Here is a 72,089-nt window from a genome sequence, read left to right as displayed (position 1 = left end):
GCCCGGAACTATGGCCTGGGGGTAATACGGTACTCAGTGCCTGTCTGCATGTGACCGAGCGAACCAACTGGCTGGCTAGATCAACATGTGGTATACTGATATCTAAGTATGATAAACACATACTAATCGAGTGAGAACAACTAACTGAAATATATATCTGTACGGAAGAACTACTAAAAGTCTACAATATTGAATAAGTGGTAGCCAAAAGGGCTAACTCAATAATCCAACAAAATACTGAAATATCGGACTGACTGTAATCTATGAAGCCTCTACTGAATAAGGAAATACTGACTAACTACCGGGAAAAGGCCCCCGGCATACCTTAATACTGAAATATTGTCTGCTAACTGACTGAATATAAAGATAAATATAGGGCCTCGGAGAACCGAGGCTCACTACTGACTAGCTGAATCTGAAAGCCTCCTAGCAAGCTGTGTCTGCACCCTGTATATCGGTATCTGTATCATGAGATGCAGGCCCCGAGAAAATGGGACATCAGTACACTGGAATTGTACTGGTATGTAAAGCGACTGAATGAAATAATAAGCACAACTGAAATGCTAATAACTGGACTAAAACAGAGAAGTAAGGATATGGATACTCGTTTTCCTGAATAACGAATAACCTGTTTACTGTCTGTGACCTTAGGTCCAATAATAATAATATGCATGCAAAACTTGTGGCATGATGCCTATACATATACATAATCTGTGACCTTAGGCCCATATCTGTGGGCCTGATGCCCTAATACAGTTATTCAATAACAAGCACTGAGACTGAGATATAACTGATAACATGATACTGATTATTGATTTTGAAGATGAAACTGGTAACTGTTCATAATAACTAAGTATTCATACTGAGACTCATGATATACAATTTACAAGTCTATATTGATCACGTATTGAGTTCATGATATTCAAATTAATCACCATGAACGAATTCTGAAACTATAAGCCTAGAAGATAACAGTTCTACAACTATTCAAGAAACTAGGGCTAAACTGTATTCTGAGTCAATTTACTGATAATTATGAAGAATGAGGTGTAGGGAGAATCATGAACATTCCTTAACGTAGATAGTTAGCCCCACATACCTGTAATCGCTCCAATCTAACTAATTAAACTGCTTTTCTAATGTAGAACACCAAAACTCTAGCTTTGAATCACTTGGGAAGGAATTACCTTGGAAATCCTATGTTTTGGTTGAAGAATCGTGTTACTAATCATGAATAATTGTTGGAATTACTTAGGAATCGTTAGAGCGATCTTACCTTGACGTGTGAGGATGAGGAGAAGTGTGAAACGACTCCTTAGGGCTTTAGAACGAAGTTGTAATGTCTAATAACTGAAATTTTGAGTTAAGTGTTGAATTTATAGCATGGGGAATTTTGGACCCCCAGGCTCCCCGAGCGCGGTCTATGGGTTGCCCCTGCCTCTCTTTGGGTCGAGCTCGGCGAGCTCCCTTGTCCATTTTACACTTAGATGATTTTCATGAATTTTTCTCACTTTTGGACCCCTACCTCACTGAGCGCGGTCCAAGGCGAGCCCTTGCCTCGCTTTGGGGCGAGCTCGGCGAGCTCCCCTGTCAATTTTATACTCAGTCGACAATGTTCAGTAAAATGGGCATAACTCCTAGCACAGAGCTCTGTTTGAGCTCCAAAATATATCGTTGGAAAGATATTTCAAAGGGATACAACTTTCATATTTTAAGCTTTCTCAAATTATCAACGGATTTTCACTAAGTCGGTCTGGAAGGCAGGCCTACCGAAAACTTAGCCGATTCTATCGAATCTGAGCACCCCTCTATTAGCCATTTTGAGATGATCATATCTCCTTGATCCGGGATCTTATTGGCCTGATCCTTATATTCCTGGAAAGGTATTTTTATGTACTATAACTTTCATTAAGGAACCTTTTCCAAATTCGCAACGAATCAAGGTGTTATGGTTGCTCAAAGTAGGCCCCTCAGCCACTTTCGCAAAACGTTTAAACCTTTAAATTTCCTCTGAAACTCTAACGATACGAGTCTAACCTTTATTTTAAGATACGGGACGTTACACATAGTCCTGCCTACATGGCGCCCTCACAATTTGGGATTTATATTTATCTTTTATCTAAAAAATTTGCAATTTTCCTCTTCTTTCCACTAAATAAAATCGCCAGGGAAAATTTTGTTTATTGTTCCGGTGCTTTACTGTGCACTCCAAGAGTCGCTTCTAAAATTCCCCCAATAACTGTCAGCATAGATGATTCACATAACGTGCCTTCCTCAACGGGCTTGCTCTTTCTAATTCCCTCTTGCAATTCTCATGCCATACAAACAATACCAGTCGGTAGTTCTTTCTCTCCATCTCCTTTTACTATTCCCTGTTCTATTTTAGAGTTACATCTAAAAGTCTTCTCTGGTCCCACTGTCCCGCTTATGTTTGCATATATGATTCGTAGGATTTTGCGTGTAACATGGGCTTGCTCTGTGAAGCTTTGCAATTCACTATTTTGCTGGTGGTAGTTGTTGTTGGTAATTTTATTTTTTATATTTTACCTATCTGATTGCAACCTCATTATTCAAATTCGTCTAATTGAGTCCTTTAGTCAAATCAATTATTGGCTAATTCTCGTGTTTAATTACTCTTTCCTGACTTTAGCAATTCACTTATTGGCTAATTCTCACATTGAATTCCTCTTCTAGATTCTAACAATCGCTCTCTACGATCAACTATTGTTTCTCCCCTTCAACAATTTGTTCTTTCTGCTTCAACCGCTCTTTCTAAATTTGTTTAGTTGTTTTTGGTGAAACACTTTACTTATCATTATTATCGCATTCAATAATTCGTTATTCCCACTTGTGTTCTGATTATTTATATCTCAAATAGGATTCAAGTTTTCTTTTTCTGTCGGCACATGATATACATGGTTAATTATTAAGTTTTCACTCAATGGATTGAAACTCCTGATTTTCAGGTTGTTAATGACTTCTTCTGTGGTGGAAAATCTGTTTTTAATTAGGAAAAAATGAAAGTCGAACTTTTAGAGTAGTTGTATCATAAGAATGCACCAACAACTTCCCTTGAATTCATAGACCTTGCTTCGACAGGGATTATGATAGCGTCCAAATCCACATAGTCATCAATGTTTCTTTTTGCTTATCTTTTTGTGTTGTTAATTTTAGGCGACTGCTGGTTCAGATTTTATTGTATACAATTTGTTTTTTGTTTATTTGATTTGGATGTAGGATATTAATGTACGTGTTTTTTCGGACGCTAGAAGAGTATGTCTAAGGCATGGAGAAACTCTTGCAAGTTTATGTTACTTTAGTATGAATTTTGGATGATTTAACGGTGGTCCTGACGTTTCTTTTTTGTTCCTTGTGTCTCTGGAGTTCTCCCAAAACTTCTCCTCCTTACTTTCTTGTCCCGGTGCTATAAATAATCCTGCAATTTAATACTCCTTATGGTATGCATTTTTAAGGACTAAGAAAGTTTTAAATTTGTTAGAATTAACTCTGAGTTGTATGCTTCAGTGGAATTGTTTCAGATTCATGTCTATCCAGTGAGTCTGCACCAGAGAAGAAAAGTGAGGCCATTATATTTTCCAACGTTAATGAAATTGTCCTTGAATAATGATGTTAATTTCAAGATCCGCGGGTTAAACACTCTTACCTTCAGATACCATCTTTGTTGTAGTTCTTATGTTTCTTCACCCGCATGAGAGTAAACTCTGTTTCTGGTCGCATTCATTGGGAGCATAATACCTATCTCAATGTATGGTAAATTTTTTATGCCCTTAAATACTTATTTCGATATCAGTGTTGGATCCAGTGCTCTGTTCCTGATAGTAGCAGTACGACCACAATGGTATAACCCTTTAAGTTTTTCTTGTTCAATTTGTTGTGGCTACCATTGTTGTTGTTTCACGAGCATTGGAACTGTCTATCGTTTTCCTGTTGTTTCATATTTAGCGAACAGATTTTCCTTCTTCTGTTTTGCTGCAATAATGGAAGATTAATATTGCAGAATGGTGAGCTTTTGACCTCAAATACGTAACTTGTACATCTAAATTTTGTTATTTCTACTCTTGGGGCTTAATTTTACTCTTTTTTCCTTTCGCTGAAATGCTTGAACACTTACAAAAAATGGAAATGATTCATATATTACCACAGATTTGTTTTGAAATGCTACTAAGAGTCCAAATTTATCCTTGTGTTAAGGGTCTACCAGAAACGGTTTTTTTACTTCCCAAGGTAGAGGTAAGGTTTGCGTACACTCTTGGGCATGTTGTTGTTGTTGTACTGAGAGTTCAAATTTGCATTGATTTAGTGGGAACATTTTTCCTACTAAGTGCCGAGAATTATCAGTAGCAGTGAACTCATTTTTCCACGCCATGCCTCTCCTACGGTTGTCTATGTTTAGTTGTTCTCAGTATATACGTTAAGGCAAAGGTTCTTCCGAACCAGCTTTGATTTCCGGTATTTGTTATGTTATCTCAGGCTCAGCTTAGGCATTCTTTGTAATGAATATACAAGTACATGTTAGACCATTTCTCCCGTATTTAATCTATTGCATGCTCGAGTTAATTTCGATGAAATGTCATGTCATTTCGTTTTATTGTTTCATGTTATTTTTGTCAATCATGTCCTGTTGGTCATTTAAACTTAGCTGTTGGATTTTTGTACATATGAGCAACCTTGAGACAAAGATACCTTTTTAAAATCTGCCAAATGGAATACCGGCCCCAATAAATTAATGTTGCAAAGTTTTTCCAAAATTAACTTATCTTCCTCTCATCAGCTTTTCCTTCCTCCGTCTCATCTGACCAGAAAACTATCAAACCTAAATGATGAGGTCCCCTTCTCTTTTATTTGCTGCTTTAATTCCTTCATCTCACTAAACCCATAGAATTTCATTTTTCTTCTCTACATGAATAACCTAGCTCCATAGATGTGAAGGACTGATATTACTCCGCTGATGAAACTAACATTTTGGAATGCATTTTGAGATTCTTCTGCAATTGAAATATAATTTTCCATGTTATCCTACATTTGGTATTGGAATCACTACGGCTTGAGTCTTGTGAATGTAGAGTGTTGCTTTCTATTCTCTTCATTGATTATTCAATTTGATAGCGAATCTTCACGCCTTAATTAATACTCATAACCTGCAACTGCAAGTAAGTTTAGAAGAATCACTTTTTAAAAAAAGATGATTAAAGTTGTTGACCTTTTTTTCTTCTAAAGATGACTTCTCGATGGGTCGATAGTAGTCCACAAAAAATGGCAGAATGAGAATTGGTAGGGTTTTAGACAGGGAAGATAGAGGAAGATAAGTTAATTTTGGTAAAACTTGCAACATTAATGTAGCGGGGCTGGCATTTCACTTGGCAGATTTTAAAAGGGTCTCACACAAGTAATGTTTGTTATGTGACTCACAAAGTAAAAAAAATTGGAAGATGAGGACTAAGACGTGATCACACCAAGGATAGGTGTACCAAAGATGGATCTTGAGAATTATGAGGCATAGATCAAAGTAAGGCCCTTCTTTTCCGGGAAAGTAGCCTATGTTTTCCCCTAAAGTAAACGCTATTTCACAACTCTCATCATTGATCTTTGATTTGTTTTAGTTTCTAATCTTATATAGCCTGTTATTTACTGATTATTTAAAAAAAATAAAAAAAAATTGGATGTTGTTGTGAATAATTGGTGATTTTTATTCTTTAACTTGTGTATTATATTTAATCTAATGTCGCAGTTGCTTGCTTAAATTTGGATCTCAAAAAGCATGCGCTGAATGGCAGAATTGTACAAATAACATTACACGACATAGAGGTGCAATGTTTCTATTCTTACTAGATTAAGTATGCACGGGCCCAATAAATTTGACAATCGCATTGACTTTGATATGTCATTCTATGTTCGGGCTCGACTAATTTGTATTTGTATTAAAAAGATGAAATTGCATGGTTTGCCCTTCAAAAGGGCTGATCTTTACTTTTTACCCTTCAAAATCGAACTTATGCCCCTCTTTAAGGGATCCGTCATAACTTGTGGATATTATGATACGATTCCAATGTTAAAAAGTCTCACTATGAAGGTACAACCAAAAGCAGATTTCATATTCAAGGCTCAAACCTCATATCTCTAGTTAATGATGGAGAAATACTTATCATTTTATTATAGCCTTTGATAGTTTTTGGCAGTCAAATACTGCTCTTTCTTTTTCTTTTCTATAATTGTTTTTACATAGATGACTTTCGGGTACATGTAGTCAATTCCTCATTGTGAAGCAACTAAGAATTATTTGGTTTACACAGTTATAAATAAATTATATAAAATAATAAGAATAAGTTGATTAATAATCTTTACCTTATTGTATTTATTGTTGAATTTTTATTTTTAAGATTACAAATCTCACTTTTTAAGAAGACTTAACTATAAATATCCTTCCGTGACTTGATAATAAATATTCTTTATATATATTGTATGTTATTTAAATTAAATTTTCATATCAATTAAGTGTATAAATTATAGTGTCATAATACAGTATAAACAACACTCATCACTTTAACTTTTGAGTTTTGACAAATTATACTTTTAAAATTACCTTTAAACATATGAAAGTTTTCAATTTGAATGTGGTTTCAAATAGTGTGGATAGATGAATTATCTTTCAGATATATTTATTATATCTTTTTATTATTTTATTACAATAACTTTTTTGTGCAGTAATCAACTGTGCAAATAACAATTAACCCTACCTTTTTTGTGGATATTCGAATAAAACAAAACTTTTGTGCAAGTAGTAAATAGATATTTTACTATATATCTGCTATAAACTATATAAAGAGGTTTTAGAACAAAATTGACCATAGTAAAAGGTCTATAGAATAATGATATTTTCTCTAAAATTATTCGACAATTGACAAAAAGAAATCTCTTAAAATTGGCTAATATTTATAACTTGTGGCACACTAAATTTCAAGTGAAAAAATCAATCAGCGTATAACATATTTTAATATGATTTAAATAAATAAAAAACTCAAAGAATTATTTATGCATTTGCTAGTAGAAGTTGATAATGACAGTATTTATTGGGAAACAAAATTTTAGATGCTTGGAGTATTGGAACTTAAAAGTACAAATGGATCCAAGAGATACACTAATAGATTACGTACAAATTTAAAGTTTTACTTTGTAAACAATGGGATTGAATTGGTTATCAGCCACAAATGGGCCCACTGAGAAAATTCATGCCCTAAAGAGAACACATAAGCTAGTAAGCAGTGTTTTAAAAGGCGGGGGCGTAAGGCGGGGCGTTTTACATACGCCTCAACGAGGCGTTAGCCTCGAGGCACGGGGCGTAAGCCCCGTGGGTATTTAATTTTTAATATTTCTTAAAATAATATAATTACAATAAATATTTTTAAATAGGTAAAATTACATAAAAAATAAAAGAAAACTGTAAATAAATGATATATATATATATATATATATATATATATATATATATATGTGTGTGTGTGTGTGTGTGTGTGTGTGCGCGCGCGCGCGCGCTTGATCCTCACAAAAAAATGATCAAAGCAATCCATTATACACAACTTATAACTTGTAATTATATGTAACATAATTTTACAAGTATAAACAATACAATGAAATAAAAGCTATTATGAAATGCAAATCAATTCTAACATTTTAACTTTCAAACACGGAAAAAAACATAGTTTCTTAAAACACTATTACTATCATACTATTCATTTTATCTCCCTATAAACAAATAATCAATAAAATTTATCAATATTACAATTAAAACATAACTTCTTCATGAACAAAAAATAAAATTATATGATAATTCTGATACATAGGACTTATGACCAATGACAAGTGAAAATGTACAATTCCGCTATGTGTTTTTTTTTTTTAAATTACGTGATATTCACCCTCACGACGTTCTCAAATAGTAAATATCCAATACTACGACTTGTTATATGAGTTACACCCAATCTTCTATTTCTATAGATGAAAAACTATTAAGTATCATTATTTTGTTAAACAATTATGAGGGTGAATGATTTTAATTAAGGAATTTAAAATATAATTTGTGTAAGAACGGTTAGGCGAGCCCTGGGCGTTGGGCGTTAGGCGCGTTTAGGGCGTATGGTTGGGCGCTTAGGGCGTAAGCCTCATAGGAACTAAGCCCCGCACGTTAGCCCCAGGGCGTTTTGCCACTGCCCTGCCCCGAGGCGAGCCCCGGGGCGAGTCCTGACACTGCCTTTTAAAACAATGCTAGTAAGAAAGAGATGGCCAATGAAATTTTTACAAAAGGAGATGTTCAGTACTGATTGTACCATTTAGCAATTGAAATTACAATAATGCCCTTGATCGTCCTCTCTTCAGCTTTCAATAAAATAATAATTAAAAATATAGTCTTCTAACGATATGTTTCCTTTAAGAAACATACATGAGGAGTATGATTTGCTTCCAAAATGTTGTTGCTGCATTTATCACAAAAATGTACTTGAAGAGGGAAATAGTGTAAGACTTTTGGATTGGGTTGCTTGTTTATTAATCTTGCCTGTGGATTTTCTTAGTAAAAATTGTGGAAGAGTTTATTAGTGTTTGTGGTTTTTCTATGATCATTTGGCTCCCGGCTTATTTAATTTCGCGATGCCTTAGGCTCATTCAGTGGTTCGAACGCAAGACCTTTGGTTAAGAGTTACGAAATCATATTCACCACCACACTCCCTGGCAATGGTATAGCATACAATAAAAATAACTAAAAGGTAGCTGATGATGCACATCAAGATGAAAATAGTAATCTTGGGAGCAACATTGAACGAGATCACTTCGCCGAAACACTGAAGAGACTTATATTCAATGAATTCGTACAAGTATTGAAAATGAACTACATGATGCTAATATTTCTCTTAACATGGAAGAATGCTTATTGATATGATAAATAAATAGTACTAACAGTTATTAATGTAGGCGGTGAAATCGTAGATTTTGTGCACACAAAATAGATTGTGTTTCACATGTACATAAAAAGAAAACGATGCTTGAATGTTTTAAGTATGAAGACAATTATTAAGAACAGATAAATATCTGGGATTTAGTTGATTCTGTAAATTTCTGTAAATTCAAATTTACATGCATATGGTTGAATTTTAATCTTTTGTATCTGGACTTAACTTACAAAATGGGATGCTTTTATATTTGATGGAGCAATATATTTTACGAGGGCGTGAAGCGCGAAAATTTTTCCTAGATTTAAATAAAGGCAACGGTATTTTCCTGTTTATTTCCTCACGCCTTTTCTCTTCATAAAGGCAATTATTTTCCGAAAAGGCACCTACCTTTTCAGTAAAAGACACACCTACCTTTCGAACAAACATCTCTTGTTGACTATAAATTCAGAAGCTTTGCGGCCGATTTTACACATTGAAGCAAATTCTTTTTCTGCATTATTTTCGAAATGAATAAAGTATGTGTCAAGTGCGATTTGCTCAAACTATAAGCTTAGCCAAATAACAACTGTTACGCACCAAACCTGGGGAGGCGTGGCCGGCACCTGGTTCCCTTACTTGACCCCGAGCGTACCAATTGTAACTGTCACGACCCAAACCGATGGGCCATGACTAGTGCCCGAGTTGGACACTCGTATACGAACCCGTTAGATATAATCAGATTGATACTAAGGACAATGGGAAAATCTGTAAAAGCATGATGTAGACTCATAATGCCATATATCAGAATGAACCTGTCTCCTGAGGAGTCACAGTTAACCAAACATAACAAAATACGCAAGCCGACAAGGCTGCCACTATACACGGGAATATCCAAAACGAACTACATTTGTATAGCTGACCAAGCCATATACATAACCCACACATGTCTACAGACCTCTAAGAGTATAACAAAGCCTATGTCAAAGGATCTGTACCAAAATGACTCAAGCTCCGGAACAATAGAGCTCTCCAAGCAGCTGAGCAGAAGTCCTAGACCGGAGGATCACCAAACTGAGTGTCTGTACCTGCGGGCATGAAACGCAGCCCCCGAAGAAAGGGGGTCAGTACGAAAAATGTACTGAGTATGTAAAGCATGAAGTACAGTAATGAAGATCATGACTGAGTAAAAGATGATAGGAGACAAGTATGATAATCAAGAAATACCAAAGCATCTGTACCTTATGAGATGAGAGTCATGCATATCAATATAATATACCGTACCCGACCCATTATGAGACTGGGTGAATGAAGTCATATACATACATACCGTACCCGGCCCTTTAGTAAGGGACTCGGTGAAATAATCATATATATACCGTACCCGGCCCTTAGTGAGGGACTCGGTGAAATATAATACGTACCCGGCCCTCTAGTGAGGGACTCGGTGAACAATGCAATGAAACTGTGCATGATTACGTACCCGGCCCGGGACTCGGCGAATGATACATTAACAATATGCACGAATAAAGTATTAGGAGCAATTATGTACAAACTGAATTATGTACACTTGAGAATTAAAGACAACTGTCATGTTAAGCACTACTGAGAACTAGAGTTCATCGGAGTCATGTATGTTCTTCGTTCGCTCATTTTATGTAATTCATGCCAAAAAGAAAGAAGAGATAGCTTTACATACACCTAGGAGCCTGTAGAGGTGGAGTCACCATCAATGAATAAAACTGAGAAAATCTAGAAGTAGCTCCACATTTTCATATTCACTTTGAAATCATAAACTTGAGTTCTTAAAACACAAAATCATCATTATCGTTGTTGTTGACATCCAATTTTGTCCCTCCTTTATTCCAATTTATTTCCTTGGGCTTCTGAAATTTATTAACGAGCTAAATACTTTATTTTCACTACTATTTTTATTGCTACTACTATTAATATTGGTATCCCTCTTATTACTTACATTTTCACTATTTTACTATCAACATTACTAGCATCATGTCACGACCCAACTAAGGGGGGCCGCGACGAACACCCGGTGCTACCCCACCGGGCACCCCTTGATAGACTTTGCATAATATCTAGGTGAGCCATATATTAAAACATATATTTCTATTCAGCCATCACACTAGTCCCATTGGACAACAACATATTTATATCATCATAGGCATCTATGCCACATCAATTTACATGGGCCGACGAGGCCAACAAAATGATATACAAAATATAGGCCGACAAGGCCAGACATATCTACCCATATACCCGTGACTACGAGCCTCTAAGGAAAGTATAACATAACACATGAGCGGGACAGGACCCCGCTATGCCCATAATATATACACAAAATAATAAGTACCCAAAAGCTATGGCTCCGAATGAAATGGAGCTCCGCTATGTGGTCACTGAGAATGTAGCTACGAATCAACTCTGTCCCCCTGGCCACCTGCGGGCATGACGCAGCGTTGACAAACAAAAGGACGTCAGTACGAAGAATGTACTAAGTATGTAAAGCATGATCAACATCAATATAGAAGCATAATATGCAACACATGGGATAACATAGAATGAGAGATAATACTATCATCGTCAGGGCACTTACGTGCTTTCCATAGTGGCCTTCCTTCTCTATTACTTATCCATGTACATACATTCATATATGTATTCATTTACATAGCCTTATTCATATCATTTACATATCCTTACATATTCGTACTCATATTGATGTCATATATATATATATATATATATATATATATATATATATATATATATATATATATATATATATATATATATATATATATATATGTCTATATATCTTTTATATACCTTTTGTATAGCGTACCCGATCATAAAGGATCGGTGTTTCATACACACTTGGCCAACCAAGGCTCAAGGTCATACATACCTGGCTCTACCAAGGCTTCAGGGTTATCCGTACCTTCTGCAGAAGTGCGCGCACGTTACGTAGTCATATACATACTCTATACATATTCATATACATACATTCTACCCGGCATCATAAGCTCGGGGTCTTATCATAGCCTTTCATAGGCACGCATACATACAATAGCCCATAGGCATCTTAATCATCACATTATTCTCATCATTATTACTATCATTATCACTACCTTCGTTGTTATCCTTGCATCTATCTTATAGGCCTACTCGTCATACAAGGAACTTAGTACTATCGTAGCACATCAAGCATCGTGAGCTTATTAGCCCGGAAGGTCAATCATTTGAAGAAATCATAGAATTATAGAAGATTTAGACGTTAGGCCAAAGAACCATGCCTTATGAAAGAAGGGTTAGCCTTACATACCTTTTCGTTGAACTATTCTACACTTGCACGTACTCCTTCGATGCTCACGTTCTACCTTCATTAAGGTCATACTATCATTAGAATCAATAACTAGCACACATGGCTAAAGCTAGAGAAAATCGGACAACATCTCCTTTATTTACACGACATTCGTCCATATCGTAATTCAACTCCCAAACGTCAATAATACATTCACAATATCATAACAATGGCCATTAATCATTCACATTACCCACATTATCTAGATTTCTCAATTCGCTCCTAATTCGCCTATATTCATGGTCATATTACCCGACTTCGTTCATTCATGTAAAATGCCCATTTTCATGATCTTAACATCATTTATAACACGTTCATATCACAACACAACAACAATCATGATTCAATTCAAACTATTTCTCAAAACATCACTATTCATTTTACGACCAACTGGCCAAAGTGCAAATCTGCAACTTTCCACATTTTCAAAACCTATAATTATTCATTATGGAGCATAACTCATCTCTTATTGCAATTCCCTTCGGAATCTTACTTAGGGTCGTCAAATGTTATTTCTTACTGATGAAAAATATCGTATGCTAGTACTCCTCACTAATTCATTCACTTGCGTACCAACGGAAAATTTTCCGAGGTGTAACACATCACTTTATCATGAATTTTAATGGTTCGTCATCATTTCATTTTAGGATTTGTACTCGCTAAATTAATTATAAGTCAATACTTTAGTAAGTCCTTTACTTTCTACATATTAATTACTAATTATCTTCGCATAGTATACATTGTACTAGTTATTAAGTTAGAAACCCAAGAATAATTAAAATGAAGGAGGAAAGACCAATATTTCAGCCAATTAATGGCCCAAACAATAAACATAATATGCCCAACATTTATGGCCCAAACGGTCAAGCCCACATCCTTTAATAACTTACCCGACCCGGAGCAGCCCACATCCTTTAGTAACTTACCCGACCCGGCCCATATTCTTTATTTTCATCACCTAAACCTAAGAACTGATCGGCGCCTCCTCTCTCCCTTTCCCTTCATCTCTCTCTCTTTCTCAACCGACGCGAATGGAAAATTCACAGAGAATTTTCGCAAACCCAGGCAATGCATGGCCATTTGAGGAAAAGGAAATTAATGGTCGGTCCTTTCTCCTTCAGAATTTCAACGGTTGAAGGTTTGGGTTTTTGTTTCCCAGTCCTCTTCTTGCGATCTGAAACGACTTTAATGGTTTTCGTCCATTTGTGAAGGAAAATCTTTTTCTTTATCAATTCCTTTGTATTTCTCGAGTACAAGTTTTAATTGATTTTGTCCATTTCTCTTTGTTCTGATCGAGTAAGTTGAAATACACACAAAAAATCCGAACGTTGAAAAAAACCCCGCCCAAATTTTTGAACCCCAGCAAACCCTAGAAATCCCCTATAAATATTCGTTTCTTAATCGATTGAAAGGAGTTCTTTTTTTTCACCTCAATCCCCGGGAAATATTAATCAGTCTCATTGTTTCCTTATATTGATTTGAAATACAAAACATTTTTGATCTATTGCTGTTTCGAATCCGAGTGCATGAAAACTCGGAGATATTAATATTCGAGTGTGGATCCAAGATGCACACCCCTGTTCACTGCACCCAAGAAAGGTAATCTTTCCTCCTTTAAGTTATTTTTTGTGTGTGCTTAGTTCAGTATTATTTGTTTTTGTTTGTGTTTAGATTAAATTTTGTGTCATTATCTTTTTTCTGTTGTTATTATTAGTAGTTTAGCATGTCTATTTATGCTTTACTTGTTAATTAATAGAGTACGTGATGTTAATAGTTTATATGTCCTGTTAGTAGAATATTCAATCTTGTTTAAGTGTTGTTGTTAGATTAGGCATGACTAGTAGGTAAATCTGTGTTTGATTTCTGTTTGCTCATGATTAAGTCCAACTTAGGATAATGTAGCTGCCACGCCCCGAACCTGGGTCTGGACGTAACACGGCACCCAGTGCCTGACTGCATGTGACCGAGCGAACCAACTGGCTGGCTGAATCAACATGTGATACCAAAACATAACTAATTTATAAAATAAAACTATCACATGCTGATTAACTAAAAGTCTCACTGAAATATCATAATGCGGAAATACTTAGACAATCTGAACATATTTGAAAGTAGCCAACATGGCTAAACCAAACAACTGAACGACTGCCAACAAGGCTAACACAATAAATATCTGACTGTCTGAACTGTGTTTATGAAGCCTCTAAGAGCACTGAATAATAAAGCTGTCTGTAAACTGAAATGACTGGATAACTGACAACACCCCGAAGGAAACTGGGGCTCACCACAGTAGCTGATACGAACACTCCTAAGTAGCTGGATCTTCAACCTGTATATCGTTGCCTGCATCGCGGGATGCAGGCCCCCAAGCAATAAAAGGGACATCAGTACATTTGAATTGTACTGGTATGTAAAGCAACTGAAGCAATAAAATACTGAAACTGAAACTGAACTAAACAGAAAAGCAAGAAGCTGAAGTACTCCCTGTTCTGGATGAAGAATCACCTGTAAAACTATAAATATAACTGTGGCCTAGGGCCCAAATAATGTGCACAAAAAATGTGGCCTCTGGCCCAAGCAATACGTATGCATAAACTGTGGCCTAGGGCCCAAAAATACAGATACAGGTGTTCAACATTAACAATTTACAAAACTGAGACTGGCTATAGCTGATAGTATGATAACTGTTTCTGATTATGGGACTCAAGCAAATGACTGGTTATACACTGACTGAGACTCATGTGATAACAATGCATAAGTCTATAAAGATTACGTGTTGAGTTCATGATGTTCAAAGTGACAACCATGAACGAATTCTGTAACTGCAACCCTAGAAGATAACAGTTCTATATCATATCATGAAACTAGGGCTAACTATATTCTGAGTCAAATTGCTGACAAGTATGAAGAATGGGACGTAGGGAGAATCATGAACATTCCCTAACGTAGATAGTTAGCCTCACATACCTTAATTCCAGCCTTTTAGCGTAATACAATGTTCGTCAACCCTTTCAACTTTGATCTATATCAATACAAGTCAAAGGGATTCTATATTAGCAATAATATTCATGCTTTGGTCATCTAAGCATTTTATCAAACACTTAGTGGGCATAAAGCTCCACAATCTCCATTAATGGTGTTTCTTCACCCAATTCCCATTCTATTACTTCTAGGTGATTCTACAATCTCAATTAGGTGTAATTAACATCATTCTTCATCACCCACATGAATACAACAATCCCAAGTCAACAATCCAAAACTCTAGCATAGTTCATATAATCCTCTTTATCAAACCCATTTACTATTCTCCCAAGAACTCATCAATTCACAACTATAAATGTTTAGAGAGTAGAAACATTACCTTTTTGAAGTCCAATCCTCTTGAATTCGGGTTCTAGGGTTTCCACATCCAACAATAATGTTGCAATCCTAACTCTATGGATTAGAAGAGTTTACTCAAGTTAGAAAGGGATTAGGGATTTAAATTCAACCTAGAATCATGATAAAAACTTACCTTGGAAGATCTTAAGGTTTGGGACTTGTTCTCTATGAGTTTAGGGAGAATTTTCGTGAATGGGGAGGCTGGGGAAATAAACCCCAAGTCCTAAATATAGCTTAAAACGCGTAAACCCGACTTTTGACCCGAAACTGACCCTGTCATACGATGGTCGCGCGACGCAAAGGCAGTGTACGACCATACTCAGATCCATATTCAGAGCAAGGGTTTTTGTGCGATCGGCGTACGGCGCGGGGCCATCGCACGCGTCCGCACGCGCCTGCGCAAGCGACGGGTATCAGTTCTGAACAGCGTTCGGTAAAATAGGCATAACTGCTTGTACACAGCTCTGTTCAAGACCCATAATATACTGTTGGAAAGATATTTCAAAGGGCTACAACTTGCATCAAGGATGTTGTCTCAAATTCCAAATTAATAAAGGGCTTATGGTCGTTGGAAGTAAGACCTTTTATAAACTCACTTGCAAACATGCCCCATAGAGTGGCTTCCAACTTTTCTTTGCCCAAAGACATTTCTTATGAATTAATTGGTTTTCAAAACACTTCCTATAACCCTCATATTGGTTCCATTATATTATCATCTTATGAGTCAAACCTTCGCCCGAAGCTACGAGGTGTTACAGTAGCGTTAGGCTTAAACAACGAACTTACTTGGTTTGGGATGTCCTTTTGGGATTAGAATCTAGTTAAAGAGTCTGATAGTGGCTTTCGATTGAAGTTATGTTTCCTTTTAGTGGCTTTCGATTAAAGTTCTGTTTCCTTGCATAATCCAGCTTAGATTCTGAAACTGTTTTCAAGTACCTTTATTGAAAAAATGACTCCCTACATTCTTTAACTTGATCATGTGTTTAGACAATCCTTAAGAATCCTCCTTATGTCCTTGTCTGCTTATGAAATTGAAGTATGATTCGTAATCCCATCCTTGATTTCTTTCCCTTATGTGAACTAGCATAGGATGTAACATGGAGACTGTTAGTGTGTTGGTTTGTTTTGATTAGTTTAAATTATCCCTAAATTCATATAAGTAAAATCTAGTTTGATTGCATGTGAGTAATGGATTTTATAGTTGAAAGATCCTGAAATCTTATTTTTTTTATCCCATCCCTGCCATCTTCAGTTTTGTTCCAATGTCTTTTTTTGATGTCCTATGTTCTTGGCTCTGTGTTCTGTTTTGACTAAATTCAATTCAGTTAGTTGATCAAATTTTTGAGTGTTTAGCTTTATTTGGACTCTGGAATGTTTTAGTTTGGTTATGCTTCCCTTTCCTCAAAGGTAGAGGGGGGGGGGGGAGGGGTTAAGGAGTTAGAATATGTTCATTCATATATTGAAATAGCTCACCATATGATAAAAGGCAAAAGAATAATCTGTTATAGGAATTATTACTTGCTAAGGTATCAGTATTTGTTTTCTTAATGTTCGGGTCCAAATGTTGGCTTTCATTGGTTGGTAAATCACAAGGTTTTCTCTTATCTAGAAGTCATAAGATTTTTGGGGCAGAACTCTTAGGTTACAATTAGGTTTGAAGCCTCCTGGCACTAATCTGCCATGTTCTTATTTAAGAACTAAGTGTTAAATCTAATTTGTGCTATGTGTTTGAAGTTGGAGTGTTTTCATATGACCTGCTATTAATCAAGACTAATCTGATGAGGGATTTGATTAAGGGAAAAATGCTCTAATTTTAAAAGAACTAGGATCTGCACTCTGTGGGGCATTAGAGGTCATTGATTAGTAGGAGGAACTTAGGAGGATAACTCTTAAGATTCTGGGAAAGATAGTATATCCTGTTAAAGTGCAGTATGTCCTTTTTTATCTTAAATAAGGTTGGGAGCATATTTAGGTTTCCTGTCCATCAAAATCTGACTCTGCCCTCGTTACCTAAATAAAGTTCCTACTTTTATCGAAGTTTAATGCTATCATAACTCAGTTTTTGTTGAAAGATCAGTAGCCTTTTCCAGGTTCTTCTTCATTGTTTTGCTCAAAAGAATAGTGGTGGCTTAGTGTGTTCCTCTAAAGTTATTACTAACATTTAAATGTTTGAATGCTAATGTGGCTATGGATCTACTTGTATGTTTCCTTCACTATTAAGAAACAGTAGAGTATCTCTAACTCCTCTTCTCCTACTTTGTTTATTTTGTATGTACAACCGGAGCCGAAGAGTTTCACTTTGAAACTCAACGACACTGCTTACGGAGTTCGCACCCCTCCATTGTCTACCCTCCTATTTCGCTTGATCGGAAAATTCGCAGAATATTGCTACTCCTTACGAAGGCCAAAATGGCTTTCATCATTCTATATTCCTTTGACTTGCTCATTAGTGCGTTTAAAACTCCCTATATGACTAACCTTTTATTTCTATTTTTTATGTCATTGATTGTTAAACCTGAGGTACTACATAGTTTATAGCCAAGTTTCACTTAAGGATCTGTTGTAGTTAATAATGGACCGCATGCGTTTTATTTGGAATAGGACATTTAGAACGTACAGGAAATTGGGCAAGTAATTGGTTATCTTCATTCACCCTCGGTTTGGAATTTGATTAAACGTTTTTCACTGAAGTAATTTAGGTCGCAAATCAGTCCTCATTCTAACGAACAAATCTAGTCTTTCTTTGAATACCAATCGCCTTCGGGCCATAAATCCGATGTTGTATTTGTTTTTAACGGAAAAGAAGCTTTTGAGTTTATAAAATCATTTCAGTACTATCTAGTTTTACTAAAATGGATTTTCACAATAAAACATCAATTTGATATTTAGCATATGTACATGTTCATTTTATACTTTGCACATAACCTTTTTAAATTAACCATAAGTCCGGTCGGTTAATCATTGTTAATGGATCTTAAAGGATGCCTAATACCTTCCCTTTAGATTAGTTGAACCCTTACCTAGATCTTTTGATTTCGTAGACTTTAAAATAGAGTTAACTTTAGAAAATAACTTTAATTAACCTTAGGTGCCCTAATTCACCATAAATAATTAGGTGGCGACTCCCTAACTTTAATTAACCCCGAAATTACCGAAATGTTGTAAACCATTTTGACTCCTGTTAAAATGGGGTATAACAGCTTGGCGACTCCACTGGGGAAATACTTAGGTTCTAACCATAACAGACTTAGTTTAAATAGGCATTGTGTGGTTGTTTTAATTACTTTATTTGTTGTTAACTGTTTTTTACATGATATTAATTGTTTGTTTGCTATAAACTATTTAAGTGTTACTGTTTTGATATAAACTGTCATTTCGTATCACTTTTCTCCATCTGGAAATTCACACTATCACACGTACACGCGAGGTGTGTTTTGCGCACCCGCAAATTTCTTTCAAAATCCCAAATTTTAGAAGAGTAGGCATATGCGCGGGGTGTCCGGATTTTCCGTGTGACCGCGTAGCCTTCTCACTCGAGTTGTCCGCTCGGGAACCTTGCGTCTAGTGAACCCGCTCTTAGTCAACCTAGAGTAGAGCTAAACCAACACCCTTTATTAGGAGCATACATTTCATGACCTATGAGGTTTAATACCCTTGGTGTATTAAGCCCATTAGATGACTTTACCCAAACGTCCAAGTGGGTCCACGACCCCAAGTGACACTAATCATACTTTATTTGCATGTTTGAGGGATAATTGTGCCTAAATATTAACTATTTGCTCTAACTAATTAAACTTTAGGAGGGAGGGAATGACTAACGTTTCTATGGCAGGTATGAATTCTACATTGGAGTATGTTCGTGATCAACAATTGACGAGAACCAAGGACATCGCAAAATGGAGCTAGAAATTTAGACATAAGAAATTGTATTTACTTTACTTAGATTAGGAAACGTTTTATGTTGTATTCATTTGATATGTAATAAATATTACATTACTTTTGTATTTTATTTTGGGAAATAGAATTTTTTTAATTAGCCAAAGCAATGGGATGACGGATTATGGCACACTTCACCCTTCAAACGAACGTTAGGCCTACCTCTGGCACAAAGAGGTCACATGCATATTAGGACGCGTTATTGTTGTTTGCATTTGCTTGACAACTTGTTTGCCTTTATTGGATGAATTATCTCCTACATGACTTATTTGACTCTACGTGATCATGACTTTACTTAGATATGTTAATGAGACTAATATCATTTCCATTTTATGTTTCCCTTTTCTTATTATGTTTCTTTTTATTTTTATTATTCCTAAAAGAGTTGATTCGTGTTGACATTCGAACTGGCCGACCATCCTTACCTCACAAGGTCAAAGACGTCACCATTACCTCGACGTAGTTGGGTCGTTCAAGGAAGGAAAACTACTATGTCTGATCAAGCCGCACCTATTTCAACTGGTTTGGAAAACAGCGCGATCTCTAGTGATCCTCCCGAGACTTCCGAACATAGAACTACTATTCAACATGATGAACATATCGCCCGCCTGACTCAAGAGATTGAGGATCTACGTGGAGAACTGAATCGGGTTAGGGACTTGACCAATTTGTCCGTCACACTCCAAAGTCCACCTCCTGAACCTAGAAATGTCGCACCAAACCCACCTCGTTTTCCATCACTCGAATCTCCAGTTCCTGAACATTTCCCTCCACAAAATAATACGCCTACCAACAACAACTTTCCTCCAATCACCCTCGCAAATCCACCAAATCCATCATCCGTCTATACTCCTCCACAGAGTCAACCACCCACCTACACTACCTATGCCACTCCAAATCCACCACCCGTCAACCCACCAAATCAATCACTAGTTCATACTCCTTATGTTCCTTTATCCACCAACACTAATCCACCACCTACAAATACCACCTATAACACACCACCTCCAGTCCAAAACACTCCCACCGTCCAAACTTATCCAACCCAGCATATACAAGGGGCACATTTTGTCACTCCTAATGCACAATATGTTCCTCCGGTATATGCAGCGAAAACACAAGCCTTTACCAACCCAGTAACGGTCAGGTTCCAACCCGAGGTGGATCAATACGAGGAAATGGAAAAGGATGCAAAAGCAAGGGCATATGATATATTGTTAAAAGAGATACACAGTCTCAAAGAAGCAATGAGAAACCTTCAAGTTGCTAGAGGAAGCAAAAGTGTAGAATATGAAGATCTGTGTGTTCAACCTAACGTTGATTTACCCGTAGGCTACAAGCCGCCGAAATTTGATACATTTAATGGAACAGGAGACCCTCATACGCATTTAAGGGCTTATTGTGACAAACTGGTTGGGGTAGGTAGAGATCAGAATATAAGGATGAAGCTATTCATAAGAAGCTTATCTGGTGAGGCTCTTACTTAGTATACACAACAAGATGTCCGTAAATGGCATGGTTGGAGTGATATGGCACAAGACTTCATAGACCGATTTAGTTTTAATACCGATATCACACCAGATAGAGTCTACATGACCAAGGTAACCAAGAAATCAACTGATTCGTTCCGCGAGTATGCGCTACATTGGAGGTCAGAAGCAGCCAGGGTTCAACCCCCGATGAGTGATAGAGAAATGACTGTTACCTTCATTGAATGCCAAGCTGGCATATACTATGAGAAAATGATAGGCATGATGGGACAAAAATTCACATAAGTTGTCAAAATGGGAGAAGCCTTAGAGGAAGGAATCAAATCGGGAAAAATTCAGGATCTTACTACTTTGCAAGCTGTAAGCAAAGCTATTCAATCTGGTTCTATCAGCGGGACCAAAAAGAAGAAAGAAGATGTAGCTGCAGTCATGAATATCCAAGGACATAAGCCGAGCCAAGCCATCACATACTTTAACCATCCACCACAACCTTTATACCCTTACCAATATGCTGAACCCTACCAAGCTCCACTAACTCCTTACCCTATTTACAACACCCAAGTAAACTACTACCAACCCCGAGCGCCTCCCAATCAAAGCCCACGTCCATATCAATCCGTTCAAGCTCCAACTTACCAAAATCGACCACATGCTACACCTAAAGCCCATTCAACCCTTGAAATCAAAAATACCCATAATCACACTCGATTCGCTGAACCCTTGGTTCAATTATTTGAAAGACTGAAAGCAGCAGGCGTGATACAACCAATTGAAGGGAAAATTCCCGATCCTATTCCAAGATGGTTTGATGGTTCCAAGCGTTGTGCATATCATTCTGGAGTTGCTGGGCACAACACTGAGGATTGCTATGGTCTCAAAAACAAAATCGAAGCCTTGATTAAGGAAGGAGCGATCCAACTTACTGGAGCTCGGCCCAATGTGGACAACAACCCTTTACCTACTCACAAAAATGCTAACATGAACATGATAACTGTTGAGGAAGATGGGGATTTGAAAGGAACAATTATGCCAATTGGAAAGGTGGAAAAGGGCATGCCATCAACCTTTGTTGCTCCCATGGGAATAGTCCAAATACAAGCACCGAGGAAGGTTGCTTCTACAACTACTCACAATACCAAGACACCGACCATCTGGGGTGCCGAACCAGGACAGAATTTGAAGAATTGGACTTGTACTCCGTCCCTGGTTCGCCGGGAGTCTTGGTAGATTGAACATGTAGTGAACTTTTGAAATAGCACGATTTAAAAAATTGAGGCTTGAATCGTGCCCCAAAACTTTTGTTGCTTTGCCTCATCTTTTGGAAGCTTAATTGCAAAATCTATGAATGCATTTCTGATTTTCCTTAACTGTCTATTATTTGTTATTTTCTATTTTATTTAGTATGTAAATTATCAAATCTGCCAATTTTATGATTGAGACACGAATGAATAAGGTTTATGTGCCAAACACAATTATGAAGAATAGTAAGACAACATATATCTCGAGAGAATAACAAAGAAATTAGAGGACAAGACAAGATTCCACTTAGAAAATGAAATAGCTGATAGATAATGACACAAGCATGAAGGCTATCAAGTCAAGAAGAAATAAAAGAACGATATTAGATTAGATTGCCTAGTTTGCAACCTTCCCTTTAATGTACCTTACGAACTACGCTGACCTGATTCCCGCGGTGGGATACGTAGGCAGCCCACATAGGGTTCGGTTGCATTATAGCAGAAAATCCAAAAAGCCTTATTATTTGTATGTAAGGAGAACTACGCATGGCCTGATTCCCTCGGCGGGATACGTAGGCTATCGGCATACAGTTCAGTCATATTTAGGCAGAAATCCAACAAACCTTTTGCCATTTACGTGATGGAACTACGCTGACCTGATTCCCTTGGGGGGGATACGTAGGCAATCCACATCGGGTTCGGTCCCTTTATTAGAAAATTTTCAAACCATTTTATGTACCTTACGAACTACGTTCTGACCTGATTCCCTTGGCGGGATACGTAGGCAACCTATATAAGGTTCGGTCACACCACAACATAAGTTTAGTGTACCCTCCCGAAGTCAAAACTGGGGCAGATTTTGAAAGGATATAGACAAAAGAATAGTCGGACATCGACAAGACTAAGGCTACCAGACAGGAAGTATTATAGACAAATGACGTTTCAATTGTTTCAGAAGTGTTACAATCCAAAAGTTGGCAGAAAATCTTTACAAATTATATACTTATAGTTACATATATATATATATATATATATATCTTTCCTTATATGCATATATATCTTTCAAATGAAACATTTTCTTTCAACTGTTTTCACTACTATTCATCTACCGAGGCTTGAATGGAGATCACAAGATCCAAACAAACAAGACGAATGGAGCGCCAACAACGTCAAGCTTCGAGTCAACACGAATCAACGTCCCCCTCCCAAACTAAGAAAAAAAGACCGCGAGACCAACATTCGAGTCTATCAATCATGGCCGAAAAGCATCATTTGGCTCATTATGGCCTCGCCTTAAAAGCCAGACGGATTTATTTCCAACTTTATCTTTAATTCTATTTTTTATCGCAATAACTTTATGACTTTATTAACAAATACACCTGTTTTTGTAGGTTGTCGAGATTGAAGGCGAATTAAATCAGGATTACGTGTCATTAATTTAGCCTGTCACGATACCATCAACATCATCAGCCAAACGGCTACGCTATCACTTTACTCCATATTTTATCAATTACTTTATCATTCACTTTACCTACTTTAACCACTTTACCCTGAACTTTACAGGAATCAACATTAAGTCTCCAAAGACAACCGGAGACGTCATTTGGAAATACAGCCTCATATGCATAAGACAAATGGCTACATTCTTATCGTTTACTTTACCAACTTTAACGACTTTACCTTGAACTTTACAGGAATTATCATTAAGTCTCTGAAGACAACCGGAGGCATCATTTGGCGATTCAGCCTCTTCTGCATTAGCCAAACCGCTACACTATCACTTTACTCTACCAATTACTTTATCATTTACTTTACCAACTTTAACGATTTTATCCTGAACTTTACAGTAATTATCATTAAGTCTCTGAAGACAACCGGGGGCATCATTTGGCTATACATCCTTATGTGCATAAGCCAAATGGCTACACTCTTATCACCCACTTCACCTACTTTAATGACTTTACCCTGAATTTTACAGGAGTCTTCATCAAATCTCCGAAGACAACCGGAGACATCATATGGCTACACAGCCTCATCTGCATAAGCCAAACGGCTACACTATTACTTTATCATTTACTTTACCAACTTTAACGACTTCACCCTGAACTGTACAGGAATTATCATCAAGTCTCCGAAGATAATCGGAGGCATCATTTGGCTATACAGCTTCATCTGCATAAGCCAAACGGCTACACTTACTTTACTCTCTACTTTATCAATTACTTTATCATTCACTTTACCTACTTCAATGACTTTACTTTACATTTACAGACAACATTTATCATCGAGTTACGGAAGACAGCCGGAAGCTTATCATTAAAGTCTCCAAATACAACTGGAGATATTATTACGTCTTCGGCATAAACATCATGCATTCATTCAAACCCCTGAAGACAACCAGAGACAACATTCGGCCACACGGCCTCATTATAAGCCACACGGCTTCATCCACATTCTCACACTCATGTTTATTATCATTTTACACTCTTTATAAATTTTACACTTTCAACTTTACCCCAGATTTTATTAATGATTTTGACATGAATTTTAGTTTTGACAGAAAATACAATCCACATACAGAGATACAGCACACAACGTGGAACTTTATCTTGTGCAGTGAACTGGGGCAAATATGCTGAAGAGGAATATCAAACTCACAAGCAAAGGTCACGGATCTACTCTCGAACTCTACTCCGCCTACGTCCACAAACATGTGATACGTAGGTTATCCAAAATTTTCCTTTCATATCCACCGCTAAAACTCTACTTAATCAACTCTTTTCACAATCTTGTATCCCTTTCTATATCTAGTCTCACCATAATTCAACACTGGGGCAAAAAGCGTAGCGTAGGTATCGACCTGTTTCTTTCGAACTACATGGAACTCGAGATATGTAGGCAACTCGAAACTGGGGTCCGGCCATAATTTTCCAACATTCCTTCCATCCCATAATGTTTTCCAACCATCCCTTCTGCCCCATAATATTTTCCACCAATTCTCCTAACCCATATTTTCTCAAGTTCTTCCAAGTTCGTATTTGTTGGTCGGAACAAAATTGGCTACTACGCCAACTTCTTCGCCCGAAAAACTCTTACATCGTCTCCGGTCGAAGAGGGGCATCTGTTGACATCCAATTTTGTCCCTCCTTTATTCCAATTTATTTCCTTGGGCTTCTAAAATTTATTAACGAGCTAAATACTTTATTTTCACTATTATTTTTATTGCTACTACTATTAATATCGTTATCCCTCTTATTACTTACATTTTCACTATTTTACTATCAACATTACTAGCATCAATTTATCATGAATTTTAATGGTTCGTCATCATTTCATTTTAGGATTTGTACTCGCTAAATTAATTATAAGTCAATACTTTAGTAAGTCCTTTACTTTCTACATATTAATTACTAATTGTCTTCACATAGTATACATTGCACTAGTTATTAAGTTAGAAGCCCAAGAATAATTAAAATGAAGGAGTAAAGACCAATATTTCAGCCAATTAATGGCCCAAACAACAAACATAATATGCCCAACATTTATGTCCCAAACGGTCAAGCCCACATCCTTTAATAACTAACCCGACCCAGAGCAACCCACATCCTTTAGTAACTTACCCGACCCGACCCATATTCTTTATTTTCATCACCTAAACCTAAGAACTGATCGGCGCCTCCTCTCTCCCTTTCCCTTCATCTCTCTCTCTCTCTCAACCGACGCGAATGGAAAATTCGCAGAGAATTTTCGCAAACCCAAGCCATGCATGGCCATTTGAGGAAAAGGAAATTAATGGTCGGTCCTTTCTCCTTTAGAATTTCAACGGTTGAAGGTTTGGGTTTTTGTTTTCTTTCCCTGTCCTCTTCTTGCGATCTGAAACGACTTTAATGGTTTTCGTCCATTTGTGAAGGAAAATCTTTTTCTTTATCAATTCCTTTGTATTTCTCGAGTACAAGTTTTAATTGATTTTGTCCATTTCTCTTTGTTCCGATCGAGTAAGTTGAAATACACACAAAAAATCCGAACGTTGAAAAAAACCCCGCCCAAATTTTTGAACCCCAGCAAACCCTAGAAATCCCCTATAAATATTCATTTCTTAATCGATTGAAAGGAGTTCTTTTTTTGCCACCTCAATCCCCGGGAAATATCAATCAGTCTCATTGTTTCCTTATATTGATTTGAAATACAAAACATTTTTGCTCTATTGCTGTTTCGAATCCGAGTGCATGAAAACTCGGAGATATTAATATTCGAGTGTGGATCCGAGACGCACACCCCTGTTCACTGCACCCAAGAAAGGTAATCTTTCCTCCTTTAAGTTATTTTTTATGTGTGTTTAGTTCAGTATTATTTGTTTTTGTTTGTCTTTAGATTAAATTTTGTGTCATTATCTTTTTTCTGTTGTTATTATTAGTAGTTTAGCATGTCTATTTATGCTTTACTTGTTAATTAATAGAGTACGTGATGTTAATAGTTTATATGTCCTGTTAGTAGAATATTCAATCTTGTTTAAGTGTTGTTGTTAGATTAGGCATGACTAGTAGGTAAATCTGTGTCTGATTTCTGTTTGCTCATGATTAAGTCCAACTTAGGATAATGTAGCGTTAGGCTTAAACAACGAACTTACTTGGTTTAGGATGTCCTTTTGGGATTAGAATCTAGTTAAAGAGTTTGATAGTGGCTTTCGATTGAAGTTATGTTTCCTTTTAGTGGCTTTCGATTGAAGTTCTGTTTCCTTGCATAATCCAGCTTAGATTTTGAAACTGTTTTCAAGTACCTTTTTTGAAAAAATGACTCCCTACATTCTTTAACTTGATCATGTGTTTAGACAATCCTTAAGAATCCTCCTTATGTCCTTGTCTCCTTATGAAATTGAAGTATGATTCGCAATCCCATCCTTGCTTTCTTTCTCTTATGTGAACTAGCATAGGATGTAACATGGAGACTGTTAATGTGTTGGTTTGTTTTGATTAGTTTAAATTATCCCTAAATTCATATAAGTAAAATCTGGTTTGATTGCATGTGAGTAATGGATTTTATAGTTGAAAGATCCTGAAGTCTTATTTTTTTTATCCCATCCCTGCCATCTTCAGTTTTTTTTCTTATGTCTTTTTTTGATGTCCTATGTTCTTGGCTCTGTGTTTTGTTTTGTCTGAATTCAGTTCAGTTAGTTGACTAAATTTTGGAGTGTTTAGCTTTATTTGGACTCTGGAATGTTTTAGATTGGTTATGCTTCCCTTTCCTCAAAAGTAAAGGGGGGTTTTTAAGGAGTTAGAATCTGTTCATTCATTTATTGAACTGGCTCACCATATGATAAAAGGCAAAAGAAGAATTTGTTATAGGAATTATTACTTGCTAAGGTATCAATATTTGTTTTCTTAATGTTTGGGTCCAAATGTTGGCATTCATTGGTTGGTAAATCACAAGGTTTTCTCTTATCTAGAAGTCATGAGATTTTTGGGGCATAACTCTTAGGTTACAATTAGTTTTGAACCCTCCTAGCACTAATCTGCCATGTTCTTATTTAAGAATTAAGTCTTAAATCTAAATTGTGCTATGTGTTTGAAGTTGGAGTGTTTTCATATGACCTGCTATTAATCAAGACTAATCTGATGAGGGATTTGATTAAGGGAAAAATGCTCTAATTTTAAAAGAACTAGGATCTGCACTCTGTGGGGCATTAGAGGTTATTGATTAGTAGGAGGAACTTAGGAGGATAACTCTTAAGATTCTGGGAAAGATAGTATATCCTGTTAAAGTATAGTATGTCCTTTTTTATCTTAAATAAGGTTGGGAGCATATTTAGGTTTCCTGTCCATCAAAATCTTACTCTGCCCTCGTTATCTAAACAAAGTTCCTACTTTTATCGAAGTTTTAATGCTATCATAACTCAGTTTTTGTTGAAAGATCAGTAGCCTTTTCCAGGATCTTCTTCATTGTTTTGCTCAAAATAATAGTGGTGGCTTAGTGTGTTCCTCTAAAGTTATTACTACCATTTAAATGTTTCAATGATAATGTGGCTATGGATCTACTTGTATGTTTCCTTCACTATTAAGAAACAGTAGAGTATCTCTAACTCCTCCTCGCCTTCGGACCATAAATCCGATGCTGTATTTGTTTTTAACGGAAAAAAAGCTTTTGAGTTTATAAAATCATTTCAGTGCTATCTGGTTTTACTAAAATGGATTTTCACAATAAAACATCAATTTGATATTTAGCATATGTACATGTTCATTTTATACTTTGCACATAACCTTTTTAAATTAACCATAAGTCCGGTTGGTTAACCATTGTTAATGAATCTTAAAGGATGCCTAATACCTTTCCTTTAGATTAGTTGAACCCTTACCTAGATCTTTTGGTTTCGTAGACTTAAAAATAGAGTTAACTTTAGAAAATAACTTTAATTAACCTTAGGTGCCCTAATTCACCATAAATAATTAGGTGGCGACTCCCTAACTTTAATTAACCCCGGAATTACCGAAATGTTGTAAACCATTTTGACTCCGGTTAAAATGGGGTATAACAGTTGTCACCATCACAAAATCATTCTTATCCTCGACATCATGAGAAACTTTAAGAACCATGGACTTTTAGCTTTTGAAAACAAGAAGGTTACGGAAACATTTATGAAATCATACCATAGGAATCATGCCTTTGAAATAAAGGGACGAGCCTTAACATACCTGTTCAGCCACCAACTACTTACGCTTATCCGTCCGAGCCCGCAAGTCTACATATAAGACCATTCATACTATGATTAGGCCCATTGTTATATACTTATCCTAAGCCTTCAAATAAAGCTTCCTAAAAATCTGCCAAAATTTCAGCAGCATCTCCTCTATTTATATGCCTAGCCCAAAATCCCAACTCAGCAACCAGCAACAACAAATACAATACCAACATTAATCATAATATTTCCAATACCAAAATACTTCATAAACATCCCATATGGTGTTTGTCCCATATTTCCACCACAAAATTATCTTATAACTATTTAACAGCTCCACCTCCGTAAATAAACCAAGATTAACGTTAATAACAAGAGATTCATACCTTTTTCTCGATAATATTGCTATATCTTCACTTCTACACCTTGATCTTAAGCCACAACGCGCCGCTATACGATTTTGTAGTCGTAACTATACGCTGTCTCGACCGAAATTCGAGAATTATATTTGATCCGAGCTAAAATTTGGTGTTGAGAAGTTATGGGAGGTTTCCAAAATTTTTGGGGTGTTTTGGATGAAAGGGGGGGGGGGGGGTAAGCCCCCTTATATAGAGTTACAGAATCTTCCCAAACCGACCTAAAATTTGGTTAACGCGTTCGCGGTGCCTTCTGCGCGTTCGTTCAGTAAGAAGGTCATAACTTTTGATCCCGATATAGAGTGAGGTCCCACGACCTACGGTTGAAAAACTAATTCAATTATCTACAACTTTCAATTTCGGTGTGACTCCAAATTCCAAACTTATCATGGCGTTTTGGTCTTTCCAAGTCAGATCATCCGAAAACGTATCCTTAACTCATCCTTTTGGAGGGCTTATGCCCACATTTGGCTTAAGGGTCCTTCTTAAGACTTGCTCAACTCCCCATGTATTACTCTTATAAGTTTTCATATGTCCTTTATAAAACCTCGACATGTGAGCGCCACCTTAGCTTACAGTTACGGGGGCTTTTCATCATGTAACGTATGAATTAATTTACACCATACGATCTCCAAATGTCATATATATATATATATATATATATATATATATATATATATATTCTTATGCTTAAATCACATAATCTTCATCCCCGGCCCGGGCCTGAAATTTGCTCAGCGCGTTCGCGCCACTCCTCGACACGTTCGCACAGGCTATTTTCTTGGCTTGCCATCCCAACTCGTAACGTCCATATCTTTTTATCCCAATGTCCTATTGAGGAGTGGTTTGTTGTGTTGGAAGCTGGAGTTCATGAATCTCACTCTGGGCTTTTGCATTGTCTCAAAACTCGTCACGTTCCAAAAGATATCCTTCCCAATACTTCTCATACATGATCATAAGCCCTTATAACCATAATATAGGCGCATATCACTTCAGATCGCAATTAAAACAACTAACACCTAACGAACCTCAATGTCCAAAACAACGAGGTGTAACAGTAACTCCTAAACCATGAACATATGAACCAATCTAGGCCGACAAGGCCATTCTGTAATACAAGTATGCTATCTCAGGCTGACAAGGCCGTATTCTGAGTAATTTGTAAATGGAAACTTGTTACACCCCATCCTCTCGGAGCATGAGCACGCCACGTATTTCACCATATTAATGGAATATCGGAGACGTCCCGTGAAGTCTTGAAAGGTACAAGCCATGGGAAGTACGTAACAACGAAGTAAAGGATGAATTATGATCTCGTAAGTCACGACCGGGAAGGACAACCTTGGAATCAAGGGACACGACCCTTATCAAGTATAATCAATGATAAATATCATGTATGGAAAGTTTCGAAAGCTTCCGGGATCAAGCGGATAGAAGAAAAGAAAGTTAATGGGACTTTGGAAGAAGTTGGTGAAATTTCGGAAGCAAATTTTGGTCCAACAAGATGGGAATGTAACTTTTAGCATACAAGGAGCTTTGAGGTTATTCAAGAGCCTAAAATGAAGTTCGTCGAGTCTAGTTTCCAACGCAACAAACCATTCGCCAATACGACATCGGAGTAGAAAGTTATGAGCATTTTAAAACAAACTGCCAGAAGCCCGCGAACCTACGCGAAAATTCTAGAAACCACTTAAAAGCCCACTAATTTCGGCCCGTCAGCCTAAACACGATTTCGACTACTATATATACCCCCTTAAGTCACCTAAATCACCTCATTTTTTCACTATTTCTCATCTCCACACCTCTCTAGAACCTCCCACAACATTCATCCAATATCCTTACACCAAAACTTAGCAAATTTAGGAGTTCCTACATCAAATTAGGCTTGGGTTTGTGAGATTAACATCGAATCGAGGCTTGTAAAGTTCGTAGTCACGTTGTAGTGTTGAAATTAATGTCGAGCAAAGCAAGAGATGGTGGAATTCTGAAGTTTAAGTTATTAAAGATGTCATACAAGCTTAGGAAGGTAAGAATCCTATCTTTATAATCATGGGTTTCGCTAATTCGAAGTTGTATTCGTTCAGGGGCGTATCTAGCATACTAAATGGGGGTTCAATTGAACCCCTAACTTTCGACGCTGAGTATAACTTTATGTGTAAAAAATTATTAAAATTCTAACAAATAGTTGATATGAACCTATAACTTTAAAAATATAATGGGTTCAATATTAAAAACCTTAAGGTTGAACCCCTAGAATTTAAATCCTGAATCTGCATCTGTATTCGTTAATCATCGCATATGTGGTCAAATTGAGGTGGAATTATCTTTTTGGGTATTGATTTTTGGGATGAAATTGATGTGGGGTTAGACTTGTTATAATATATGTTGTTGGGTATGTGATGAATTGAATGAATTGGGTATTGAATTATGCTAAATGGGTTACTATTTGTTTTACCAAAATTACGAGTTAAGCCCTTTATTGGATTCTAAGAACTGTGTTTGGTTGTTATTGTTGTTGTTGTTGTTGTTGATGATTGTTTTTATTGATATTACGGCTATCTGACACATGCCGGGATATAACAAAAACATAGGGAGTGCTGCCGAATTTTTCATAAATCGAACTCTTCAAAACTATAGGATTTGGATAAGCTGGATCTACGGAATCTACGAAATTGACTAAAGGAAGTATTTGTCGATATAGGTTTCGGGACGAAGGGACGAGCGGTGGAATAAGGGAACAAGTCGGGATTAGCAAGGCAGCAGAGACAGGTATGTAAGGTTTAGCTATCCTCATTTCCTTGGCACGACTCTTAGAGCTATTTAGCGTGCATGCTCCTCCATTCGAACAATCCAAAGTTTTACAAAGAAAGTATACGTTTTTATAAGAAAGCTAGATTTTGAGAAAAAGCCATGTTTTACGAGATTTACCGATTTTATGAAAAAGTATATTTTATATGATTTTCTCTAAAAGAGCTTATTGATTATGACTAAAAGCCCGTTAGTGCGCATTCCTTGACCCTTGTTAAATTCCACAAAATATCACGTATAATCCTTATGCTTGTTTAATGATATCATAACTATTATTGATTGTTCATTTGGCCTCGATATACATTCCATAACTAATTCGGAGGTCGCGACCTTACGTCACTCCGAAAGGCCCATGTCTATTTCTTGAACTCTGCATGCATTTATATATATACTCTATATGCACTATTTTACTTACCGAGCCGCGCTATAGTCGGCTGGGTATGGCACGTAGATGTGCAGCCACTGATCAGTTAGGTATGTTTACCGAGTCCCGAAAAGGGCCGGGTACGTTATGATAATGATGATGATATAAAGTTTCCCCGGACGCGGGAGGATATGATGATGATATAAAGTTTCTCCGGACGCGGGAGGATATGATGATGATGATGATGATGCTTATTTACCGAGTCCCGAAAGGGCCGGGTACGATATCTCACTGAGTCCCACTAGGGCCGGGTACATTATATATATATATATATATATATATATATATATATATATATATATATATATATATACACACTATATTGCATATGAAAAATGGTTTTATCATGCATTGCATATTAGTTGCTTTCAGATTATGTCCTTCGTTTTCTTATCTTATGGTTATTTCTTATTTCATTACCGTATTTCATCCTGCCTTACATACTCAGTACATATTTTCCGTACTGACTGTTAAATTTTGGGACCTGCATCTCGTGTTGTAGGTCGGGACAAGTTTACTGAAGAAGCGCCGTGATAGGAGCATCGTCAGCAGGTTAGCAAGTGCCATTCATCCGGACTTGCCTGTTTTGGTATATAATTATGACTGCATATTTACTGTATATGTTTTTGGATACGTCGGTGGGCATGTACTCCCGATCTTTTATGAGGATGATGTTTTCTACTCTTAGAGGCTCGTAGACCCTGTGTAGTGTGTTGGTGTTGGTCGTGAGAATTATGTTCTGTTAAATGGGCCTACTGACTTATGATATTGTTTAGTGGCGGCCTCGTCAGCACGCGTACTGTGATTATGTGTATATGTAGGTGATGTTGTCTACTGTTCGGTTTGGGTTTTGCTGAATACAGGTGCCGCTAAGGCTTTATGCTAAGTTATTCCAAGTCCATTATAATTATGTTATCTAGTTCAGGTTAGCTCAGCTGGCATTCCGACCGAGGGGTCGGGTGCCCTGTCACGCCTCCCGGCGGGGGTGTGACAAAACTATCTGACGGAATGGGATCACCCCAACATATATTAATATATCTAAATAGGCCGACAAGGCCACCATGTACGTCTACCAATATCAAACCCAAACAGGATATATATATATATATATATATATGTATATGGGCCAACAAGGCCGTCGTGTTGATATACTGAATATACAGGACACATCTACAAGCCTCTAAGAAAAAAATATTGTACTATGGTCAAGACAGAGCCCCGGCCTATCCATCATATTTGTATAACTCAAATGACTCTCAAAGCCTGGATGAGATGGAGCTTACCAATCAAGTTGATACTCAGCACCATATAATGTGGAGGTCTCTCTATCTGTCTGTCAGGACCTGCATGCATGAAATTCAGAGCCCCCGGCAGAAGGGACGTCAATACGAAATAATGTACCGAGTATGTAAGGCAACTAAATGACTGTACCTGATATAAGTAAATAACTAAAAATTAAAGATACTCTGGAAGCACAATTACCTGCTCTGACTCATCTCTTATATAATGTAATAGCATAGCTATCTGGACACATATAGCGCTCGTTGTATCTTTGTTCGTCCATATAAGGCTCGGTATATCTCTGTCCGACCATATAAGGCTCAGTATATCTCTATAATCATAGTACTATGTAACAGTATATATATATATATAGACTCTCTACTATTTCTAATGGCATGGAACAAGTATGGACTGTATATGGATTCCCGACAAGGGATGACAATGACACAACTGAGATATGATAATAATAGCAAGAGACTCTATGAACAACTCTTCTTTTATACGCTTTTTTCGGAAATTGCTTTGGTTATAGATTCATGCCAATCAAAGAATAGGGTTTTACATACCTTTCGTCGCCTATCCTACAACAACAACGCACTCAAGTCGTAGCACTTCATTCTACAACAAAATGATAATAGATCATCCTTAACTAAAAGGAAATTAAAATACGGTATATCGAGCGACAAGCTCGTCTCTTAACATAATCCACAATTCTCCATAACTTTCCTTTTTTCACAACGCATATAGAAACCACAAAAACAACATACCCAAGCTATATTTCATAATTTCTAGCCACAAGATGGCTCAAGAACAACCCAAAACAGTTCAACAAACTTCAACACTTCAATTATGATTTCCAACCTTTATCTCATAAATTCTTGATCAAACAAGTTAGGTAAGACTTAGACAAGCTCAAATATATGTATAAAAGGTATAATCTTACCTCAAATAAAAAGACAGCCCCAAACCTGAGCTTACTTCACCTTGAATAATTCCCCAAATCAACCACAAGACGAAGAAGAACAATCTAACGAGTACCACGAGATTCCTGACGTTTGATTCACGTTATTTACTTGGGATTTCACTCTTGGATCATAAAAAAACTTTGGGAGATGGTTTTCAAGTCTTTAGAATTTGGGACATATGAAAATGAGATTAAAATGAAAAAGCACCGAATATATACTTAAAAAAGAGCTTCCACCGCCCCAATATATGGCCAAATATACTGACTGTATTTCCAATATACGGTCCCTATTTTGGACCGTAACTCATCTTGAAAAAATCAACTTTTATGTCTAAGAGATACGGTGGATCCCTGACGGCCCGTACTTCATATGTACGGTCCGTAAAACATGGCCAACAATCTAACTTTCGACGAAACATATTTTTTTCGATTCATTTAACCTTTAAACCTTCCCATACCTACTGAACATTAACATGGTCTAACCACTTATAACCTCAAAGAAAATCCTATTTCCGAGCTTATGTTGACTTACTTACGACGAACTTAACATATAAAAACACGGGCTGTAACAATAACAGCCGAAGCACTTTATATCATTTCATATTACAAGGCAATAGTATTATGGTATACTACTTCCTTCAAGTCTAAATTATATGGTACTGTTTTCAAAACTTTTATATTTAATCCAAAGTAAACGATTTTTCACTATAATTAAGAAGATATTATTTACTTCTTTCAAATTTTTCCTTATTTAAATAAGTAGGATTTTTATATAACCAAAACATAAATAAATAGTAGGTACTATTTAATTAAGAGTAATTTAGTAAAAATACCTTTTATTTTTTAGGGGTAGGTGATTTTTTTGAGAGATGGTGTACTCAAGCTAAAAATGCTATAACCTATTTTATGGGTTCACACGATCCCAATAGTTTTTGTACCATATTTTTATTACAAAATAAATATCTATAAATATGGACCCAGTTATTATGGTATAATAACTGTACGATATAGGAACTCATAGACTTCAAATCTTATATCTGTTTTTACATATAATTTGGATCGCAAGGAGTATTACTTTAATACATATCAGTGAAGATATACCTTAGGCTTAATACATAGTCAACCCCCTAAACATGCCAAGATAGTAGACACTCGAACTAAGCCCTAGCTATTCTAATTGAACACCTCAACTCCTAATAAAGTGTTCCAATTAAACACTATTAAGTTCAAATTTTGAAACTTTTTTGCGCGTGTTCTCATTTATCTATTGGGTAGTTAAATTAACCACATTGTTATAAAACAAGCTCAAAGTAACAATATAAAATATTAAAACAAGAGAACAATATAGACTAAAATAATGTAAAGATGACTTTCTTCTTTTCTTTCAAGTGTATAGTACATCACATATCATACCTCTATTTATACTACTCCATAGAGAGGGGGTTACAAGATTGTCTTGAATATGGCATTAACCCCTTGAGAAGGTGGGAAGAATATGTGGTTGTGGGAGATGAATTAGGGAGTAGTGGAGGTGTGGTATAACTACACATAATGGTGCACATAATAGTGAATTAACTCCTAGAAGTTATGGACATCCACATTATGATATTTACAACACTCCCCCTTGGATGTCCGATAATGTTCCTCGTTACGCATTATTTGTTGTCTCGTTAAAAACCTTGTCAGAAAAACCCAATGGGACAAAATCTTGACTAAGGAAAAAAGAGTGCAGCGCGTATTTTCTCCCCCTGATGAAAAGATCACTTTAGTTCTCGAAGACGACGCATTCCAATCTTGTATATCAGCTTCTCAAATGTCGAGGTTGGTAATGCTTTAGTGAACAGATCCGCCAAATTATCGATCGAGCGAATTTGTTGAACATCTATCTCACCTTTCTTTTCAAGATCATGAGTAAAAAAGAACTTTGGTGAAATATGTTTTGTTCTGTCTCCTTTAATGTATCCTCCCTTCAGTTGAGCAATACATGCAGCATTATCTTCGTACAATATAGTTGGAATATCCCTTTTCAAAAGAAAACCACACATTTCCTGAATATGTTAAGTCATTGATCTCAACCAAACACACTCCCGACTAGCTTCATGAATGGCTATTATCTCCGCATGATTTGAAGAAGTGGCAGCTATTGTTTGTTTCATTGAACACCATGATATAGCTGTACCTCCATATGTAAATAAATAGCCTGTTTGAGATCGGGCTTTATGTGGGTCAGACAAATATCCTGCATCTGCATAACCGATCATATCTGACTTGGATTCATAAGAAAAAAATAATCCCAGATCAATTGTTCCTTGAAGATATCTGAATATATGCTTAACACCATTTCAATGTCTTTTTGTTGGGGAGGAGCTGAATCTTGCCAATAAACTCACTGCAAAACATATATCTGGTCGGGTATTATTGGCTAGATACATCAATGCCCCAATTGCACTGAGATATGGAGTTTCATCACCAATGAGCTCTTCATCATTTTCCTTAGGTCGAAATGGATCTTTATTTATGTCAAGCGATCTCACAACCATCGGGGTACTCAACGGATGTGATTTATCCATGTAAAAACGCTTTAAAACCTTTTCAGTGTATGTTAATTGATGAACAAATATTCCATTTGTCAAATGCTCAATTTGTAGACCAAGACAAAATTTTGTCTTACCTAGATCTTTCATTTCAAATTCTTTCTTCAAACACTCTATAGCTTTTGAAAGCTCTTTAGGAGTGCCAATGATATTCAAGTCATCAACATACACAGCTATTATGACAAATTCAGACCACACCTTCTTATAAAAACACAAGGACAAATAGGATCATTTTTATATCCTTCCTTTAGCAAATATTCACTAAGACGATTGTACCACATCCGCCCTGATTGTTTCAATCCATATAAAGATTTCTGAAGTTTTATTGAACAGGTTTCCTGCGAACTTTTGTATGCTTCAGGCACTTTGAATCCTTCAGGGATTTTCATAAAAATATCGTGGTCCAATGAGCCATATAAATAGGCTGTGACAACATCCATCAGTTGCATATCAAGCTTTTCACGAACTGCCAGATTTATTAGATACCTGAAGGTAATTGCATCCACCACAGGAGAATATGTCTCCACATAATCAATGCCAGGCCTTTGCGAAAATCCTTGTGCCACAAGTCGTGTTTTATATCTTACGACTTCACCTTTCTCATTTCGTTTTCGCACAAACACCCATTTGTACCCCACTGGCTTAACATCTTCAGGTGTTCAGACTATTGGTCCGAAAACTTCACGTTTTTCAAGTGAAGTCAATTCTGCTTGAATTGTGTCCTTCTATTTTGGCCAATCATTTCTCTGTCTACATTCATCAACAGATTTTGGCTCAAGATCCTCATCTTTTTGCATTATCTCAACAGCAACATTATATGCAAAAGTATTGTCGACCACAATATCATTTCGGTTCCACCTTTTCCCCATCGAGACATAACTTATCGAGATCTCTTCACTATCATTATTTTGAAGTATCTGGACCTTCTCTGTGGGCTTATCATTTATTATGTCTCGGGCCTCTTCTTGAGCAATTTCCCTCACATGATGATCATCTTGATCATTTATTTCTTTTCTTTTTCGAGGATTTTTATCTTTGGAACCGATTGGTCTACCACGTTTCAGACGTGGCCTGGACTCATTTGCATTAACTGTTTGTCCTACCGGGACATCAACTCGAACTGGAGTATTTGCAGCTGGAATATGAGATTTAGTAACTCTTGGAAGATTAATAAATGCATCTGGCAGTTGATTTGCGACATTTTGCAAATAAATCATCTTTTGAACCTCTTGCTCACATTGATTTGTTCGACGATCTAAATGAGATAGTGATAATGCATTCCAATCTATCTCCTTTTCCAACTGCTTATGTTCTCCCCCTAATGTTGGGTATACTGATTCATCAAAATGACAATCAGCAAATCTTGCTGTAAATAAATCTCCAGTCATCGGTTCTAAATATTTTAAAATTGAAGGAGATTCATACCCAATATATATCCCCAACCTTCTTTGGGGACCCATCTTTGTGCGTTATGGTGGAGCAATTGGAACATATACCGCGCATCCAAAAATTTGAGGATGGGAAATATTTGGCTCCTGACCAAAAGCCAATTGTAATGGGGAGAATTCATGATAACCGGTTGGCCTTATACGCACAAGTGCCGCTGCATGTAAAATAGCATGTCCCCATACCGAAACAGGAAGTTTTGTCCTCATTAGCAATGGTCTAGCTATCAATTGTAGGCGTTTAATCATTGATTCTGCCAGACCATTTTGAGTATGAACATGAGCAACTGAATGTTCAACTGTTATTCCCGTGGCCGTACAATAATCATTAAAGGCCTGAGATGTAAACTCACCAGCATTATCAAGACGAATTTTCTTTATCGCATTATCTGGAAATTGTGCTCTTAACCTTATTATTTGAGCCAACAATCTCGCAAAAGCCATATTGCGAGTTGATAATAAGCACACATGTGACCATCTTGTAGATGCATCAATCAAAACCATATAATATTTAAATAGTCCATATGAAGGGTGAATTAGCCCACATATATCACCTTGTATACGTTCCAGAAATGCGGGTGATTCAATCCCAACCTTAGTTGCTGATGGTTTAATAATCAATTTTCCTTGAGAACAAGCAGCACAAGAGAATTCCTTAAATTGAAGAATCTTTTGGTTCTTCAAAGTATACCCATGTGAATTCTTAATTATTTTGCGCATCATATTAGAACCGGGATGGCCCAACCGGTCATGCCAAATGATAAAATCATTAGAACCATTAAACCTTTTATTTAATACAACATGTGTTTCAACCGCACCAATACTTGTATGGTACAACTCGGAAGAAAGTGCGGGTAATTTTTCATGCACAAACTTTTCCCCAGCTTTCATTGTAATAATATAAAGGTACTCAACCTTTCCTTCGCAGTCTCAACATGATAGCCATTCTGGCGAATAACCTTGAAACTTAATAAGTTTCTTCGAGACTTACTGCAATATAGTGCATTACTAATGGCCAATATTGTTCCTCCAGGTAGTAATAAGGTCGCTTTTTCCAGAGCCCTCAATTAATTTTGTACTACCAGATATCGTATTAACACAAGCCTTTTTCATAACCAAATGAGAGAAATATTTCTTTTCTCTTAATATAGTGTGAGTTGTTGCACTATCCAAAAGGCACATATCTCCATTACTCATCTTGGATCCAATTAAAGACTGGGGAATTTTATTTATCTTCATAAAAACAAAAATGCATCGTAAGAAATACGGAAACTAACAATTTAAAACTTAATTACTAATCCTTGAAAATAAAACAACATAGAGAACTTAAGTACTTCTCAAAAATAAAACAACATAAGGACAACTTAAAACACATAAATAAAAATAAGAACATAACACATTCCCCAGTGAAACGATCAAATCTCAATTTTGATCTCCAAAGAAGTCTTCAACTTCCAAATGAGTAATATCATCAAGCCTATCAAAATCATCATCTTTCAAAGTCAAATTAGCTTCAACATTATCATCATATTTTCGTGAAGGCCCTGCCTCATCGTCATTTTTTAAAGTCATGTGTGACTCCACCCGGGCATTAACAGAAGAGGCACCACCTCTATTTGCCTTTCTTTTGAAGGAATTTTGATAAAGCCTAGCAAAATGTTCAGGCAATTATTTTGTCTTCTTTCAGTTGGGCCATGTGTTGCTACCACATTCGCTTCCGGGAATAGAGCAGTTCCAGTGGGACGGGCTTCATAATTTTTCAATAAAAGGGTATTGTGCTGCTCAGCCACAAGAAGACATGATATCAAATCAGCATGCTTTTTAAAACCCCTTTCACGATACTGTTGTTGTAATATCAAATTGGAGGCATGAAAAGTCGTAAGAGTCTTTTCCAACATATCCTCGTCAGTTATATTATCCCCACATAATTTCAATTGGGAAGTAATTCTATAGACAGCAGAGTTATAATCACATACAGTTTTAAAATCTTGTAACCATAAGTGAATCCACTCATAACGAGCCCTGGGCAATACCGTTACCTTAATGTGGTTATACCTTTCCTTCAAACCAGTCCACAATTCAAGTGGATCTTTCACTGTCAGGTATTCAACCTTCAATCCTTTATCCAGATGATGACGAAGGAAAATCATTGTCTTCGCTTTGTCCTGACTCGATGATGTATTATCCTGAGTAATCGTGGCACCAAGACCTTTGGCGTCTAGGTGAATTTCAGCATCGAGTACCCATGATAGGTAATTTTTTCCGGAGATATCAAGTGCCACAAACTCAAGCTTCGACAAATTCGACATGATGATCAAAACTATCATAAAAATATTTGAGTTAGAAATATCTCAAAATAGTATTTTTTTATTTCCACAAACCAATAACCCTTTTTTTTTCTTCCACAAACAGTATGCACAACCAAAATTAATATATCATGTATGATAGTAAACTAAATGACATCACTGATGGTGCTACCATCCAATCCTTTCGTGAATAGTGCTATGTTTTAGAAAATCGTGGGCCACCAAATAGCTTTACACCTTAAAGTTCGTGGCATTAAGTAGCAAATTTACATCAAATTGAAATTGGCAGGTACTTCTAAATAAACATTCTGTTTTGAAGTTTTATTAGCAGTTTAAAAAAAAAAAAAAAAAAAACTGCCTATGATGCTATCTAGTCTATGTTCACAGAAAGATCACAAGCCACAAACCAAATGTAAGTATGTTTAAAACAAATAAATCTGTCACTAAATATTTATCGAATCTTAACAGATAAATAAGACTTCACCTGAAAGAAAACCGAACTCGAACTAACGAATGTTTACGTAGAATGTCCTGACAAGTTTAAGAGGTTGACTATGTATTAAGGCAATATTTTTTTAATACTATTTGTATGTATTTGGAGTTTGGATTACCTCGGATTTTGGAGCCCTAAACCGACTTGTTTATGCAACTTAAATAAATTAAGCATAGAAGACGAAAAGAAAATATTTTTTTGATAACAGGAGCGTACATATTTCGGATAAATCGATAAATTGAACAAAAAAATATTACTTGATTTATCAATATTTGGTATTGAATTAATTAATGGTTCAGCAACGTTCTGGTGTTATTTGACTATCGAGCTATCGGAGTCGATTTTTCAATTTTCCTCAATGACTTAACCGATAAAATCCTATAAGCATTTTTTAAATTAGAATTTTATCCTTAGGTATATAAACTAACCTTTTAAGACATACGTAAATACTTGTAGGTACCTGTAGTAACCATTAGCTTCAAAGGTATCTGGGTGTACGTAGTTTTACCCTCACTTAGAATCCAAAATGCATTTCGTCCTCTGCTATATAATAAGAATTAATAGAAGAAAGACGGTATAAGTTGGGAAGTTTCTGTTTAATCTCAGTATAATTACCTGATTCAATTCAAATACAGGAACTGGCACAATGTAGTTTAGAAGGCTGTCTTTATTTATACCATTGTTTTAAAAGGCAGTGTCAGGACTCGCCCCGAAGCTCGCCTCGGGGCAGGGCAGTGACAAAATGCCCTGGGGCTAACGTGCGGGGCTTAGTTCCTATGAGGCTTACGCCCTAAGCGCCCAACCGTACGCCCTAAACACGCGTAACGCCCAACGCCCAGGGCTCGCCTAACAGTTCTTACACAAATTATATTTTAAATTCCTTAATTAAAATCATTCACCCTCATAATTGTTTAACAAAATAATGATACTTAATAGTTTTTCATCTATAGAAATAGAAGATTGGGTGTAACTCATATAACAAGTCGTAGTATTGAATATTTATTATTTGAGAACGTCGTGAAGGTGAATATCACTTAATTTATTTTTTTAAAACACATAGCGGAATTGTACATTTTCACTTGTCATTGGTCATAAGTCCTATGTATCAGAATTATCATATAATTTTATTTTTTGTTCATGAAGAAGTTATGTTTTAATTGTAATATTGATAAATTTTATTGATTATTTGCTTATAGGGAGATAAAATGAATAGTATGATAGTAATAGTGTTTTAAGAAACTGTGTTTTTTTCCGTGTTTGAAAGTTAAAATGTTAGAATTGTTTTGCATTTCATAATAGTTTTTATTTCATTGTATTGTTTATACTTGTAAAATTATGTTATATATAATTACAAGTTATAAGCGATGTACAATGGATTGTTTTGATCATTTTTTTGTGAGGATGCGCGCGCTCACACACACATATACATACATATATGTATATATATATATATATATATATATATATAAACAATCCTACTCGGTACTTCCTCACTCCTTGAATCTACTTATCATGTAGGTGTTTTTCTTATTTTCTGCCTATTCTCCCAATTTTTATATTTTTCGTTTTTTCATTTTTTCGTTTTTTTTTTTTTTTTTTTTTTATTTTTTTTTATTTTTTTTTTAAATAAATCTGTTTAGTTATGAATCTTTATTACACTGTTCATCTCTTTCTCTTAATCTTGGTTCTTAATATCCGTCTTCTTTAACCACACCCCGGTTACCATGGCCAACATCGTCCTTTTATCATTTGGACATTAAAACGGCCTTTCAAACACCTAGGAATTTACAGGTTAATCCATCGAGTTCATTAAGAAATTAAGAGAATAACCATATACTAAGAGTAATAGATTCATAACAACAGGTAAGTAATTACTCAAACATAATATTTTAATTTAACATAATATTGAACATAAAATAATTTACATAGTAGGGAGATTAGTACAGAAAACATAGATAAAAACTTACATGTCTGAAGATGGAGAGAGGTTTCCCTTTCGGGGAACCCGAAAAACTACTTCACACTAAAAGAAAATTACTGGAAAGATTAAAACTATTTTACAGGGAAGTTATATTACAAAGGATTTTATTGGGAAAAGGAGTTGGGGCATTTTGTGAAAGGGAAGAGGAATATGGAGTGGTTGGTGTGAGAGAATTTCTCGTTGATTTTTGCTGAGTGTTTCTTGGTGATTGTTCTTTCTTTCTTGATTGATGTTAATTTTCTGATGCCCTCCTTCTCTGCAAAACACTGCTATTTATAGGAGTCTAACGGACTTCAAATGCGGACTTCAAATTTGTGAAGAATCTTTTGAGTTCAGCCGGGTACTCTTAGGGCCCCATCGTCACATGAAACTTTTCAAAAGATACTTTATAATTTTGTCCGTTTGCTGAGCTGTCCCATTTCTAGATAAAACTACTACTTTATTACAGCTACTTTAATAAAATCTGGTCTTCTTTTTTCTGAACTGTCAACATTATTGCTCCAACGTGTCTTGAAAAATTACAAAGTCCAAAATCAAAAGTCTTCTACCTCTATTATTGAGCTTGTCTCATCTCATTTTTCTAAAAGATGACTAATGTCCTTGTCTCTCTCTTTTCCATACCTTTGTCTTTAATTATTGATGCTTTTGTCATTTTTTTAATGTCCTTGTTTCTCTTTTCTATGTCTTTGTCCTCATGATCCACCGAACTAAATCTTCCAAGTCATGACTTTCTTTCTACTTCACTTTGTCTTTTCCTTTCATGACTTTTTCTCTACTTCACCTTTGTCTTTTTCTTTCATCTTTTTCTGAACCATGTCTAACCATGTCTTTTCAAATCTCTTTTTTTTTTTTTTTTTTTTTTTTTTTTTTTTTTTTTAACTGATCTAAGTGTCTAAATTGTGTAGGGCAATTGAGTCAAAACTCATGCCTGAATCTACATCATTTGGATCTTGCGAGTCTTGAAAATTAATATCTTCTCCTTCAAAATCTGAATGGACTGGTGACATCTCTTGTCTTGGAGATAATTCTGGACTAGGATCTTTGACTATATATTTATCTTTTTCTTTTGTCTGAAAAAATCTTTCTAGTGTCTCTTTTACTATATTTTCTATTTTTTCATTTTTCTTCTTTTTTGCAAGTGTGCTTTTCCTTGTAGAAGTCGCTCCTTGCGTAAGTGTCTTTGGTAGTCTCCGTCTGGTTTGGAGAGATGAACATCCCTCGTCTTCACTTTTTGGCAAAGTGACAGCCATTAACGGATTTGATAAGTCTTTACCGGCTACCGTTTGAACCGGACTAGCTGTATCTTTACCCGATACAGTGGGTCTAATTGCATTCATTGGGGAATGCACACCCGTCTCATCCATTTTTTTCTGAGATGGAGAACTCTGAGACTGCATCAATTCGAATTTTAATGCTTGTAGTCTTTGTTCTAATGTCTTCACCTGATCCAAGAGTTGCATTTTTTCTTGAACCAATGTCTCTTTTTGCTGGTTTAGTCTTTTGACTACATCAGTCATGGTAGAACAATGATCGCAAAAGATTATTTTGTCTGTGTCTTTTTGTACATTGTACTGGGGGATTTTGTCTGGGTTTTGTCTGAGAGCTGGAGAAATATAATAATTTGGACCCAATGTCCCTCTAGCATAATCTAATGCTTCAGTAAAATTATTAAATCCCTTAAAAAGAGGTTTTCTTATGTCTTTAATAGAGTCTACAACTTCTATCCAAGTCTGAAAAATACCATTAGTTTTACCGTGAACTACAACATAAAATTTAAATTTTTTGTCTAAATTTCGGTCTGTAAAATATTGACAAAGTGCATTTATAGTGGCTACAAAATGTTTAGCTCCGTCTTTTTTATTACGCGAAATCCATAAATTATCCACTAAGCATCTTTGTTGTCTATCTATTACATATTCTGGTAATACTTTAAAAGTCCAATTTGATGGCTGATAGACTACTAAATTATTGGCTCCGAATTGTATTCTTTCTTCCATAGCATTTCTTTCTAATAAAGATGTAGGTCTAAAATGAAGGTTACCTAATACTGTCTGTCTGTATGTGTCTTGGGTTGAGGCTATGCCTTTCCCCTTGTCTGCTGTCTGAGAACTGGAAGGTCTCATGCTGTCCAAATAAAAAATTTAGTTAGCAGTAATATTTAATCTACTTAATTGATCTGCTAAATTATTATCTTTTCCTTTTATATGTTCAAATTTTAAATTATAAATTGAAATGGTATCTAAAAAATTTAGCCATCGTCTTCTACTAATATTTTTATCATTTATCTTTTGATAGAATTTAACTATAGCTTCACAGTCTGTTCTAACTAGTATTTCTGGTTTATTTAAAATCTATCAAAAGATTTTAAATAAACCAGAAATACTAGTTAGAACAGACTGTGAAGCTATAGTTAAATTCTATCAAAAGATAAATGATAAAAATAGTAGTAGAAGACGATGGCTAAATTTTTTAGATACCATTTCAATTTATAATTTAAAATTTGAACATATAAAAGGAAAAGATAATAATTTAGCAGATCAATTAAGTAGATTAAATATTACTGCTAACTAAATTTTTTATTTGGACAGCATGAGACCTTCCAGTTCTCAGACAGCAGACAAGGGGAAAGGCATAGCCTCAACCCAAGACACATACAGACAGACAGTATTAGGTAACCTTCATTTTAGACCTACATCTTTATTAGAAAGAAATGCTATGGAAGAAAGAATACAATTCGGAGCCAATAATTTAGTAGTCTATCAGCCATCAAATTGGACTTTTAAAGTATTACCAGAATATGTAATAGATAGACAACAAAGATGCTTAGTGGATAATTTATGGATTTCGCGTAATAAAAAAGACGGAGCTAAACATTTTGTAGCCACTATAAATGCACTTTGTCAATATTTTACAGACCGAAATTTAGACAAAAAATTTAAATTTTATGTTGTAGTTCACGGTAAAACTAATGGTATTTTTCAGACTTGGATAGAAGTTGTAGACTCTATTAAAGACATAAGAAAACCTCTTTTTAAGGGATTTAATAATTTTACTGAAGCATTAGATTATGCTAGAGGGACATTGGGTCCAAATTATTATATTTCTCCAGCTCTCAGACAAAACCCAGACAAAATCCCCCAGTACAATGTACAAAAAGACACAGACAAAATAATCTTTTGCGATCATTGTTCTACCATGACTGATGTAGTCAAAAGACTAAACCAGCAAAAAGAGACATTGGTTCAAGAAAAAATGCAACTCTTGGATCAGGTGAAGACATTAGAACAAAGACTACAAGCATTAAAATTCGAATTGATGCAGTCTCAGAGTTCTCCATCTCAGAAAAAAATGGATGAGACGGGTGTGCATTCCCCAATGAATGCAATTAGACCCACTGTATCGGGTAAAGATACAGCTAGTCCGGTTCAAACGGTAGCCGGTAAAGACTTATCAAATCCGTTAATGGCTGTCACTTTGCCAAAAAGTGAAGACGAGGGATGTTCATCTCTCCAAACCAGACGGAGACTACCAAAGACACTTACGCAAGGAGCGACTTCTACAAGGAAAAGCACACTTGCAAAAAAGAAGAAAAATGAAAAAATAGAAAATATAGTAAAAGAGACACTAGAAAGATTTTTTCAGACAAAAGAAAAAGATAAATATATAGTCAAAGATCCTAGTCCAGAATTATCTCCAAGACAAGAGATGTCACCAGTCCATTCAGATTTTGAAGGAGAAGATATTAATTTTCAAGACTCGCAAGATCCAAATGATGTAGATTCAGGCATGAGTTTTGACTCAATTGCCCTACACAATTTAGACACTTAGATCAGTTAAAAAAAAAAAAAAAAAAAAAAAAAAAAAAAAAAAAGAGATTTGAAAAGACATGGTTAGACATGGTTCAGAAAAAGATGAAAGAAAAAGACAAAGGTGAAGTAGAGAAAAAGTCATGAAAGGAAAAGACAAAGTGAAGTAGAAAGAAAGTCATGACTTGGAAGATTTAGTTCGGTGGATCATGAGGACAAAGACATAGAAAAGAGAAACAAGGACATTAAAAAAATGACAAAAGCATCAATAATTAAAGACAAAGGTATGGAAAAGAGAGAGACAAGGACATTAGTCATCTTTTAGAAAAATGAGATGAGACAAGCTCAATAATAGAGGTAGAAGACTTTTGATTTTGGACTTTGTAATTTTTCAAGACACGTTGGAGCAATAATGTTGACAGTTCAGAAAAAAGAAGACCAGATTTTATTAAAGTAGCTGTAATAAAGTAGTAGTTTTATCTAGAAATGGGACAGCTCAGCAAACGGACAAAATTATAAAGTATCTTTTGAAAAGTTTCATGTGACGATGGGGCCCTAAGAGTACCCGGCTGAACTCAAAAGATTCTTCACAAATTTGAAGTCCGCATTTGAAGTCCGTTAGACTCCTATAAATAGCAGTGTTTTGCAGAGAAGGAGGGCATCAGAAAATTAACATCAATCAAGAAAGAAAGAACAATCACCAAGAAACACTCAGCAAAAATCAACGAGAAATTCTCTCACACCAACCACTCCATATTCCTCTTCCCTTTCACAAAATGCCCCAACTCCTTTTCCCAATAAAATCCTTTGTAATATAACTTCCCTGTAAAATAGTTTTAATCTTTCCAGTAATTTTCTTTTAGTGTGAAGTAGTTTTTCGGGTTCCCCGAAAGGGAAACCTCTCTCCATCTTCAGACATGTAAGTTTTTATCTATGTTTTCTGTACTAATCTCCCTACTATGTAAATTATTTTATGTTCAATATTATGTTAAATTAAAATATTATGTTTGAGTAATTACTTACCTGTTGTTATGAATCTATTACTCTTAGTATATGGTTATTCTCTTAATTTCTTAATGAACTCGATGGATTAACCTGTAAATTCCTAGGTGTTTGAAAGGCCGTTTTAATGTCCAAATGATAAAAGGACGATGTTGGCCATGGTAACCGGGGTGTGGTTAAAGAAGACGGATATTAAGAACCAAGATTAAGAGAAAGAGATGAACAGTGTAATAAAGATTCATAACTAAACAGATTTATTTAAAAATAAAAAATAAAAATTAAAAAAAAAAAAAAAAAAAAACGAAAAAATGAAAAAACGAAAAATATAAAAATTGGGAGAATAGGCAGAAAATAAGAAAAACACCTACATGATAAGTAGATTCAAGGAGTGAGGAAGTACCGAGTAGGATTGTTTAACATATAAGTAAAAACCACATAATATTGCTATTTTTCTTTCTACAAAAATTAAAACTTATATATTTAGAACTTATATATCTTATATATCTATTGAAACAAAAATATAACCCCCTATCCCCTTTTGGTATCAGAGCGAGAAGATTTTTGGACCTAAATCTGTATTTTAAACCCATATTTAGACAAAAATATAAACTAGTTTTTACTTTTTTTTTGGGTAATGAAAGATAATTATTTAGCTGTAAAACAAGAGTTAGAAAAACTATATCCAGAATATATTAAATTAAGCAGTACCAAAGAAAATCAGTTAAGACTACAAGAGTTAATAGATATAATATCAGGATTAGAATATAAATTACTACGATATATAAAATCTAGAAAAACCTCAAAAAACCAAAAACGATTTAGACCATATTAATTGCATGAGAACACTACCTTTTGTTAGACAAATACAAATTAATCATTGGTATTTATATAGAGATATAAAAAAAAGACGAGAATATCTACAAGTAGAAAAAGCCTTAAGTGCATATTTAGAGATAATAAATTCAGAAACATTATCATCACTAATACAAAATAGACTTTTACAAAGTCAGATTAACGAAGAAACAATCTCTGCTATAACTTGGGAATTACACGGTATAAGAGAAGATATAGAAAGACTTACAACTAGTATAGAACATCAGAAACAAGTTTGTAAAATAAAAATCCCGTTAGGATAATAAATAAAGCTAGAGAGATAGATATCTTAAAAAATCTAGAATACTTAGACTTAAAAATATACCCAGAAAAGAAGTATAGAGCATTAACAGACCATAGTATTATAAAGTGTAATTTTAGTAACGGAGATCATATATTACATAGTGAAGATAAAAAATTAAATACATTAGTAGATTTAGTCATAAATTTCAGTGAAAAAGTACAAGAAAATAATAAAGATATTACTAGAATATTAGAAGTAGTAGCTACATCTCAGACTAAGCAAAAGAAAACCTTTGAAAAAATAGAACAAAACCTAGATTACTTAAAAACACAAGAATTAGAATTAGAAAAGAAAGTTCAGACTCTAGTTAATAAATTTAATCTAGAAAAATTACCTACAAAAACGGAAATAGAAAAGTTAGTTAAAGTTATTATAGAAAAACCAAAAGAAATAGAACTAAAAACAACCCACATAGTCTCTAAAATAACACAACAAGTAGAAGTTTTAACTAGTGACATTAGAGAATTAAAAAAGACAGTAGCAGAACTAAAAGAAATCACTCTTTCATGAGTAGACCAACATTAGTTCAAGAAGAAGCCTCAAAATTAATAGAAAAATCTATACCTTTACCAGCAGACTATAAAGATTATATACCTAGCGCTAAATCGGACCAAATAATAATACAACAAAATACTACTACAATTTCATTAATATTAGAAATAATAAAGAAAATAGAAAAAATAATACCAAGGTTAGAATTATTAGACGAACGCATTTCGTGGTTAACTGAACAACAAAAAGAAAGAGATAAAGAGACGTTTAAAAATAAAGAAGTTGACGAATTAATAGACCAATTAAAAAAGGTAGAAATAACACCTCAAAAAGAAAAAGTTAAAGTACTTAGAAAACCACAAAAATGGACCTTCTTTCAACTAGACAAAGAAACGAAGGAGGATCAGAAAGGCAAGAAAGACAAAGAGTAAATTTTTCAGATAATAGAATAAGTAATAATTTCTTATCAAGAATTCTAAATAGAAGAACCCCAGAAGAAAATAATCAGCAGTTAAGTGAGGTAATAGACGTAGATAGAGATATACAAATTTTTCAACAAAACCAATTGAAACTGTTAAATCCAAAAACTCTATATAATATAAGACAGTTTTCAAGTACAGCTCAATTATATAGACATTATAGAGAACAACAAATATCAGCCATAGGAAATAAAATTACTACCATAAATTTAATAGACCCAGTAGCTGTGAGACAAATAAAAAATACTAGAAGAAGTTTAATGCATATGGGATTAATAGTAGTAGGATTAAAAGGACTAACTAGAAAGAACTTAGGAACTAAAGTTTTAATAGTAATTTATGACGATAGATGGTCAGACATGAAAAAATCAATAATAGGACTAACGGAAGTAGACATGACAAATAATGGAGGAATATTTTATATTAGCCCAGATTTTATAATGAATTTAGCAGAATTTGGAAAGCACATAAAAATAGGAATACAGACCAAGGGATATGAAGAGATGTGTGACGGTAATAATTTATTAATATGCGTAGGATTTCTAGGAAAAATGACTAATAATAGTAATACAAAATTTAAAATTAAGGTAGAAGATGTAGTAGAAATAATGGGAAATAAAGGAATAAGACTAATAAAGCCTATAAAAATAAATCCTGAAGAATATGCAGGGATGGAATGGAATCTAGAGGATTTTAATACAAAAAAGATTTTACAGCCAGAATCCCACCTAATGTACACTAATTCTAAGGGAGAGACATCTGTACGTTTTACTAATTATAATTATATGCCACAAAAAGACATAGAAGAAGAAAGTACTCTAGACGAAAATGAAATTACAGACACAACTTTTATGAATATAGAATTAATACAAGACGAGTTTGCGGTAGACGAAGCTATAGAAAAAGCAAAAAGACTTCAAAAAGAAAACAAAAATATGCTTTTTAAATGTAAAGGATGTAAGTTAGGAGAATTAACAATAGAAGAAACCATAAGTCACTTTAAATTATGTGAAGCCCGAACTGATAATTGGGGATATAGAGTAGAACAGATAAACCAAAGAAAATCAGACGATTTTGATAAAATATTAGAAGACATGCAAAACAGTGATGACGAACTAGAAATAGACTCTATAATAAGTCAAAAAGAATTAATGGAATCTAGTGCATCTAGTTCTAGTCCATTTCAAAGAACAACAGGAGAACAATATACTATAGATACAAGCACAGGAAATGTACCTAGAAGAAGAGTTTTTAGAACAGGAGGAGAACCTTTAAATAATGTTAAACCATCAGGAAAAAGAATGCCTATAGAAGAACCCATTATTCTTCAAGAAGGAGGTAATAAAGGTAAAATATTAAATATAGCAGCACATGACCCGCAAAGATGGAATTCAGTGATAGATCTTTGGAAAGGAATAGTAGTAGCAGACTATATAAAAACATATAGTTAAACAGACGCAGAAACAATGTATAAATATTTAGAAACATTTTTAGGAGAATCAGCCAAAGCTTTATGGGAAGCTTATAAAGAAAATTTTCCAATGGAATTTCAACACCTAGTATCCATGGGAGCAAACCCATATAATTTTACTAATAAAATACATACTTTAATTACAGGGGAAGATCCAAATAGTGGATTATTAGTACTACAAAGAAATGCAGTAATAAAATTAGAACAACTAAGCATAAGTAGTTGGTTTCATATTAAGAAATTTTTAAACGATTATTTTTACTACTGTACTATTAGTGGAAATGCATTTGATCAAGAATTAGGTAAAAAGTTATTTAATAAACTACCAGGAGCCTTAGGAAGAGAAATAGAAGATAGATGGAATAAGAGAGACGGAGTAATGCAGAATCCTAATTTAACGTGGTCCATAGGACATAGGATACAACATATAATGGATATACTACAAGAAAAATGTACTCATATACAAATACAAAAACAGTTAAAAGAAAATGAAATGAACTTTTGTAAAAGCGTAGTTTACACGACACAAAGTTATGATAAAGACAATTATAAAAAGAAAAAGCATAAAAAATACCGAACGCAGTATAATAGAAATTATCCTCAATATAATAGAAAGAAATATTATCTTAGAAAATCATCAGCTAGAAAACCTTATTTAGACAGAAATAGGCATGTAAGAAAGTACCGAACAGAAAGAAATTATAGAAATAAATTAGAATGCTTCACTTGTGGAAGTGTAGAACACTTAGCAAATACATGTCCAAAAAGAATAAATAATAAGACAGAAATTCCCAGCTAATTGAAGATTTTCAAGAAACATTAATAAATGTAGACGAGTATATGTCAGATACAGAAAGCATATATTCTATAGTAAGTGTAGACACTGAAGAAAAAATCAAAACAGACTCATCAGACTCAGAAGCAGACGAATTAATTAATGAAATAGGATTAGAAAATCTAGACTTAGAAGCCATGGATAATTTAGCAAATATAGCCGAAGACTGTAACCATGAGTTTGAACGAAATAAAGGATTGGATAGTAATGCATGTTTCTTTTGTAAATGGTATCCTAGTAGAGACAAAAGAGTTAAATGTAAAAATTGTTACATAGAAGGATGTACAATGTGTATAGAAAAAGAATTTAAAACAAAAATAAATAAAGAAACAACTCATAAGAAAATTGAAGACCCTACTATTAGTTTAAGAATAATAACATTAGAAACAAGAATAAATGAATTAGAAACCAGATTATGTAACCTAGAAAGAGGAAAACAAAGAGAAGTAGATAGTGAAGACGAAGAAATAAGATTATCAAATATACAACCAATAATGAAACCATTAACAATAATACCAGAAGAATCTCAAGCAGAATTAATGAGCATAGAAGACCATGAAGCATTAGTATGTAATGAAGATAAAAAATTAGGAACAATAAAAATACTTGCAAGAATTAAAATAGATGATTATGAGATAGAAACGTTAGCATTAGTAGATTCAGGGTGCACAAAGTGCATAATAAATAAAAGAATAGTTCCACCTAATTTAATAAAAATTCTAGAAAAACCAGTTGCGGCCATGCAAATGGATGGAACCCATAATATATATAGACATTATGTTCATAAAGCCTACATTAGCTTTATAAATACATGTTCAGAGTTTTACAAACCAAGTTATAAAATGGATAAGATATGGGTAAGAGACCTTAATATAAATGTAGACTTTGTCATAGGATTAGACTTCATGTTACATAATAATGGTAGCTGTATGATTACAAGAGATGGAGTAATTTTCTTAAAAAATATTACTCATACACCAGTACAAGTTCTTAAGACTGAAACAAGGATTCGTCATAAAAAGATCCCTACCACAGACCTGCAAAAGAAAAAAGATAGTTGTTGTAAAGAATGTGAAGAAAAGAATACATGTTGTAAAGAAAAACAAGAAATAAAAAATTTAACTTTAGAAGAAAAAGAAATTCTAGAAGAAGAGGAGTTGCTAGAAAAAGATTATACTTTAATAGATATAGAGACAGAGTTATATAATTTTAAAACAGGAATAGAAAAAATAGGAATAATAAAAAATCAAAAGGACCTAGATAATATAATAAATATTCTAGATGAAATAGAAATTATTGGAGAAAAACCATTAAGACACTGGAAAAATAACAGGATTGTATGTAAATTAGATATAATAAATCCAGACTATATAATTAAAACAGCATCTATTGAAGCAACAAATCAAGATGTAGAAGATTTTAAAGTACAAATAAAAGAACTATTGGACTTAGGAGTAATACGGAGATCTACTTCTAAACATAGATCAGCAGCATTTATGGTAAGAAATCATAGTGAAATAGTAAGAGGAAAAGCAAGAATGGTAATAAATTATAAAAGACTTAATGATAACACTAGAACAGATGGATATAAGTTACCAGACAAAACAGAACTAATAAATAGAATACAAGGAAAGAAAATATTTAGCAAATTTGATTGTAAATCAGGATATTGGCAGGTACGAATGCATGAAGATAGTATAGAATGGACTGCATTCACCTGTCCTGAAGGACATTTCGAATGGTTAGTAATGCCATTTGGATTAAAGACAGCTCCACCAATTTTTCAAAGAAAAATGGATAGTATATTTGGAGAATATAAAAGGTTTGTATTAGTATATGTAGATGATATATTAGTATTTAGTAAAGATATTAAAGAACATTTAGGACACCTACAAACGGTATTTAGATTATTTGTAGAAAATGGGATAATAATTAGTAAAAAGAAAATGGAATTATGTAAAAATTATATAAACTTTTTAGGAGTAGTACTAGGAGAAGGTAAGATAAAATTACAACCTCATATAGCCAAAAAAGCTTTAGAAATGCCAGACAAGTTAGACAATGTTAAAGAATTACAAAAATTTTTAGGAATAGTCAATTATGCTAGAAATTTTATAAAAGATTTAGGAAAAATAGCAGGACCATTATATTCAAAGACTGGATCAAATGGTCAAAAACACTTTAATACTGAAGACATTAAATTAGTACAAAAAATAAAAGAAAAAATAAAAAACATTCCAGATTTAAATATGCCACTAGAAACAGACTATTTAATTATAGAAACAGACGGTAGTTTTGAAGGATGGGGAGCAGTATTAAAAGCAAAACCTAGTAAGTATAGTAATAAAAATGAAGAAAAGATATGTGCTTATCAAAGTGGTAAGTATAAAGAAAAAGGAAATATGAGTAGTATAGATGCAGAAATCTTAGCCGTAATATATGGATTAAATAGTTTCAGACTATATATTTTAAATAAACCAGAAATACTAGTTAGAACAGACTGTGAAGCTATAGTTAAATTCTATCAAAAGATAAATGATAAAAATAGTAGTAGAAGACGATGGCTAAATTTTTTAGATACCATTTCAATTTATAATTTAAAATTTGAACATATAAAAGGAAAAGATAATAATTTAGCAGATCAATTAAGTAGATTAAATATTACTGCTAACTAAATTTTTTATTTGGACAGCATGAGACCTTCCAGTTCTCAGACAGCAGACAAGGGGAAAGGCATAGCCTCAACCCAAGACACATACAGACAGACAGTATTAGGTAACCTTCATTTTAGACCTACATCTTTATTAGAAAGAAATGCTATGGAAGAAAGAATACAATTCGGAGCCAATAATTTAGTAGTCTATCAGCCATCAAATTGGACTTTTAAAGTATTACCAGAATATGTAATAGATAGACAACAAAGATGCTTAGTGGATAATTTATGGATTTCGCGTAATAAAAAAGACGGAGCTAAACATTTTGTAGCCACTATAAATGCACTTTGTCAATATTTTACAGACCGAAATTTAGACAAAAAATTTAAATTTTATGTTGTAGTTCACGGTAAAACTAATGGTATTTTTCAGACTTGGATAGAAGTTGTAGACTCTATTAAAGACATAAGAAAACCTCTTTTTAAGGGATTTAATAATTTTACTGAAGCATTAGATTATGCTAGAGGGACATTGGGTCCAAATTATTATATTTCTCCAGCTCTCAGACAAAACCCAGACAAAATCCCCCAGTACAATGTACAAAAAGACACAGACAAAATAATCTTTTGCGATCATTGTTCTACCATGACTGATGTAGTCAAAAGACTAAACCAGCAAAAAGAGACATTGGTTCAAGAAAAAATGCAACTCTTGGATCAGGTGAAGACATTAGAACAAAGACTACAAGCATTAAAATTCGAATTGATGCAGTCTCAGAGTTCTCCATCTCAGAAAAAAATGGATGAGACGGGTGTGCATTCCCCAATGAATGCAATTAGACCCACTGTATCGGGTAAAGATACAGCTAGTCCGGTTCAAACGGTAGCCGGTAAAGACTTATCAAATCCGTTAATGGCTGTCACTTTGCCAAAAAGTGAAGACGAGGGATGTTCATCTCTCCAAACCAGACGGAGACTACCAAAGACACTTACGCAAGGAGCGACTTCTACAAGGAAAAGCACACTTGCAAAAAAGAAGAAAAATGAAAAAATAGAAAATATAGTAAAAGAGACACTAGAAAGATTTTTTCAGACAAAAGAAAAAGATAAATATATAGTCAAAGATCCTAGTCCAGAATTATCTCCAAGACAAGAGATGTCACCAGTCCATTCAGATTTTGAAGGAGAAGATATTAATTTTCAAGACTCGCAAGATCCAAATGATGTAGATTCAGGCATGAGTTTTGACTCAATTGCCCTACACAATTTAGACACTTAGATCAGTTTAAAAAAAAAAAAAAAAAAAAAAAAAAAAAAAAAAAAAAAAGAGATTTGAAAAGACATGGTTAGACATGGTTCAGAAAAAGATGAAAGAAAAAGACAAAGGTGAAGTAGAGAAAAAGTCATGAAAGGAAAAGACAAAGTGAAGTAGAAAGAAAGTCATGACTTGGAAGATTTAGTTCGGTGGATCATGAGGACAAAGACATAGAAAAGAGAAACAAGGACATTAAAAAAATGACAAAAGCATCAATAATTAAAGACAAAGGTATGGAAAAGAGAGAGACAAGGACATTAGTCATCTTTTAGAAAAATGAGATGAGACAAGCTCAATAATAGAGGTAGAAGACTTTTGATTTTGGACTTTGTAATTTTTCAAGACACGTTGGAGCAATAATGTTGACAGTTCAGAAAAAAGAAGACCAGATTTTATTAAAGTAGCTGTAATAAAGTAGTAGTTTTATCTAGAAATGGGACAGCTCAGCAAACGGACAAAATTATAAAGTATCTTTTGAAAAGTTTCATGTGACGATGGGGCCCTAAGAGTACCCGGCTGAACTCAAAAGATTCTTCACAAATTTGAAGTCCGCATTTGAAGTCCGTTAGACTCCTATAAATAGCAGTGTTTTGCAGAGAAGGAGGGCATCAGAAAATTAACATCAATCAAGAAAGAAAGAACAATCACCAAGAAACACTCAGCAAAAATCAACGAGAAATTCTCTCACACCAACCACTCCATATTCCTCTTCCCTTTCACAAAATGCCCCAACTCCTTTTCCCAATAAAATCCTTTGTAATATAACTTCCCTGTAAAATAGTTTTAATCTTTCCAGTAATTTTCTTTTAGTGTGAAGTAGTTTTTCGGGTTCCCCGAAAGGGAAACCTCTCTCCATCTTCAGACATGTAAGTTTTTATCTATGTTTTCTGTACTAATCTCCCTACTATGTAAATTATTTTATGTTCAATATTATGTTAAATTAAAATATTATGTTTGAGTAATTACTTACCTGTTGTTATGAATCTATTACTCTTAGTATATGGTTATTCTCTTAATTTCTTAATGAACTCGATGGATTAACCTGTAAATTCCTAGGTGTTTGAAAGGCCGTTTTAATGTCCAAATGATAAAAGGACGATGTTGGCCATGGTAACCGGGGTGTGGTTAAAGAAGACGGATATTAAGAACCAAGATTAAGAGAAAGAGATGAACAGTGTAATAAAGATTCATAACTAAACAGATTTATTTAAAAATAAAAAATAAAAATTAAAAAAAAAAAAAAAAAAAACGAAAAAATGAAAAAACGAAAAATATAAAAATTGGGAGAATAGGCAGAAAATAAGAAAAACACCTACATGATAAGTAGATTCAAGGAGTGAGGAAGTACCGAGTAGGATTGTTTAACATATAAGTAAAAACCACATAATATTGCTATTTTTCTTTCTACAAAAATTAAAACTTATATATTTAGAACTTATATATCTTATATATCTATTGAAACAAAAATATAACCCCCTATCCCCTTTTGGTATCAGAGCGAGAAGATTTTTGGACCTAAATCTGTATTTTAAACCCATATTTAGACAAAAATATAAACTAGTTTTTACTTTTTTTTTGGGTAATGAAAGATAATTATTTAGCTGTAAAACAAGAGTTAGAAAAACTATATCCAGAATATATTAAATTAAGCAGTACCAAAGAAAATCAGTTAAGACTACAAGAGTTAATAGATATAATATCAGGATTAGAATATAAATTACTACGATATATAAAATCTAGAAAAACCTCAAAAAACCAAAAACGATTTAGACCATATTAATTGCATGAGAACACTACCTTTTGTTAGACAAATACAAATTAATCATTGGTATTTATATAGAGATATAAAAAAAAGACGAGAATATCTACAAGTAGAAAAAGCCTTAAGTGCATATTTAGAGATAATAAATTCAGAAACATTATCATCACTAATACAAAATAGACTTTTACAAAGTCAGATTAACGAAGAAACAATCTCTGCTATAACTTGGGAATTACACGGTATAAGAGAAGATATAGAAAGACTTACAACTAGTATAGAACATCAGAAACAAGTTTGTAAAATAAAAATCCCGTTAGGATAATAAATAAAGCTAGAGAGATAGATATCTTAAAAAATCTAGAATACTTAGACTTAAAAATATACCCAGAAAAGAAGTATAGAGCATTAACAGACCATAGTATTATAAAGTGTAATTTTAGTAACGGAGATCATATATTACATAGTGAAGATAAAAAATTAAATACATTAGTAGATTTAGTCATAAATTTCAGTGAAAAAGTACAAGAAAATAATAAAGATATTACTAGAATATTAGAAGTAGTAGCTACATCTCAGACTAAGCAAAAGAAAACCTTTGAAAAAATAGAACAAAACCTAGATTACTTAAAAACACAAGAATTAGAATTAGAAAAGAAAGTTCAGACTCTAGTTAATAAATTTAATCTAGAAAAATTACCTACAAAAACGGAAATAGAAAAGTTAGTTAAAGTTATTATAGAAAAACCAAAAGAAATAGAACTAAAAACAACCCACATAGTCTCTAAAATAACACAACAAGTAGAAGTTTTAACTAGTGACATTAGAGAATTAAAAAAGACAGTAGCAGAACTAAAAGAAATCACTCTTTCATGAGTAGACCAACATTAGTTCAAGAAGAAGCCTCAAAATTAATAGAAAAATCTATACCTTTACCAGCAGACTATAAAGATTATATACCTAGCGCTAAATCGGACCAAATAATAATACAACAAAATACTACTACAATTTCATTAATATTAGAAATAATAAAGAAAATAGAAAAAATAATACCAAGGTTAGAATTATTAGACGAACGCATTTCGTGGTTAACTGAACAACAAAAAGAAAGAGATAAAGAGACGTTTAAAAATAAAGAAGTTGACGAATTAATAGACCAATTAAAAAAGGTAGAAATAACACCTCAAAAAGAAAAAGTTAAAGTACTTAGAAAACCACAAAAATGGACCTTCTTTCAACTAGACAAAGAAACGAAGGAGGATCAGAAAGGCAAGAAAGACAAAGAGTAAATTTTTCAGATAATAGAATAAGTAATAATTTCTTATCAAGAATTCTAAATAGAAGAACCCCAGAAGAAAATAATCAGCAGTTAAGTGAGGTAATAGACGTAGATAGAGATATACAAATTTTTCAACAAAACCAATTGAAACTGTTAAATCCAAAAACTCTATATAATATAAGACAGTTTTCAAGTACAGCTCAATTATATAGACATTATAGAGAACAACAAATATCAGCCATAGGAAATAAAATTACTACCATAAATTTAATAGACCCAGTAGCTGTGAGACAAATAAAAAATACTAGAAGAAGTTTAATGCATATGGGATTAATAGTAGTAGGATTAAAAGGACTAACTAGAAAGAACTTAGGAACTAAAGTTTTAATAGTAATTTATGACGATAGATGGTCAGACATGAAAAAATCAATAATAGGACTAACGGAAGTAGACATGACAAATAATGGAGGAATATTTTATATTAGCCCAGATTTTATAATGAATTTAGCAGAATTTGGAAAGCACATAAAAATAGGAATACAGACCAAGGGATATGAAGAGATGTGTGACGGTAATAATTTATTAATATGCGTAGGATTTCTAGGAAAAATGACTAATAATAGTAATACAAAATTTAAAATTAAGGTAGAAGATGTAGTAGAAATAATGGGAAATAAAGGAATAAGACTAATAAAGCCTATAAAAATAAATCCTGAAGAATATGCAGGGATGGAATGGAATCTAGAGGATTTTAATACAAAAAAGATTTTACAGCCAGAATCCCACCTAATGTACACTAATTCTAAGGGAGAGACATCTGTACGTTTTACTAATTATAATTATATGCCACAAAAAGACATAGAAGAAGAAAGTACTCTAGACGAAAATGAAATTACAGACACAACTTTTATGAATATAGAATTAATACAAGACGAGTTTGCGGTAGACGAAGCTATAGAAAAAGCAAAAAGACTTCAAAAAGAAAACAAAAATATGCTTTTTAAATGTAAAGGATGTAAGTTAGGAGAATTAACAATAGAAGAAACCATAAGTCACTTTAAATTATGTGAAGCCCGAACTGATAATTGGGGATATAGAGTAGAACAGATAAACCAAAGAAAATCAGACGATTTTGATAAAATATTAGAAGACATGCAAAACAGTGATGACGAACTAGAAATAGACTCTATAATAAGTCAAAAAGAATTAATGGAATCTAGTGCATCTAGTTCTAGTCCATTTCAAAGAACAACAGGAGAACAATATACTATAGATACAAGCACAGGAAATGTACCTAGAAGAAGAGTTTTTAGAACAGGAGGAGAACCTTTAAATAATGTTAAACCATCAGGAAAAAGAATGCCTATAGAAGAACCCATTATTCTTCAAGAAGGAGGTAATAAAGGTAAAATATTAAATATAGCAGCACATGACCCGCAAAGATGGAATTCAGTGATAGATCTTTGGAAAGGAATAGTAGTAGCAGACTATATAAAAACATATAGTTAAACAGACGCAGAAACAATGTATAAATATTTAGAAACATTTTTAGGAGAATCAGCCAAAGCTTTATGGGAAGCTTATAAAGAAAATTTTCCAATGGAATTTCAACACCTAGTATCCATGGGAGCAAACCCATATAATTTTACTAATAAAATACATACTTTAATTACAGGGGAAGATCCAAATAGTGGATTATTAGTACTACAAAGAAATGCAGTAATAAAATTAGAACAACTAAGCATAAGTAGTTGGTTTCATATTAAGAAATTTTTAAACGATTATTTTTACTACTGTACTATTAGTGGAAATGCATTTGATCAAGAATTAGGTAAAAAGTTATTTAATAAACTACCAGGAGCCTTAGGAAGAGAAATAGAAGATAGATGGAATAAGAGAGACGGAGTAATGCAGAATCCTAATTTAACGTGGTCCATAGGACATAGGATACAACATATAATGGATATACTACAAGAAAAATGTACTCATATACAAATACAAAAACAGTTAAAAGAAAATGAAATGAACTTTTGTAAAAGCGTAGTTTACACGACACAAAGTTATGATAAAGACAATTATAAAAAGAAAAAGCATAAAAAATACCGAACGCAGTATAATAGAAATTATCCTCAATATAATAGAAAGAAATATTATCTTAGAAAATCATCAGCTAGAAAACCTTATTTAGACAGAAATAGGCATGTAAGAAAGTACCGAACAGAAAGAAATTATAGAAATAAATTAGAATGCTTCACTTGTGGAAGTGTAGAACACTTAGCAAATACATGTCCAAAAAGAATAAATAATAAGACAGAAATTCCCAGCTAATTGAAGATTTTCAAGAAACATTAATAAATGTAGACGAGTATATGTCAGATACAGAAAGCATATATTCTATAGTAAGTGTAGACACTGAAGAAAAAATCAAAACAGACTCATCAGACTCAGAAGCAGACGAATTAATTAATGAAATAGGATTAGAAAATCTAGACTTAGAAGCCATGGATAATTTAGCAAATATAGCCGAAGACTGTAACCATGAGTTTGAACGAAATAAAGGATTGGATAGTAATGCATGTTTCTTTTGTAAATGGTATCCTAGTAGAGACAAAAGAGTTAAATGTAAAAATTGTTACATAGAAGGATGTACAATGTGTATAGAAAAAGAATTTAAAACAAAAATAAATAAAGAAACAACTCATAAGAAAATTGAAGACCCTACTATTAGTTTAAGAATAATAACATTAGAAACAAGAATAAATGAATTAGAAACCAGATTATGTAACCTAGAAAGAGGAAAACAAAGAGAAGTAGATAGTGAAGACGAAGAAATAAGATTATCAAATATACAACCAATAATGAAACCATTAACAATAATACCAGAAGAATCTCAAGCAGAATTAATGAGCATAGAAGACCATGAAGCATTAGTATGTAATGAAGATAAAAAATTAGGAACAATAAAAATACTTGCAAGAATTAAAATAGATGATTATGAGATAGAAACGTTAGCATTAGTAGATTCAGGGTGCACAAAGTGCATAATAAATAAAAGAATAGTTCCACCTAATTTAATAAAAATTCTAGAAAAACCAGTTGCGGCCATGCAAATGGATGGAACCCATAATATATATAGACATTATGTTCATAAAGCCTACATTAGCTTTATAAATACATGTTCAGAGTTTTACAAACCAAGTTATAAAATGGATAAGATATGGGTAAGAGACCTTAATATAAATGTAGACTTTGTCATAGGATTAGACTTCATGTTACATAATAATGGTAGCTGTATGATTACAAGAGATGGAGTAATTTTCTTAAAAAATATTACTCATACACCAGTACAAGTTCTTAAGACTGAAACAAGGATTCGTCATAAAAAGATCCCTACCACAGACCTGCAAAAGAAAAAAGATAGTTGTTGTAAAGAATGTGAAGAAAAGAATACATGTTGTAAAGAAAAACAAGAAATAAAAAATTTAACTTTAGAAGAAAAAGAAATTCTAGAAGAAGAGGAGTTGCTAGAAAAAGATTATACTTTAATAGATATAGAGACAGAGTTATATAATTTTAAAACAGGAATAGAAAAAATAGGAATAATAAAAAATCAAAAGGACCTAGATAATATAATAAATATTCTAGATGAAATAGAAATTATTGGAGAAAAACCATTAAGACACTGGAAAAATAACAGGATTGTATGTAAATTAGATATAATAAATCCAGACTATATAATTAAAACAGCATCTATTGAAGCAACAAATCAAGATGTAGAAGATTTTAAAGTACAAATAAAAGAACTATTGGACTTAGGAGTAATACGGAGATCTACTTCTAAACATAGATCAGCAGCATTTATGGTAAGAAATCATAGTGAAATAGTAAGAGGAAAAGCAAGAATGGTAATAAATTATAAAAGACTTAATGATAACACTAGAACAGATGGATATAAGTTACCAGACAAAACAGAACTAATAAATAGAATACAAGGAAAGAAAATATTTAGCAAATTTGATTGTAAATCAGGATATTGGCAGGTACGAATGCATGAAGATAGTATAGAATGGACTGCATTCACCTGTCCTGAAGGACATTTCGAATGGTTAGTAATGCCATTTGGATTAAAGACAGCTCCACCAATTTTTCAAAGAAAAATGGATAGTATATTTGGAGAATATAAAAGGTTTGTATTAGTATATGTAGATGATATATTAGTATTTAGTAAAGATATTAAAGAACATTTAGGACACCTACAAACGGTATTTAGATTATTTGTAGAAAATGGGATAATAATTAGTAAAAAGAAAATGGAATTATGTAAAAATTATATAAACTTTTTAGGAGTAGTACTAGGAGAAGGTAAGATAAAATTACAACCTCATATAGCCAAAAAAGCTTTAGAAATGCCAGACAAGTTAGACAATGTTAAAGAATTACAAAAATTTTTAGGAATAGTCAATTATGCTAGAAATTTTATAAAAGATTTAGGAAAAATAGCAGGACCATTATATTCAAAGACTGGATCAAATGGTCAAAAACACTTTAATACTGAAGACATTAAATTAGTACAAAAAATAAAAGAAAAAATAAAAAACATTCCAGATTTAAATATGCCACTAGAAACAGACTATTTAATTATAGAAACAGACGGTAGTTTTGAAGGATGGGGAGCAGTATTAAAAGCAAAACCTAGTAAGTATAGTAATAAAAATGAAGAAAAGATATGTGCTTATCAAAGTGGTAAGTATAAAGAAAAAGGAAATATGAGTAGTATAGATGCAGAAATCTTAGCCGTAATATATGGATTAAATAGTTTCAGACTATATATTTTAAATAAACCAGAAATACTAGTTAGAACAGACTGTGAAGCTATAGTTAAATTCTATCAAAAGATAAATGATAAAAATAGTAGTAGAAGACGATGGCTAAATTTTTTAGATACCATTTCAATTTATAATTTAAAATTTGAACATATAAAAGGAAAAGATAATAATTTAGCAGATCAATTAAGTAGATTAAATATTACTGCTAACTAAATTTTTTATTTGGACAGCATGAGACCTTCCAGTTCTCAGACAGCAGACAAGGGGAAAGGCATAGCCTCAACCCAAGACACATACAGACAGACAGTATTAGGTAACCTTCATTTTAGACCTACATCTTTATTAGAAAGAAATGCTATGGAAGAAAGAATACAATTCGGAGCCAATAATTTAGTAGTCTATCAGCCATCAAATTGGACTTTTAAAGTATTACCAGAATATGTAATAGATAGACAACAAAGATGCTTAGTGGATAATTTATGGATTTCGCGTAATAAAAAAGACGGAGCTAAACATTTTGTAGCCACTATAAATGCACTTTGTCAATATTTTACAGACCGAAATTTAGACAAAAAATTTAAATTTTATGTTGTAGTTCACGGTAAAACTAATGGTATTTTTCAGACTTGGATAGAAGTTGTAGACTCTATTAAAGACATAAGAAAACCTCTTTTTAAGGGATTTAATAATTTTACTGAAGCATTAGATTATGCTAGAGGGACATTGGGTCCAAATTATTATATTTCTCCAGCTCTCAGACAAAACCCAGACAAAATCCCCCAGTACAATGTACAAAAAGACACAGACAAAATAATCTTTTGCGATCATTGTTCTACCATGACTGATGTAGTCAAAAGACTAAACCAGCAAAAAGAGACATTGGTTCAAGAAAAAATGCAACTCTTGGATCAGGTGAAGACATTAGAACAAAGACTACAAGCATTAAAATTCGAATTGATGCAGTCTCAGAGTTCTCCATCTCAGAAAAAAATGGATGAGACGGGTGTGCATTCCCCAATGAATGCAATTAGACCCACTGTATCGGGTAAAGATACAGCTAGTCCGGTTCAAACGGTAGCCGGTAAAGACTTATCAAATCCGTTAATGGCTGTCACTTTGCCAAAAAGTGAAGACGAGGGATGTTCATCTCTCCAAACCAGACGGAGACTACCAAAGACACTTACGCAAGGAGCGACTTCTACAAGGAAAAGCACACTTGCAAAAAAGAAGAAAAATGAAAAAATAGAAAATATAGTAAAAGAGACACTAGAAAGATTTTTTCAGACAAAAGAAAAAGATAAATATATAGTCAAAGATCCTAGTCCAGAATTATCTCCAAGACAAGAGATGTCACCAGTCCATTCAGATTTTGAAGGAGAAGATATTAATTTTCAAGACTCGCAAGATCCAAATGATGTAGATTCAGGCATGAGTTTTGACTCAATTGCCCTACACAATTTAGACACTTAGATCAGTTAAAAAAAAAAAAAAAGAGATTTGAAAAGACATGGTTAGACATGGTTCAGAAAAAGATGAAAGAAAAAGACAAAGGTGAAGTAGAGAAAAAGTCATGAAAGGAAAAGACAAAGTGAAGTAGAAAGAAAGTCATGACTTGGAAGATTTAGTTCGGTGGATCATGAGGACAAAGACATAGAAAAGAGAAACAAGGACATTAAAAAAAATGACAAAAGCATCAATAATTAAAGACAAAGGTATGGAAAAGAGAGAGACAAGGACATTAGTCATCTTTTAGAAAAATGAGATGAGACAAGCTCAATAATAGAGGTAGAAGACTTTTGATTTTGGACTTTGTAATTTTTCAAGACACGTTGGAGCAATAATGTTGACAGTTCAGAAAAAAGAAGACCAGATTTTATTAAAGTAGCTGTAATAAAGTAGTAGTTTTATCTAGAAATGGGACAGCTCAGCAAACGGACAAAATTATAAAGTATCTTTTGAAAAGTTTCATGTGACGATGGGGCCCTAAGAGTACCCGGCTGAACTCAAAAGATTCTTCACAAATTTGAAGTCCGCATTTGAAGTCCGTTAGACTCCTATAAATAGCAGTGTTTTGCAGAGAAGGAGGGCATCAGAAAATTAACATCAATCAAGAAAGAAAGAACAATCACCAAGAAACACTCAGCAAAAATCAACGAGAAATTCTCTCACACCAACCACTCCATATTCCTCTTCCCTTTCACAAAATGCCCCAACTCCTTTTCCCAATAAAATCCTTTGTAATATAACTTCCCTGTAAAATAGTTTTAATCTTTCCAGTAATTTTCTTTTAGTGTGAAGTAGTTTTTCGGGTTCCCCGAAAGGGAAACCTCTCTCCATCTTCAGACATGTAAGTTTTTATCTATGTTTTCTGTACTAATCTCCCTACTATGTAAATTATTTTATGTTCAATATTATGTTAAATTAAAATATTATGTTTGAGTAATTACTTACCTGTTGTTATGAATCTATTACTCTTAGTATATGGTTATTCTCTTAATTTCTTAATGAACTCGATGGATTAACCTGTAAATTCCTAGGTGTTTGAAAGGCCGTTTTAATGTCCAAATGATAAAAGGACGATGTTGGCCATGGTAACCGGGGTGTGGTTAAAGAAGACGGATATTAAGAACCAAGATTAAGAGAAAGAGATGAACAGTGTAATAAAGATTCATAACTAAACAGATTTATTTAAAAATAAAAAATAAAAATTAAAAAAAAAAAAAAAAAAAAACGAAAAAATGAAAAAACGAAAAATATAAAAATTGGGAGAATAGGCAGAAAATAAGAAAAACACCTACATGATAAGTAGATTCAAGGAGTGAGGAAGTACCGAGTAGGATTGTTTAACATATAAGTAAAAACCACATAATATTGCTATTTTTCTTTCTACAAAAATTAAAACTTATATATTTAGAACTTATATATCTTATATATCTATTGAAACAAAAATATAACCCCCTATCCCCTTTTGGTATCAGAGCGAGAAGATTTTTGGACCTAAATCTGTATTTTAAACCCATATTTAGACAAAAATATAAACTAGTTTTTACTTTTTTTTTGGGTAATGAAAGATAATTATTTAGCTGTAAAACAAGAGTTAGAAAAACTATATCCAGAATATATTAAATTAAGCAGTACCAAAGAAAATCAGTTAAGACTACAAGAGTTAATAGATATAATATCAGGATTAGAATATAAATTACTACGATATATAAAATCTAGAAAAACCTCAAAAAACCAAAAACGATTTAGACCATATTAATTGCATGAGAACACTACCTTTTGTTAGACAAATACAAATTAATCATTGGTATTTATATAGAGATATAAAAAAAAGACGAGAATATCTACAAGTAGAAAAAGCCTTAAGTGCATATTTAGAGATAATAAATTCAGAAACATTATCATCACTAATACAAAATAGACTTTTACAAAGTCAGATTAACGAAGAAACAATCTCTGCTATAACTTGGGAATTACACGGTATAAGAGAAGATATAGAAAGACTTACAACTAGTATAGAACATCAGAAACAAGTTTGTAAAATAAAAATCCCGTTAGGATAATAAATAAAGCTAGAGAGATAGATATCTTAAAAAATCTAGAATACTTAGACTTAAAAATATACCCAGAAAAGAAGTATAGAGCATTAACAGACCATAGTATTATAAAGTGTAATTTTAGTAACGGAGATCATATATTACATAGTGAAGATAAAAAATTAAATACATTAGTAGATTTAGTCATAAATTTCAGTGAAAAAGTACAAGAAAATAATAAAGATATTACTAGAATATTAGAAGTAGTAGCTACATCTCAGACTAAGCAAAAGAAAACCTTTGAAAAAATAGAACAAAACCTAGATTACTTAAAAACACAAGAATTAGAATTAGAAAAGAAAGTTCAGACTCTAGTTAATAAATTTAATCTAGAAAAATTACCTACAAAAACGGAAATAGAAAAGTTAGTTAAAGTTATTATAGAAAAACCAAAAGAAATAGAACTAAAAACAACCCACATAGTCTCTAAAATAACACAACAAGTAGAAGTTTTAACTAGTGACATTAGAGAATTAAAAAAGACAGTAGCAGAACTAAAAGAAATCACTCTTTCATGAGTAGACCAACATTAGTTCAAGAAGAAGCCTCAAAATTAATAGAAAAATCTATACCTTTACCAGCAGACTATAAAGATTATATACCTAGCGCTAAATCGGACCAAATAATAATACAACAAAATACTACTACAATTTCATTAATATTAGAAATAATAAAGAAAATAGAAAAAATAATACCAAGGTTAGAATTATTAGACGAACGCATTTCGTGGTTAACTGAACAACAAAGAGAAAGAGATAAAGAGACGTTTAAAAATAAAGAAGTTGACGAATTAATAGACCAATTAAAAAAGGTAGAAATAACACCTCAAAAAGAAAAGTTAAAGTACTTAGAAAACCACAAAAATGGACCTTCTTTCAACTAGACAAAGAAACGAAGGAGGATCAGAAAGGCAAGAAAGACAAAGAGTAAATTTTTCAGATAATAGAATAAGTAATAATTTCTTATCAAGAATTCTAAATAGAAGAACCCCAGAAGAAAATAATCAGCAGTTAAGTGAGGTAATAGACGTAGATAGAGATATACAAATTTTTCAACAAAACCAATTGAAACTGTTAAATCCAAAAACTCTATATAATATAAGACAGTTTTCAAGTACAGCTCAATTATATAGACATTATAGAGAACAACAAATATCAGCCATAGGAAATAAAATTACTACCATAAATTTAATAGACCCAGTAGCTGTGAGACAAATAAAAAATACTAGAAGAAGTTTAATGCATATGGGATTAATAGTAGTAGGATTAAAAGGACTAACTAGAAAGAACTTAGGAACTAAAGTTTTAATAGTAATTTATGACGATAGATGGTCAGACATGAAAAAATCAATAATAGGACTAACGGAAGTAGACATGACAAATAATGGAGGAATATTTTATATTAGCCCAGATTTTATAATGAATTTAGCAGAATTTGGAAAGCACATAAAAATAGGAATACAGACCAAGGGATATGAAGAGATGTGTGACGGTAATAATTTATTAATATGCGTAGGATTTCTAGGAAAAATGACTAATAATAGTAATACAAAATTTAAAATTAAGGTAGAAGATGTAGTAGAAATAATGGGAAATAAAGGAATAAGACTAATAAAGCCTATAAAAATAAATCCTGAAGAATATGCAGGGATGGAATGGAATCTAGAGGATTTTAATACAAAAAAGATTTTACAGCCAGAATCCCACCTAATGTACACTAATTCTAAGGGAGAGACATCTGTACGTTTTACTAATTATAATTATATGCCACAAAAAGACATAGAAGAAGAAAGTACTCTAGACGAAAATGAAATTACAGACACAACTTTTATGAATATAGAATTAATACAAGACGAGTTTGCGGTAGACGAAGCTATAGAAAAAGCAAAAAGACTTCAAAAAGAAAACAAAAATATGCTTTTTAAATGTAAAGGATGTAAGTTAGGAGAATTAACAATAGAAGAAACCATAAGTCACTTTAAATTATGTGAAGCCCGAACTGATAATTGGGGATATAGAGTAGAACAGATAAACCAAAGAAAATCAGACGATTTTGATAAAATATTAGAAGACATGCAAAACAGTGATGACGAACTAGAAATAGACTCTATAATAAGTCAAAAAGAATTAATGGAATCTAGTGCATCTAGTTCTAGTCCATTTCAAAGAACAACAGGAGAACAATATACTATAGATACAAGCACAGGAAATGTACCTAGAAGAAGAGTTTTTAGAACAGGAGGAGAACCTTTAAATAATGTTAAACCATCAGGAAAAAGAATGCCTATAGAAGAACCCATTATTCTTCAAGAAGGAGGTAATAAAGGTAAAATATTAAATATAGCAGCACATGACCCGCAAAGATGGAATTCAGTGATAGATCTTTGGAAAGGAATAGTAGTAGCAGACTATATAAAAACATATAGTTAAACAGACGCAGAAACAATGTATAAATATTTAGAAACATTTTTAGGAGAATCAGCCAAAGCTTTATGGGAAGCTTATAAAGAAAATTTTCCAATGGAATTTCAACACCTAGTATCCATGGGAGCAAACCCATATAATTTTACTAATAAAATACATACTTTAATTACAGGGGAAGATCCAAATAGTGGATTATTAGTACTACAAAGAAATGCAGTAATAAAATTAGAACAACTAAGCATAAGTAGTTGGTTTCATATTAAGAAATTTTTAAACGATTATTTTTACTACTGTACTATTAGTGGAAATGCATTTGATCAAGAATTAGGTAAAAAGTTATTTAATAAACTACCAGGAGCCTTAGGAAGAGAAATAGAAGATAGATGGAATAAGAGAGACGGAGTAATGCAGAATCCTAATTTAACGTGGTCCATAGGACATAGGATACAACATATAATGGATATACTACAAGAAAAATGTACTCATATACAAATACAAAAACAGTTAAAAGAAAATGAAATGAACTTTTGTAAAAGCGTAGTTTACACGACACAAAGTTATGATAAAGACAATTATAAAAAGAAAAAGCATAAAAAATACCGAACGCAGTATAATAGAAATTATCCTCAATATAATAGAAAGAAATATTATCTTAGAAAATCATCAGCTAGAAAACCTTATTTAGACAGAAATAGGCATGTAAGAAAGTACCGAACAGAAAGAAATTATAGAAATAAATTAGAATGCTTCACTTGTGGAAGTGTAGAACACTTAGCAAATACATGTCCAAAAAGAATAAATAATAAGACAGAAATTCCCAGCTAATTGAAGATTTTCAAGAAACATTAATAAATGTAGACGAGTATATGTCAGATACAGAAAGCATATATTCTATAGTAAGTGTAGACACTGAAGAAAAAATCAAAACAGACTCATCAGACTCAGAAGCAGACGAATTAATTAATGAAATAGGATTAGAAAATCTAGACTTAGAAGCCATGGATAATTTAGCAAATATAGCCGAAGACTGTAACCATGAGTTTGAACGAAATAAAGGATTGGATAGTAATGCATGTTTCTTTTGTAAATGGTATCCTAGTAGAGACAAAAGAGTTAAATGTAAAAATTGTTACATAGAAGGATGTACAATGTGTATAGAAAAAGAATTTAAAACAAAAATAAATAAAGAAACAACTCATAAGAAAATTGAAGACCCTACTATTAGTTTAAG

At 33.7% G+C, this 72,089-nt stretch overlaps 2 protein-coding genes and 1 long non-coding RNA gene across 3 annotated transcripts; 1 reads left to right on the top strand and 2 right to left on the bottom strand.

Moving 5' to 3' along the window:
* Positions 1-2,127: 2,127 nt before the first annotated feature.
* Positions 2,128-3,655, top strand: LOC132606340 (uncharacterized). Its single transcript, XR_009569694.1, has 2 exons — positions 2,128-2,338; positions 2,451-3,655. It is a non-coding gene; the product is annotated as an uncharacterized LOC132606340 (long non-coding RNA).
* Positions 3,656-36,980: 33,325 nt separating this feature from the next.
* Positions 36,981-37,607, bottom strand: LOC132607973 (secreted RxLR effector protein 161-like). Its single transcript, XM_060322054.1, has 2 exons — positions 37,354-37,607; positions 36,981-37,242 (listed from the first exon to the last, which is right to left on the bottom strand). The coding sequence occupies exons 1-2, from the start codon at positions 37,605-37,607 to the stop codon at positions 36,981-36,983; spliced, it is 516 nt and encodes a 171-aa protein (XP_060178037.1).
* Positions 37,608-40,384: 2,777 nt separating this feature from the next.
* LOC132607972 (uncharacterized) lies at positions 40,385-41,271 on the bottom strand. The gene is made up of 3 exons (XM_060322053.1): positions 41,018-41,271; positions 40,669-40,909; positions 40,385-40,582 (listed from the first exon to the last, which is right to left on the bottom strand). The coding sequence occupies exons 1-3, from the start codon at positions 41,269-41,271 to the stop codon at positions 40,385-40,387; spliced, it is 693 nt and encodes a 230-aa protein (XP_060178036.1).
* Positions 41,272-72,089: the final 30,818 nt, after the last annotated feature.

Source organism: Lycium barbarum, chromosome 8, assembly GCF_019175385.1.
Source record: "Lycium barbarum isolate Lr01 chromosome 8, ASM1917538v2, whole genome shotgun sequence".
NCBI classification, from domain to species: Eukaryota; Viridiplantae; Streptophyta; class Magnoliopsida; order Solanales; family Solanaceae; genus Lycium; species Lycium barbarum.
Note: the sequence above shows the minus strand (reverse complement) of the source record. Positions and strands in the feature narration are given on the sequence as shown.

Excerpts from the sequence above, each read along its gene's own strand:
- LOC132607973 (XM_060322054.1), bottom strand. The coding sequence starts at position 37,607 with ATGAAAGATCTAGGTAAGACAAAATTTTGTCTTGGTCTACAAATTGAG. Across the intron at positions 37,243-37,353 it reads AGTGCAATTGGGGCATTGAT|ATATCTTCAAGGAACAATTG; the intron begins GTATCTAGCCAA and ends GCATATATTCAG.
- LOC132607972 (XM_060322053.1), bottom strand. The coding sequence starts at position 41,271 with ATGTCGAATTTGTCGAAGCTTGAGTTTGTGGCACTTGATATCTCCGGA. Across the intron at positions 40,910-41,017 it reads TGGACTGGTTTGAAGGAAAG|AATTACTTCCCAATTGAAAT; the intron begins GTATAACCACAT and ends TGCTGTCTATAG. Across the intron at positions 40,583-40,668 it reads TATTCCCGGAAGCGAATGTG|GCAAATAGAGGTGGTGCCTC; the intron begins GTAGCAACACAT and ends TTCAAAAGAAAG.